Here is a 72,089-nt window from a genome sequence, read left to right on the forward strand (position 1 = left end):
ATAATCATCCATATTACTTGTATTTCACTATCTCTTCGCCGAACTAGTGCACCTATATAACAAGTGTATTGGATGTATTGGGGACAAAAGAGACTTCTTGTATCGTAATTGCAGGGTTGCTTGAGAGGGATGTCTTTGACCTCTACCTCCCTGAGTTCGATAAACCTTAGGTGATCCACTTAAGAGAAACTTGCTACTATTCTACAAACCTCTGCACTTTGAGGCCCAACAATGTTTACAAGAATAGAAGCGTGCGTAGACATCAAACTCTTTCTAGCGCCGTTGTCGGGAGGTAAGGTAAAAGGTACTCACATCCTCTGGCTACTAAGTTCTCTAGTTGCTGGTGAGTGCTCGAAGTTATTTCCTTTAGATTCTGCAATTATATATTTTTGTTTCTTGTTTTTATTTTTACTAGTTAGGCTTAATGGAAAACAACAACAAAATTAGAGAACTTTATAGTATTTATCTTGAGTTAGGACATGAGGTGTTTGAAGAGAAAATTTAAAAACCTATAGAATTTTACTTGCATGCTAGTAGCAATGTTATTAGTATGAATTCTTTGAACACCATTATTGGTAATGCTCTGAAAAAGTCTAAGCGTGGGGAAGCTCGTTTTGATGAGCATGATATTTTTAGTCCCCTAAGCACGGAGGAGGAAATCTACTTTGATAATACTATGGCTCTAATATATGATGATTACAATGATGATTATGTTATTTTTAGTCCACCTATAGTTGAGGAGAAAACTAATTATGATTATAATATGCCTCCTATATTTGATGATTATATATGGTGGTAATAATGATATCTATTTTGTTGAATTTGCTCCCACTACAATTAATAAGAATGACTATGCTTATGTGGGGAGTAATAATTTTATGCATGTGGCTCATAATAAGAATTTTTTATGTTATAGTTATATTGTTGAGTTTATTCATGATGCCACTGAAAGTTATTATGAGAGAGGAAAATATGGTTGTAAAAGTTTTTATGTTACTAAAACACCTCTCTGTATGCTGAAAATTTTGAAGTTGCACTTGTTTTGCTTTCCTATGCTTGTTACTAACCGTGGGTAGACATACTTCTTCAGATAACGAACCTGTTCAAAACGAGGTACTATTTCATTTTTATACTACACGTGGCGACACTGAAGCTAATGATAATTTATCTTAACTAAATATTAGATCACGCCGATACTAAAGATGCATGCCTGCCATCCCTGCCACGACGAATGCAAATCCGGTCGAAATAAATATTAGAGCCGGCCAAGGAAATTAAAACAATATAATTATGCAAAACTTTTATACTCTTTACCTTATTTTTATTATATATAGCCTTATGGGTACATTTTTATCATTCAGATGCCATAATTAACTATAACAATGTTACATAGCATTAATTATAATATATTTTGTTATTTATACATTTATAATATATATATCACTTCAAAGTTTTCTTATACAAAACTTAAATTGTATGTTGTAGTAAGAGTTATCCTTCAACTAATTTCATAATTACACAAACTATATAGAGTATGCATATGTATTTATGTGATTGTATGTGTACTCGTGTATTCATATATGTATCCTAAAGATCACGATAGAGATAAAGTGTATAGTCAAATATCTTAGCACTAGTTCTAGTGTAAGTATAACTATCTAAACTTTTAGACCGTGAACAAAATGGTTGGAAAATGTCAAGCAATTTTGGTTTAGTAATAGGACGAGAACATAATTTGACTTCTTGTTTTATTAAAATGTCGCTAGCGCTCGATCAACCGAGAAATAGGCTAGCACTCGATCAATAGACCGAGAAATAGCCTACTTGATGTATATTAGTGACATTTTCTTTGGATCTTATCCACTTGGTCCCCTCCTTAATTTCTTATGAGATTTTTTTAATTAGACATTTTTTTTCAAAGGGATGCAAAAATTTCAAGTACACAATTTTTTTTTTGCATATATACATATGCAATTACTGATCCATGTGCAATTGTGCGTCTACTAGCAAAAAAAATGCATACATTTTTTGACATAAAATTACACGTACATGTGGAGATACCTTAAAACCGCACATGTATATGCACTTGCGCACATATGTGAAATTACATGTATATGTGCAAATACACTTAAAAAGACATACATATGTGTAATTGCGCATATACATGCAATTGCACGTAAACAATATAGGTTACCAATACACATATATGCAATTACACAACTATATGCAATTGCATTTAAGAAAAAAAAAATAACTGATGCAATTACAAAGGAATCAAAAATAGGACGTTACAAAAAAACCAAAAAGACAAACAAAAAGACCCTAGGTGTAAAAGGGCCCAACCAAAACGCAAAAATAGTAAAATATCTAATAGCCAGAGCACAAAATCAGCAGCAAAACCCAAAAAGATCAAAGAAAACAAAAGGTCTAATAGCCAATGGATTCTAGTCATTAAAAAAATGGGGCTAGTGATCAACCGTCGAGGACTAAGGTACTTCTCGGCTAACCTTGAACTAGCCACAATGGAGCATGGGACACACTCTTTCTCTCATCTCGGTCTCTCCTCTCCACCAATCCCCTTGAGAGACAGAAAAGAAGACCTAACTCGCCCCCCTCTCCTCTCCAGTGGCGTTGCCGGCCGGCGTGGACGAGGATGCGCAACTTGGGATGTACAGAGTAGAAGTAGGCCTAGTTTTATTTTTCCCTAGTGGAGTCTGGCGTTATGCCGCCGGGAAGCCCATCGTCAGACCTCGCGAGCGGTGTCAGGTGCTGGTTGGTGGTGATTCTGTTGGTTGTGGTGCTCCAGAGGATGGAGCCGAGCGCGGCCGCCGGTGTTGCCACTCCTTCCCCTCTAAATAAGCTCGTTTGCTCACCTCCAGATCTGGTGGTGGGTGGTTGGTAGATGCTGCTCTTTCTTCCTCCGCTGGCTATCGAAGTGACGGGAAAGGAGGTTGATGGAGTGGTGCTCGGCCTCTGGCTATGTGGCGGGGTTGTTGCTGCTTTTCTCAGGAGCTCACCAGTAGAGAACCTGCGCCGGTGAGGTCCAAGCTGCCTCTGCTCTGGTCGAAAGGCGACCCTCCTTGGTAATTCGGTTAGATGTGCTTCCTCCTGGCCTCGGGCCGTTGTGGAGTGTCTTCGGCTCCGGTGGGAGGCTGTCCAGAGTCGATCTCCCAAGTGGTTTGTCCCTGGTGGGATCATCGTTGCTCTCGCTATGGAGCTTGTGCTAGTGCTGCGGTGGAGAATAGCTCTAGGGACCCAATTGCTTTTCCATATTTCTCTACAAGGTCCTTGCTGTAAAATGTCAAGTTTGACTTGAATTTTCCTTTCTTTTATGGGCTTGACTGGAATTTGTATGTCCTGGGTTCTTCAAGACCCGCTCCCTGTTCAAAAAGAAAAAGCCAGAGACTGGCTTTTCAGAACCTGGGTGCATGTGAACCCACTTTTTCAAAAATGCGTTTGTGATGTAAAAACATGTTTTAAAAATCGAAACACGAAATGAATGCAAAGGTGATCTCAAACATGTGCCCTGGACATGAGTTTCGTGACGAAAAAACCTTTTATTTTGCCTCGGCAAAAAAGTGAAATTTTGCAGGGCTATATAGCAGTATATATGTGACATATTTTGTCTTTTTTAGATTCTGAAATAAAAAAGTGATTTCTCCGCGAAAACTTTCTACACACATGGAACATGCATACGTACCCCGTCATTTTTATTTCAGAATTTTTTAACATTTGGAAAATGCATTTCCCACCTGCTCTACATATCTGGTGATTACATTTACTTATTTGGGCGCTCTCCGTGGTTCCGAATATCCTCGAAGAGTCTGCCAAGCGCACAGTAGGAGGACCCTCCCTTCTCGACGGCCTTCCTGCACACGGCCTTCAATTCCGTGGCAGTCTCCCTCGCCTTCCTCCCGTCGTCGGAGTCGCCGTCCATGAGCACCTTCACGGCTCGTTCCAGCTCGGACGCCTCAACGAAGTTGTTCCTCTTCCTGTCCACCTTCATGGCCACGGCCGCGCCCATGTAGGCAACCAGCGTGAACGCGTTGAGGTGCTGCTCGGCGTAGAGCGGCCACGGCACCATCGGCACCCCGAACCACAGGCTCTCCAGGATGGAGTTCCACCCACAGTGCGTCACGAAGCCCCCCACGGCGGCGTGCGCGAGTATCTCCTTCTGCGGCGCCTTGGTCGGCCACACCAGGCCCTTCTCCTTCGTCCTCTCCAAGAACCCCTCCGGCAGCAGCTCCCCGAGGTTCGCGTCCGAGGGCTGTCGCGTGCCGGCTGCCGGCGGGCCGCGCAGCACCCACAGGAAGCGGTGCCCGCTGCGCTCCAGCCCGTGGGCTACCTCGTGCGCCTGCGTCGCCGTGAAGAAGCCTCCGCTGCCGAAGCAGAGCAGCACAACGGATGCCGGCGGCTGCGCGTCGAGCCACCGCACGCTCTCATGGGGCTTCTCCGCTGACGGGCTCAAGGAGAGCACGGGGCCTATTGGATAGACCGCCGGTGCAGCGACTCCACGCGTACACCGCCCGTCGGCGATGGCGGCAAGAAGGCTGTCCTCCAGCTCGGTTGCCGTGTTGATGATGACGCCGTCGAAGTCCATGAAACGCCTGCCGTGGTACACGAACCATGTGTAGTTCGGATTCTTCTTGTCCATCACCGGATTCGGGAGGGAAGACGGAGGCACCGGCGGCAGCCCAGGCACGTCCACCATGCCTTCCATGTCCTCGAACTCGACGGGGACCTCCTCGTGGAGCGCCGGCAAGCGCAAGAGGAGCGCGTAGAAGGCGGCGCCAGCGGTGCAGTACATGTACGCCCGCACGGCGAGCTCGCGGCACACGTCGACCAGCGTCGTGCAGAAGAAGTCGACGACGAGCGCGGCCACCGGGCACGTCAAGGCGGAGATGGCCGCCTTCACATGGTCCGCGTGGAGCTGCACATATCGGGAAACGAACTCCTCGATGCCCACGTAGTCCGTCGGGGGCTCGACGGCGGGGAGGTGGTGGAAGCGGATGGCCAGGCCGGATGCCTCTTCCCGGCGTATGTGGCCGGCGACCTCGGTCCTGTTACTCTCCGTCGGTGCCTGCATCACGAGCACCGTGAGCGACAGGGCGCCATCGCTGCGTGCAAGCAGCCGCTTGCCGGCGTCGAGCATGGACATCAGGTGGCCAGCGCCCCACACGGGCAACAGGACGACCGTCGGGGTTGCCATGGGTGGCTGTCGAGTAGGAGTCCCGGGGTTGCTTCTTGCTTGGGATCAAATCAGCGCGGAAGCCAGTGGCTGAAATTGCTCGGTTGTTGCCTTGTTGGTGGCTTTTGCATCTCTTGAGTGGATCACAGCTCACCGCGTGCATCCGAACACGGAGGTGGGCAGCGTACCGGGACTGCTCGTTATTCACTCCGACAGAGCTATAACACGTCCATGTGTGATTCGTACACTCTGCTACTGCATTAAATCGAATTTGCTGCTCGATAGGCAGGCCCGACATACTTTTAATTTGATGGGCCGATAACTGTAAAAAAAATCCACACGGGCTACCCTTTCCACTACTGCGAATAACGAATAACGGGAATACAAAGTCTTTTTTGCAACTCACAAAACACTCACGCAAAAAGAAGGGAACGGGAAAGAGGCCGCCCTCGCACCACAAGAAACCCACTCACAGATAATCGATATTGAGTATCCACTGCGTGACAAAAACCTAATGACACTAACGCAAACTGTAACAAGAAGTTTGGCACGTTCAAGAAACAACAGCAGATAGTTTTAGTAACACAACAGGTTGCAACAACTAAGATCATGGAGCTTGAATCATCATGACAGCAGACGACACTGGGGTGATGTTTGTATCTCGCCATCTCTTCACCCGCCTCCCCTAAGGCTGATGGTGCATCTCTCGGCCGTCTGGAGGGGCCGATGGCTCCGCCTAGGGCGGTTGCTACCACTCCGTCTAGGCGAAGTACGCGCCATGGTGTCGGCCCAGACGGGGCTGCGGCGTCGGACGAGGATTCGCTAGCTAGAGCGATGAGACGCAAGGAGACGACAAACCTCGACTTCTCGTATAAATAAAAGTTCTAAATCTTTTCTAACTTTCCCAACACCACTAATTAATGCGAATCTTAATAATGTGGGGGTTTCGTTGGGTAAATCTGTTAGTGCTATTTCGGTTTCGGCTAATGCTCTTAGACGTATGGAGTTTAATAGATTTAAACTCTCTCCTACGATTTCGAGTAAGCATGATACCTTACTTTCTAATGAAGATGATGAGGAAGTGTATTCCGTCTCAGACGGACAGCTTCTCACACATCTAGTTGGAGAGGTTTCGGAGGTTGGTTTGGATGATGAGACGCTGGGTTCATGTTATGAACTAAAAGCAGCGGAACGCAGATCCAGAGCTTCCTCTATTAAAAGAAATGGTGGGCCTAACAAAAAGGCAAAGGCAACTAAATCTCCTATTGTTTTCAAATGAATGGCATGTTTAGGAATAACAGAGGTCTTAAAGATTTGGCTAAACACTTACACATCGCTGATTGCATTAGCGAACATGGTCTTGATTTTATTGCCATATCCGAAACGGGTAAGAGGAATTACTCAACAAGTTTTCTAAATCGCCTTTCAGGCGGGGAAGACTTCGCTTGGGTATCCCGCCCACCTCGGGGGCGTTCGGGTGGTCTACTAGTTGGAGTCCGAACTTCTACTATGGAAATTTTAGATAATTCTGGAGGAGATTTTCATATAAAACTCCACATCCGGAACAAATATGATAATTTCATTTGAAGTTTGGTTTCCGTCTATGGGGCAGCTCAGGACGTTGCTAAACCTGCTTTTCTTCGTGAGTTGGTGAATCTAGCAAAAGATAATCCGCACCCCATCATTATCGGGGGCGATTTTAATATGCTAAGATACCCTTAGGAGAAGAGCAGGGGCAGGTTTGACACGCATTGGCCCTTCTTATTCAATGCCGTCATCGATAGCTTGGATCTAAGGGAGGTCTCAATGATTGGGAGACAATATACTTGGGCAAATAGCCTCCCAGAGCCTACTTACGAGAAGCTAGACCGTGTATTGATGGACTCAGATTGGGAACTAAAATTTCCCCTAGTCTCAGTACGGGTTTTGCCACGTACTGAAGCCTTGTCAGACCATGCGTCTATTTTACTTTCAACCGGGAACCCAATACCTCATTGTAGACGCCAATTCAAATTTGAACTTGGATGGATACAAAGGGAGGGGTTCTCGGATATGATTAAATTTATATGGGACTGCTGTCCACAACTGGCGCGTGGTTGACGTGGGAGGTTTGATGGCGGTTGACGGGCTTGATGGAGTGTCTTGATCCGTTCCCCGGCAACGGCGCCAGAAAAGTGCTTGATGTCTACGTGTGCTTCTATTCTTGTAGACAGTGTTGGGCCTCCAAGAGCAGAGGTTTGTAGAACAGCAACAAGTTTCCCTTAAGTGGATCACCCAAGGTTTATCGAACTCAGAGAGGAAGAGGTCAAAGATATCCCTCTCAAACAACCCTGCAATCACGATACAAGAAGTCTCTTGTGTCCCCAACACACCTAATACACTTTTCAGATGTATAGGTGCACTAGTTCGGCGAAGAGATAGTGAAATACAAGTAGTATGAATGAATATGAGCAGTAGTAACGGCGCCGAAAAAGTGCTTGCGAGCATGCAATTGATGGTAGTAATATTGCAGGAAGTAAAGATGCAGTAAAAACAAGTAAACAAGCGATGATTGCATTATTTGGAAACAAGGCCTAGGGATCATACTTTCACTAGTGGACACTCTCAACATTGATCACATAATAAATAAGTTCTCTTCCTTTGTGCTACATATACTCTTGTTTGATAATGAACACCATTCGTTGTGTAGGGCTACAAGAGCACCTCAATGCCGGAGTTAACAAGCTCCACAACATTCGGCATTCATATTTAAGTAACCTTTAGAGCATAATAGATCATTGCAATTTAAACCGAGTACTAACATAGCATACACACTGTCACCTTTACACTATGAAGGGGGAATAAATCACATCAATACTATCATAGTAATAATTAACTCCATAATCTACAAGAGATTATGATCATAACCTACGCCAAGTACTACACGATACACACACTGTCACCATTACACCGTGAAGGAGGAATAGACTACTTTAATAACATCACAAGAGTAGCACATAGACTAATAGTGATACAAAGCTCATATGAATCTCAATCATGTAAGGCAGCTCATGAGATCATTGTATTGAAGTATATAGGAGAGAGATTAACCACATAGCTACCGGTACAGCCCTTAGCCTCGATGGAGAACTACTCCCTCCTCATGGGAGACAGCAGCGGTGATGAAGATGGCGGTGGTGTTGATGGAGAAGCCTTCCGGGGGCACTTCCCCGTCCCGGCGGCGTGCCGGAACAGAGACTCCTGTCCCCCAGATCTTGGCTTCGCGATGGCGGCGGCTCTGGAAGGTTTCTCGTACCGTGGCTTTTTTTCGTCTCGAAGATTTAGGTCAGGGACCTTTAAATAGGCGAAGAGGCGGAGTCGGAAGGGGTACGGAGCCGCCACACAATAGGGCGGCACGCCCCCCCCTGGGCCGCGCCAGCCCCATGTGTGGGCCCCCTGTGGCTCTCCTCTGGTGGCTCTCGGGTGTTCTGGAAGCTTCGTGGAATTCTAAGATGCTGGGCGTTGATTTCGTCCAATTCCAAGAATATTTTCTTACTAGGATTTCTGAAACCAAAAACAGCAGAAAACAGGAACTGACACTTCGGCATCTTGTCAATAGGTTAGTTCCGGAAAACGCATAAAAATGACATAAAGTGTGTATAAAACATGTGTGTATCATCATAAAAGTAGCATGGAACATAAGAAATTATAGATACGTTTGAGACGTATCAAGCATCCCCAAGCTTAGTTCCTACTCGCCCTCGAGTAGGTAAATGATAACAAAGATAATTTCTTAAGTGACATGCTATCATAATCTTGATCATACTATTGTAAAGCATATGAGATGAATGAAGTGATTCAAAGCAATGGTAAAGATAATGACTAAACAACTGAATCATATAGCAAATTCTTTTCATGAATAGTACTTTCAAGACAAGCATCAATAAGTCTTGCATAAGAGTTAACTCATAAAGCAATAGATTCAAAGTAGAAGGCATTGAAGCAACACAAGGGATGATTAAGTTTCAGCAATTGCTTTCAACTTGTAACATGTATATCTCATGGATAGTTGTCAACATAAAGCAATATAACAAGTGCAATAGGTAAACATGTAAGAATCAATGCACACAGTTGACACAAGTGTTTGCTTCTAAGATAGAAAGATGTGGGTAAACTGACTCAACATAAAGTAAAAGATTGGCCCTTCGCAGAGGGAAGCAGGGATTAAATCACGTGCTAGAGCTTTTTAAGTTTTGAAATCATATAGAGAGCATAAAAGTAAAGTTTTGAGAGGTGTTTGTTGTTGTCAACGAATGGTAATGGGTACTCTAACTACCTTATCAACCAGAATTTCAAGAGCGGCTCCCATGAAGGACGTTATCTCTACCGAGCAAGGTAGATCATCCCTCTTCTCTTTTGTTTACACATGTATTTTAGTTTCATTATTTATAGATGACACTCCTCCCAACCTTTTGCTTTCACAAGCCATGGCTAACCGAATCCTCGGGTGCCTTCCAACAATCACATACCATGAAGAAGTGTCTATTTGCAAAATTAAGTTGCTTACTGATGAATCAGAGCAAAACATGTGAAGAGAATTATTAATGAAGGTTGATTAATTGGGGGCGGGGAACCCCATTGCCAGCTCTTTTTGCAAAGTTATTGGATAAGCGGATGAAGCCACTAGTCCATTGTTGAAGGTCTGTCCGAAGTAAATGACAAGATCGAAAGATAAACACCACGTACTTCCTCATGAGCTATAAAACATTGACACAAATAAGAGATAATAGCTTTTGAATTGTTTAAAGGTAGCACATGAAGTATTTGCTTGGAATGGCAGAGAAATACCATGTAGTAGGTAGGTATGGTGGACACAAATGGCATAGTTTTTGGCTCAAGGATTTGGATGCACGAGAAGAATTCCTCTCAATACAAGGCTTAGGCTAGCAAGGTTGTTCGAAGCAAACTCAAGTATAAAACGGTGCAGCAAGACTCACATATGAACATATTGTAAGCATTATAAGACTTTACATCGTCTCCTTGTTGTTCAAACACCTTAACTAGAAAATATCTAGACTCTAGAGACCAAACATGCAAACCAAATTTTAACAAGCTCTATGTAGTTCTTCATTAATGGGTACAAAGTACATGATGCAAGAGCTTAAACATGATCCATATGAGCTCAACAATTGCCAAGTATCAAATTATTCAAGGCATTATACCAATTACCACATGAAGCATTTTCTGTTTCCAATCAAATAGCAATTAACGAAGCGGTTTTCAACTCCGCCATGAACATATATTAAAGATAGAACTAAGAACACCAGTGTTCATATGAAAAAGCGGAGCGTGTCTCTCTCCCACATAAGGATGAATTTATTCAGAGAATAAAAATAACAAAACGAAAATAAAAGCAAACAGACGCTCCAAGTAAAGTACATAAGATGTGACCGAATAAAAATATAGTTTCAAGAGAAGAAACCTGATAAATTGTTGATGAAGAAGGGGATGCCTTGGGCATCCCCAAGCTTAGACGCTTGAGTCTTCTTGAAATATGCGGGGATGAACCACGGGGGCATCCCCAAGCTTAGACTTTTCACTCTTCTTGATCATAGTATATCATCCTCCTCTCTTGACCCTTGAAAACTTCCTCCACACCAAACTCGAAACAAACTCATTAGAGGGTTAGTGCATAATCAAAAATTCACATGTTCAGAGGTAACACAATCATTCTTAACACTTCGGACATTGCCCAAAGCTACTTGGAAGTTAATGGAACAAAGAAATCCATCCAACATAGCAAAACAGGCAATGCGAAATAAAAGGCAGAATCTGTCAAAAACAGAACAATCCGTAAAGACGAATTTTTTAGAGGCACTTGGACTTGCTCAGATGAAAATGCTCAAATTGAATGAAAGTTGCGTACATATCCGAGGATCACACACGTAAATTGGCAGATTTTTCTGAGTTACCTACAGAGAACCCTGCCCAAATTCGTGATAGCAAGAAATCTGTTTCTGCGCAGTAATCCAAATCTAGTATGAACCTTGCTATCAAAGACTTTACTTGGCACAACAATGCAGTAAAATAAAGATAAGGAGAGGTTGCTACAGTAGTAACAACTTCCAAGACTCAAATATAAAACAAAAGTATTGTAGTAAAATAAACACATGGGTTATCTCCCAAGAAGTGCTTTCTTTATAGCCATTAAGATGGGCTCAGCAGTTTTAATGATGCACTCCCAAGAAATAAGAGTTGAAGCAAAAGAGAGCATCAAGAAGCAAATTCAAAACAAATTTAAGCCTAACCCACTTCCTATGAATAGGAATCTTGTAAATAAACAAATTCATGAAGCATAATGCGACAAGCATAGAAAGATAAAACAAGTGTAACTTCAAGATTTTCAGCAAAAAGAGAGGTGTTTTAGTAACACGAAAATTTCTACAACCATATTTTCCTCTGTCATAAAGATTTTCAGTAGCATCATGAACAAACTCAATAATATAACTATCAAATGAAACATTCTTATCATGAGTCTCATGCATAAAATTATTACTACTCCCAACATAAGCATAATCAATTTTATTAGTTGTAGTGGGAGCAAATTCAACAAAGTAGCTATCAATATTATTCTCATCATCAAATATAGGAGGTATAGTATCATCATAATAAACTTTATCCTCCATAGTAGGCGGCACCAGAAGACCACTATCATTATAATCATCATATATGGGAGGCATATAGGAGATCATTTTCATCAAAACCGACCTCCCCAAGCTTAGAATTTTCTATATCATTATCAACAATGGTGTTCAAAGCGTTCATACTAATATTACTACTAGCATGCAAATAAGGTTCTATAGGTTTTTTAATTTTCGCATTAAACCATTCATGTCTTGACTCAGGAAATAGTTTAAAAAGCTCACAGATTTTTTCCATTATGCCTTACTAGTGTTTAACAAGAAACAAAAAGATGCAATTGCAGGATCTAAAGGAAATAGCTTTGAGCACACACACAACGACAACAGAAAAGTACTTAGTTACCTGGGACCGGATTATGAGTGCCTTTTACCTTTCCTCCCCGGCAACGGCGCCAGAAAAGTGCTTGCTGTCCACAACTGGCGCGTGGTTGACGTGGGAGGTTTGATGGCGGTTGACGGGCTTGATGGAGTGTCTTGATTCGTTCCCCGGCAACGGCGCCAGAAAAGTGCTTGATGTCTACGTGTGCTTCTATTCTTGTAGACAATGTTGGGCCTCCAAGAGCAGATGTTTGTAGAACAGCAGCAAGTTTCCCTTAAGTGGATCACCCAAGGTTTATCGAACTCAGGGAGGAAGAGGTCAAAGATATCCCTCTCAAACAACCCTGCAATCACGATACAAGAAGTCTCTTGTGTCCCCAACACACCTAATACACTTGTCAGATGTATAGGTGCACTAGTTCGGCGAAGAGATAGTGAAATACAAGTAGTATGAATGAATATGAGCAGTAGTAACGGCGCCAAAAAAGTGCTTGCAGGCGTGCAGTTGATGGTAGTAATATTGCAGGAAGTAAAGATGCGAGTAAAACGATGAAACAAGCGATGATTGCAGTATTTGGAAACAAGGCCTAGGGATCATACTTTCACTAGTGGACACTCTCAACATTGATCACATAATAAATAAGTTCTCTTCCTTTGTGCTACATATACTCTTGTTTGATAATGAACACCATTCGTTGTGTAGGGCTACAAGAGCACCTCAATGCCGGAGTTAACAAGCTCCACAACATTCGGCATTCATATTTAAGTAACCTTTAGAGCATAATAGATCTTTGCAATTTAAACCGAGTACTAACATAGCATACACACTCGTCACCTTTACACTATGAAGGGGGAATAAATCACATCAATACTATCATAGTAATAATTAACTCCATAATCTACAAGAGATTATGATCATAACCTACGCCAAGTACTACACGATGCACACACTGTCACCATTACACCGTGAAGGAGGAATAGACTACTTTAATAACATCACAAGAGTAGCACATAGACTAATAGTGATACAAAGCTCATATAAATCTCAATCATGTAAGGCAGCTCATGAGATCATTGTATTGAAGTACATAGGAGAGAGATTAACCACATAGCTACCGGTACAGCCCTTAGCCTCGATGGAGAACTACTCCCTCCTCATGGGAGACAAGCAGCGGTGATGAAGATAGCGGTGGTGTTGATGGAGAAGCCTTCCGGGGCACTTCCCCGTCCCGGCGGCGTGCCGGAACGGAGACTCCTGTCCCCGGATCTTGGCTTCGCGATGGCGGCGGCTCTGGAAGGTTTCTCGTACCGTGGCTTTTTTTCGTCTCGAAGATTTAGGTCAGGGACCTTTAAATAGGCGAAGAGGCGGAGTCGTAAGGGGTACGGAGCCGCCACACAATAGGGCGGCGCGCCCCCCTTGGGCCGCGCCAGCCCCATGTGTGGGCCCCCTTTGGCTCTCCTCTGGTGGCTCTCGGGTGTTCTGGAAGTTTCGTGGAATTCTAAGATGCTGGGCGTTGATTTCGTCCAATTCCGAGAATATTTCCTTACTAGGATTTCTGAAACCAAAAACAGCAGAAAACGAGAAGCGGCATTTCGGCATCTTGTCAATAGGTTAGTTCCGGAAAACGCATAATAATGACATAAAGTGTGTATAAAACATGTGTGTATCATCATAAAAGTAGCATGGAACATAAGAAATTATAGATACGTTTGAGACGTATCAGGGACAAACCAGTTGCTGGGAACAACCCAATCCAAAGGTGGAATAATAAATTGCGCTCGACGCGTAGATACCTTGGGGGTTGGTCCAAGCACATGACTGGTGTACTAAAGAAAGAGAAACTCAGCCTATCATCAAAAATAGATGATCTGGAGGCACTCGCCGAGGTACGACCGTTAACTACGCAGGAGATTGATCTTAAAAGTCAACTCAATGCAACGTTAGCGGGTCTACTGAGGGAGGAGGAACTCAAGTGCTACCAAAGATCTAAAGCCCAATTTTTGCTGGAAGGAGATTCGAATACGAGATACTTTTATAGTGTAGCCAATGGCAGACACATAAAGAAACTCATTCATTCTTTAGTCAAGGAAGAGGGCGTGATTGAAGGTTGATGGCGCGTGATGCACACGTCCGTTGGGAACCCCAAGAGGAAGGTGTGATGCGCACAACAGTAAGTTTTCCCTCAGAAAGAAACCAAGGTTATCGAACCAGTAGGAGATGAAGGCCACGTGAAGGTTGTTGGTGGAGGAGTGTAGTGCGGCGCAACACCAGGGATTCCGGCGCCAACGTGGAACCTGCACAACACAATCACAATAATTTGCCCCAACTTAACAGTGAGGTTGTCAATCTCACCGGTTTGCTGTAAACAAAGGATTAAACTTATGGTGTGGAGAATGATGTTTGTTTGCGAAGAACAACAGAAAACAGAGATTGCAGTAGATTGTATTTCAGATGTAAAAGAATGGACCGGGGTCCACAGTTCACTAGTGGTGTCTCTCCAATAAGATAAATAGCATGTTGGTGAACAAATTACAGTTGGGCAATTGACAAATAGAGAGGGCATAACAATGCACATACATATCATGATGACTACTATGAGATTTACTTAGGGCATTACGACAAAGAACATAGACCGCTATCCAGCATGCATCTATGCCTAAAAAGTCCACTTTCGGGTTAGCATCCGCACCCCTTCCAGTATTAAGTTGCAAACAACAGACAATTGCATTAAGTACGTGCGTAATGTAATCAACACAAATATCCTTAGACAAAGCATCGATGTTTTATCCCTAGTGGCAACAGCACATCCATAACCTTAGAACTTTCTGTCAGTGTCCCGGATTCAATGGAGGAATGAACCCACTATCGAGCATAAATACTCCCTCTTGGAGTTACAAGTATCAACTTGGCCAGAGCCTCTACTAGCAACGGAGAGCATGCAAGAACATAAACAACACATATATGATAGATCAATTAATCAACTTGACATAGTATTCCATATTCATCGGATCCCAACAAACACAACATGTAGCATTACAAATAGATGATCTTGATCATGATAGGCAGCTCACAAGATCTAAACATGATAGCACAAGAGGAGAAGACAACCATCTAGCTACTGCTATGGACCCATAGTCCAAGGATGAACTACTCACGCATCAGTCCGGAGGCGGGCATGGTGATGTAGAGCCCTCCGGTGATGATTCCCCTCTCCGGCGAGGTGCCGGAGGCGATCTCCCGAATCCCCGAGATGGGATTGGCGGCGGCGGTGTCACGGTAACTTTTCTCGTATCGTGGCTCTCGGTACTAGGGTTTTCGTGACGAGAGAGAATATATAGGCGAAGGGGCAGAGTCGGGGACGCTCGAGGGGCCCACCCCATAGGGCGGCGCGCCCAGGGGTGGGGCCGCGCCCCCCTAGGGTGTGGCCGCCTCGTCGCCCCTCTTCGTCTCCTCTTCGGACTTCTGTAAGGCTCCATGCAAAATAAGACCGTGGGCTTTTGTTTCGTCCGATTCCGAGAATATTTCTTGTGTAGGATTTTTGAAACCAAAAACAGCAGAAAACAGGAACTGGCGCTTCGGCATCTTGTTAATAGGTTAGTGCCGGAAAATGCATCAAAATGATGTAAAGTGTATATAAAACATGTGAGTATTGTCATATAACAAGCATGGAACATAACAAATTATAGATACGTTTGAGACGTATCAAGCATCCCCAAGCTTAGTTCCTACTCACCCTCGAGTAGGTAAACGATAACAAAGATAATTTCTGAAGTGACATGCTACTATCATAATCTTGATCAATACTATTGTAAAGAATATGAAGTGAATGAAGTGATTCAAAGCAATGGTAAAGATAATGACTAAACAACTGAATCATATAGCAAAGACTTTTCATGAATAGTACTTTCAAGACAAGCATCAATAAGTCTTGCATAAGAGTTAACTCATAAAGCAATAGTTTCTTAATAGAAGATTTTGAAGCAACACAAAGGATGATTAAGTTTCAGCAATTGCTTTCAACTTGTAACATGTATATCTCATGGATAGTTGTCAACATAAAGCAATATAACAAGTGCAATAAGTAAACATGTAAGAATCAGTGCACACGAGTTGACACAAGTGTTTGCTTCTAAGATAGAAAGAAGTAGGTAAACTGACTCAACATAAAGTAAAAGAAAGGCCCTTCGCAGAGGGAAGCATGGATTACTCATGTGCTAGAGCTTTTTATTTTGAAAACATGGAAACAATTTTGTCAACGGTAGTAATAATTCATATTTGTTATGCATAAAACATCCTATAAGTTGCAAGCCTCATGCATCGAATACCAATAGTGCCCGCACCTTGTCCTAATTAGCTCAGATTTCCATGGATTATCATTGCATTACATATGTTTCAACCAAGTGTCACAAAGGGGTACCTCTATGCCACCTGTACAAAGATCCAAGGAGATAGATCGCATTTGATTTCTCGGTTTTGATAGATCTCAACTTGAGGACATCCATACCGGGACAACATAGAAAACAGATAATGGACTCCTCTTTTTAATGCTTAAGCATTCAACAACAGATAATATCCTCATAAGAGATTGAGGATTAATGTCCAAGCTAAAACTTCCACCATGATACATGGCTTTGTTTGGAGGCCCAATGTTCTTCTCTAAAAATATGCATACTCAAACCATTTAATCATGATAAATCACCCTTACTTCAGACAAGACGAACATGCATAGCAACTCACATGATATTCAACAAAGGTGTAACAGTTGATGGCGTCCCCAGAAACATGGTTACCGCTCAACAAGCAACTTATAAGAAATAAGATACATAAGCAACATATTCAATACCACAATAGTTTTTAAGCTATTTTCCCATGAGCTATGTATTACAAAGACAAGGAATGAAATTTTAAAGGTAGCACACACGCAATTTACTTTGGAATGGCAGAAAAATACCACATAGTAGGTAGTTATGGTGGACACAAATGGCATGAGTTTTGGCTCAAGGCTTTTGGATGAACGAGAAGCATTTCCTCTCAGTACAAGGCTTTGGCTAGCAAGGTTGTTTGAAGCAAACACAAGTATGAACCGGTACAACAAAACTTACATAAGAACATATTGCAAGCATTATAAGACTCTACACTGTCTCCTTGTTGTTCAAACACTTTTACCAGAAAATATCTAGACTATAGAGAGATCAATCATGCAATCCAAATTTCAACAAGCTCTATGGTAGTTCTCCACTAATAGGTTTAAACTACATGATGCAAGAGCTTAAACATGATCTATTTGAGAGCTCAAAACAATTGCCAAGTATCAAATTATTCAAGACCATATACCAATTACCACATGAAACATTTTCTGTTTCCAACCAAATAGCAATCAACGAAGCGGTTTTCAACCTTCGCCACGAACATTAAGAGTAAAGCTAAGAACACCAGTGTTCATATGAAAAAAGCGGAGCGTGTCTTTCTCCAACACAAGGAATGCTAGGATCCGATTTTATTCAAACAAAACCAAAAACAAAAACAAACAGACGCTCCAAGTAAAGAACATAAGATGTGACGGAATAAAAATATAGTTTCACTAGAGGTGACCTGATAAGTTGTCGATGAAGTAGGGGATGCCTTGGGCATCCCCAAGCTTAGATGCTTGAGTCTTCTTGAAATATGCAGGGATGAACCACGGGGGCATCCCCAAGCTTAGACTTTTCACTCTTCTTGATCATATTATATCATCCTCCTCTCTTGACCCTTGAAAACTTCCTCCACACCAAACTCAAAACAAACTCATTAGAGGGTTAGTGCATAATCAAAAATTCACATGTTCAGAGAGGACACAATCATTCTTAACACTTCTGGACATTACCCAAGGCTACTGAAAGTTAATGGGACAAAGAAATCCACTCAACACAGTAAAGGAGGCAATGTGAAATAAAAGGCAGAATCTGTCAAAACAGAACAGTCCGTAAAGACGAATTTTTAGAGGCACTTAACAGGCTCATATGAAAAAGCTCAAATTGAATGAAAGTTGCGTACATATCTTAGGATCACGCATGAATTTTTTCAGCATTTTACGAGTTTCCTACAGAGAGATCTACTCAAATTCTTGACAGGTAAAAATCTGTTTCTGCGCAGGAATCCAAATCTAGTATCAACTTTACTATCAAAGACTTTACTTGGCACAACAATATGATAAGGAGAGGTTGCTACAGTAGTAAAATAAAAACATCATGGGTTATCTCCCAAGAAGTGCTTTTCTTTAACGCCTTTCAGCTAGGCGCAGAAAGTGCAAATCAAGTATTATCAAGAGAAGAAGCATCAGGATCATAATTTGTTCTAATAATAGAATCAAAAGGCAACTTCATTCTCTTTCTTGGGAAGTGTTCCATACCTTTCTTGAGAGGGAATTGATACTTAATATTTCCTTCCTTCATATCAATAATAGCACCAACAGTTCGAAGAAAGGGTCTTCCCAAAATAATAAGACAAGATGCATTTCATTCAATATCCAAGACAACAAAATCAACGGGGACAAGGTTATTGTTAACCGTAATGTGAACATTATCAATCCTCCCCAAAGGTTTCTTTATAGAATTATTAGCAAGATTAACATCCAAATAACAATTTTTAAATGGTGGCAAGTCAAGCATATCATAGAGTTTCTTAGGCATAACAGAAATATTTGCACCAAGATCACATAAAGCATTACAATCAAAATCATTGACCTTCATTTTAATGATGGGCTCCCAAGTCCCAACCATCTTTCAACTTCCTAGGAATAGAAGTTTCAAGTTTTAATTTCTCTTCTCTAGCTTTAATGAGAGCATTTGTAATATGTTTTGTAAGGCCAAATTTATAGCACTAGCATTAGGACTTCTAGCAAGTTTTTGCAAGAACTTAATAACTTCAGAGATATGACAACTATCAAAATCTAAACCATTATGATCTACAAGCATTCTGAAAAATTTCAGCACTTTTATCACAAACAGTTTCAACAGTTTCAAGCAATTTTGCACGCTTTGTACTAGGAGTAGAAACATTGCCAACACCAATTATTTTACCATTGACAGTAGGAGGTTTAGCAACATGTGAAGCATCAACATTACTAGTGGTGGTAATAGTCCAAACTTTAGCTACATTATTCTCTTTAGCAAGTTTTTCTCTTTCTTCTCTTTCCCACCTAGCATGCAATTCAGCCATCAATCTAATATTGTCATTAGTTCGAACTTGGATAGCGTTTGCTGTAGCAAGAATTTTTTTATCATTATCCTCAGGTTTAGCAACCATTTTATTAATTAAAGAAGCTTGTGACTCAGACATGTATGAGATTCGGTTTTCAGCATTTGAAAGCTTAGTTTGCAAACCAGAAATTTCCATATTCAAATTTTCAAGTTGATTTCCTATATTTTTCAACAAGGCAGATTGTTCATTCATAGTTTTAGTAAACAACTGATTTTGCTCATATTGTGATTGCATAAAGCTCTTAGTAGCTCTTTCAATTTCTAGCATCTTTTCCTCACTAGGCAAAACAGATCTACCATAAGAATTACCACTATTAGAAGGATATGGCATATATTTGTTGTTACCAAAATTATTCCTATAAGCATTGTTGTTGAAATTACTACTTTTAATGAAGTTCACATCAACATGCTCTTCTTGAGCAACCAATGAAGCTAAAGGAACATTATTAGGATCAACATTAGATCTACCATTAACAAGCATAGACATAATAACATCAATCTTATCACTCAAGGAGGAGGTTTCTTCAACAGAATTTACCTTCTTACCTTGCGGAGTCCTTTCAGTGTGCCATTCAGAGTAATTGATCATCATATCATCAAGAAGCTTTGTTGCAGCACCCAAAGTGATGGACATAAAAGTATCTCCAGCAGCTGAATCCAATAGGTTCCTCGAAGAAAAATATAATCCTGCATAGAAGGTTTGGATGATCATCCAAGTAGTTAGTCCATGGGTAGGGAAATTCTTCACCAAAGATTTCATTCTTTCCCATGCTTGGGCAACATGTTCATTATCCAATTGCTTAAAATTTATAATGCTACTTCTCAAAGATATAATTTTAGCAGGAGGATAATATCTACCAATGAAAGCATCTTTACATTTAGTCCGTGAATCAATACTATTCTTAGGCAAAGATAGCAACCAATATTTAGCTCTTCCTCTTAAGAAGAAAGGAAACAATTTCAGTTTTATAATGTCTCCATCTACATCCTTATACTTTTGCATTTCACAAAGTTCAACAAAATTATTAAGATGGGCAGCAGCATCATCAGTACTAACACCAGAAAATTGCTCTCTCATAACAAGATTTAGTAAAGCAGGTTTAATTTCATAAAATTCTGCTGTAGTAGCAGGTGGCGCAATAGGAGTGCATATAAAATCATTATTATTGGTGCTAGTGAAGTCACACAACTTAGTGTTCTCACGAGTATTCATTTTAATAGTAATAAAAACAAGTAAAGCAAACTAAATTAAGTAAAGTAAAACAAGTAAATAATTTTTTTGTGTTTTTGATATAAAGAAAGCAAACAAAACAGAAAATAAAGTAAAGTAAGCAAGACAATAAACAAAGTAAAGAGATTGGATGTGAGAGACTCCCCTTGCAGCGTGTCTTGATCTCCCCGGCAACGGCGCCAGAAAACAGTCCTGATGGCGCGTGATGCACACGTCCGTTGGGAACCCCAAGAGGAAGGTGTGATGCGCACATCAGTAAGTTGTCCTTCAGAAAAAAACCAAGGTTATCGAACCAGTAGGAGATGAAGGCCACGTGAAGGTTGTTGGTGGAGGAGTGTAGTGCGGCGCAACACCAGGGATTCCGGCGCCAACGTGGAACATGCACAACACAATCACAATACTTTGCCCCAACTTAACAGTGAGGTTGTCAATCTCACCGGCTTGCCAGTAAACAAAGGATTAAACGTATGGTGTGGAGAATGATGTTTGTTTGCGAAGAACAACAGAGAACATAGATTGCAGTAGATTGTATTTCGGATGTAAAAGAATGGACCGGGGTCCACAGTTCACTAGTGGTGTCTCTCCAATAAGATAAATAGCATGTTGGGTGAACAAATTATAGTTGGGCAATTGACAAATAGAGAGGGCATAACAATGCACATACATATCATGATGACTACTATGATATTTACTTAGGGCATTACGACAAAGAACATAGACCGCTATCCAGCATGCATCTATGCCTAAAAAGTCCACCTTCGGGTTAGCATCCGCACCCCTTCCGATATTAAGTTGCAAACAACGTGACAATTGCATTAAGTATCGTGCGTAATGTAATCAACACAAATATCCTTAGACAAAGCATCGATGTTTTATCCCTAGTGGCAACAAGCACATCCATAACCTTAGAACTTTCCGTCACTCGTCCCGCATTCAATGGAGGCATGAACCCACTATCGAGCATAAATACTCCCTCTTGGAGTTACAAGTATCAACTTGGCCGAGCCTCTACTAGCAACGGAGAGCATGCAAGAACATAAACAACACATATATGATAGATCAATTAATCAACTTGACATAGTATTCCATATTCATCGGATCCCAACAAACACAACATGTAGCATTACAAATAGATGATCTTGATCATGATAGGCAGCTCACAAGATCTAAACATGATAGCACAAGAGGAGAAGACAACCATCTAGCTACCGCTATGGACCCATAGTCCAAGGATGAACTACTCACGCATCAGTCCGGAGGCGGGCATGGTGATGTAGAGCCCTCCGGTGATGATTCCCCTCTCCGACAGGGTGCCGGAGGCGATCTCCTGAATCCCCCGAGATGGGATTGGCGGCGGCGGTGTCACAGTAACTTTTCTCGTATCGTGGCTCTCGGTACTAGGGTTTTCGCGACGGAGAGAATATATAGGCGAAGGGGCAGAGTCGGGGGACGCTCGAGGGGCCCACCCCATAGGGCGGCGCGCCCAGAGATGGGGGCGCGCCCCCTAGGGTGTGGCCGCCTCGTCGCCCCTCTTCGTCTCCTCTTCGGACTTCCGGAAGGCTCCGTGCAAAATAAGACCGTGGGCTTTTGTTTCGTCCAATTCCGAGAATATTTCCCGTGTAGGATTTCGAAACCAAAAACAGCAGTAAAACGAGAACCGGCGCTTCGGCATCTTGTTAATAGGTTAGTGTCGGAAAATGCATCAAAATGATGTAAAGTGTATATAAAACATGTGAGTATTGTCATATAACAAGCATGGAACATAAGAAATTATAGATACGTTTGTGACGTATCAAAGGTCATGAACAACTTAAGTCCTATATTACAACTTATTATAAAGGCCTGTTCGGAGCCCCCGAGGAATCTGATATATCCATGGATGAATCCAGGATTGATGATATTCTTCAAGTGTCCACACAAGAAAACGCTATTCTGACTTCCCCCTATTCTGAGGAGGAGATAAAGAAAGCGGTTTTCCAAATGGAACATAATAAGGCGCCCGGGCCGGATGGTTTCCCAGCAGAATTTTACCAGTCTTTCTGGGACATTATTAAGAATGATCTTTTGGAGCTTTTTAGTGAACTACATAAGGGGCAACTTGAACTGTTCCGCATCAATTTTGGTGAAATCATTCTCTTACCAAAAGTGACTGATGCGGAACGGATTCAGCAATATAGACCTATATGTCTCCTTAATGTTTGCTTTAATTTTTTTTACAAAAGTGGCTACTATTAGGCTTAATTCGGTGGCTGATCATGTGGTACTTCCATCCCGCACTCGCTTTTATGCAAGGTAGATACATCCTAGATGGTGTTGTCACTTTGCATGAAACAATTCATGAGATGCACCGCAAAAAGTTGAATGGGGTAATACTCAAAATCGACTTTGAAAAAGCCTATGACAAGGTCAAGTGGTCTTTTCTTCAACAGACGCTCAGGATGAAAGGTTTTTCTGATGAGTGGCGCACTCTAATTAATAACTTTTTTTTTGGAGGAAGTGTTGCTATCAAGGTCAATGATGACGTTGGTAGATATTTCCAGACAAAAAAAGGTTTAAGGCAAGGCGATCCCCTATACCCAATGTTGTTTAATATTGTGGCGGATATGGTTGCTATTATAATTGAGCGGGCTAAACTCGATGGCCAGATCGAAGGGGTAGTTCCTCATTTGGTTGATGGGGGCTTATCCATTCTCCAATATGCCGATGACACAATTTTATTTATGGATCATGACTTGGACAAAGCACGAAAACTGAAGTTAATTGATACGTCTCCAACGTATATATAATTTCTGATGTTCCATGCTAGTTTTATGACAATACCTACATGTTTTGCTCACACTTTATGATGATTTCATGCATTTTCCGGAACTAACCTATTAACAAGATGCCGAAGTGCCGCTCTTGTTTTCTCGTTGTTTTTGGTTCCGGAAAGGCTCGTTCGGGCAATATTCTCGAATTCGACGAAACGAAGACCCAACATCATAATTCACCGAGACGGACCAGGACACCGAAGGAGAGTCGGAGGGGAGGCCTGGGGCCCCCAGACCATAGGCCGGCGCGGCCTGGAGGGGGGGCGCGCCGCCCTATTGGGTGTGACCCCTGTGCGCCCCTTGCGCCGCCTCTTCGCCTATAAGACCCCTCGCGACCTAAAACTTCGATACCAATTGACGAAACTCCGTAAAGACTCCGTGGACGCCGCCGCCATCGCGAAACTCCGTTTCGGGGGACAGAAGTCTCTCGTTCCGCACGCCGCCGGACGGGAGTTGCCCCCGAGTCATCTCCATCGACACCACCGCCATCTTCATCGCCGCCGTTGTCTCCCATGATGAGGAGGGAGTAGTTCCCCCCGAGGGCCGAGGGCTCTACCGGTAGCTATGTGGTTCATCTCTCTCTCCCATGGTGTGATCTTTATGTGATCATGAGCTTTGTATCACTATTAATCTATGTGCTACTCTAGTGATGTTATTAAAGTAGTGTATTCCTCCTCCATGATGTAATGTTGACAGTGTGTGCATCATGTAGTACTTGGCGTAGGTTATGATTGTAATCTCTTGTAGATTATGAAGTTAACTATTACTATGATAGTATTGATGCGATCTATTCCCCTTTCATAGCTATTGTTGACAGTGTGTATGCTATGTTAGTACTCGGTCTAAATTGCAACAGTCTATTATGCTCTAGAGGTTACTTAAATATGAACTCCGAATGTTGTGGAGCTTGTTTACTCCGGCTTGAGGGAGCTCTTGTAGCCCTACACAATGAATGGTGTTTGTTATCAAACAAGAGAGTATATGTAGCACAAGTGAGGAGAAGTTATTTATTTGTTATGTGATCAATGTTGAGAGTGTCCACTAGTGAAAGTATGATCCCTAGGCCTTGTTTCCAAATACTGCAAACATCGCTTGTTTACTGTTTTACTGCATCTTTGCTTCCTGCAATATTACCACCATCTATGTCACCTGTGTTTTACTATCTCTTCGCCGAACTAGTGCACCTATACATCTGACAAGTGTATTAGGTGTGTTGTGGACACAAGAGACTTCTTGTATCGTAATTGCAGGGTTGCTTGAGAGGGATATCTCTGACCTCTACCTCCCTAAGTTCGATAAACCTTGGGTGATTCACTTAAGGGAAACTTCCTGCTGTTCTACAAACCTCTGCTCTTGGAGGCCCAACACTGTCTATAGGAATAGAAGCGTGCGTAGACATCATTAATCCTTTCAGCTTTTGAGCAATTGTCAGGTCTCAAGATAAACTTCCATAAAAGTGAATTGTTCTGTTTTGGAGAGGCCAAAGATGACGCCAACCTATATGCCGAATTATTTGGATGTGGGCTTGGGTGTTTTCCAATTAGCTACCTCGGCATTCCGATTCATTATCGGAGGCTGACGTTGGCCGAATGGAAAATCGTCGAGGAAAGACTCCAAAAACGCCTGAGTAGTTGGAAAGGAAAATTATTATCCCTTGGTGGAAGATTAGTTCTCATTAATTCAGTACTTACAAATATGGTACTGTATATGATTTCTTTCTTCCAGTTGCCCAAAGGAGTCTTACATAGATTGGATTATTTCCGGTCGAGATTCTTTTGGCAAGGGGATAATGAGAAGAAAAAATATCGGTTGACCAAATGGAGTGTTGTTTGCCGTCCAAAAGATCAAGGTGGACTAGGAGTCCATGATCTTGAAGTTAAAAACCGAGCTTTGCTAGGGAAATGGCTGGCCAGGTTATTAACTGAGGATGGCCGATGGCAACAACTTTTGCGGAGAAAGTATGTGGGTTCAAAAGCTATATCTCAGGTTATATGGAAACCAGGAGATTCACACTTTTAGGCTGGAATTATGGCAACTAAAAAATACTTTTTCCCGTTTGGTTCGTTCTCCATTAGGAATGGATCGGAGATAAGGTTCTGGGAGGATAGGTGGTTAGGTATAACCACTCTCCGAGAATAATATCCAGCTTTGTATAATAATGTTCGTCATAAGAGTGATACCTTACAGAAGGTATTGGAAACATCTCCACCCTCTTTGATGTTCAGGCGAGATCTCATTAGCCCAAGATTAACTTCATGGAATGAATTGCTACAAAAGTTAGCTTCAGTCCATTAGTTCAGGGGAATGATGAATTTCGCTGGAATCTCACCAAGAATGGTAAATTCACGGTCAATTCCATGTACAAGGCCTTAATTATACCCAGTCAACCGTTTGTTAATAATAAATCCATCTGGAAGATGAAGATACCTTTGAAAACAAAGGTCTTTGCATGGTATCTTCGTCGAGGTGTGATTCTTACTAAGGATAACCTTGCCAAACGCAATTGGCATGGTCTGCATCGAAATGTGTTTTCTCGTCATGAACAAGAGACAATAAAACACCTTTTCTTCAGTTGTCGAGTTGCTAGGTCTATATGGTCAATCATTCAGATAGGTTCTACCTTATATCCTCCTAGAAGCATTGCAAATATTTTATGTAATTGGCTTAATGGGGTGGATGCTAAGTATAAAATACTTATCAGGGTGGGAGCGATAGCTGTTATATGGTCGCTTTGGCTATGTAGAAATGACAAGGTTTTTAATGACAAAAATTGTTCTCTTTTGCAGGTTGTATACCGCGTTACGGCTTTGCTCCGTTCATGGTCGCCACTCCAACGATTGGAGGATCGCGACCTCTTTACGGAGGTGTCTACACGATTGGAGAACACGGCGAAGGACTTTATTTCCCAACATGGGTGGCAACATCTTAGGCGGATTGAGGCACATGTAGCTTAGCCGTCGGGATATTCACCTTTTTTTTATGTACCTTCTAGGAGTATATCTTTGAACTTGTGGACCTATAAACGGCTGCGTGCATCTTGTTATGCAGAGGCTGGGTGTAATGCTTAAAATCGTTTAAGTAATAAAACGCCCTTTATCGAAAAAATCTCGCCATCTCTTCCACAAAACTCTTTTGCCAAGTCAGACGCCTTGCCCATCAGCTGCCTCGCCCACATCTTGATCTGCAGAGCATCAGAGCATCTCCAGTCGCGTCCCCCAAAATGTCCCCCAAACCCAGCCGGGTTGAGAGTTTGGGGACGTGTTTCGTTCGTGCCGCGTTTGGGGGACGTCGCTCTCCAGTCGCGTCCCCCAAACGCCGCCCCCAAACATTAAAAATACTTTTTTGGCATTTTTATTTTAATTTCCACAAACTAATACATAATTGGGAATATGGTTTACATGAAGACATAGTTTGGAACATGGTTTTCCACAAACTAATACATAGTTTGAACCATGGTGGACACAAATATAAAATATTACAAAAAAACTAAACCTAACTGGGCCGTGCATCGAAGGTTTCGTGTGTTCGCTGCCAAGAAAGAACACTCGAGGGCACACCCAGTCACCCAAACTGGAAAATCCAGCTGGTGACGGTGCCCTTGTTGGTTCTACCGAGTAAGAGCAGACAGAGACCTCCGTGCACGTATTCGCTGCGAAGAAACAACATTAGTCGTCCTCCTCGTCGGTGTTGTCGCCGTGGTAGTCCCGGCGGCAGCGCGTCTTGTCGAAGACCTTGACGATCATGAAGCCGGCTTCGAGGTTGTGGTGGCGCGCGAACTTCTCCTAGCCGATGTTGAGGTACATCTTGACGCGCGCGTCGTAGATCACGTCAACGATCCACCGGTATTAGCCGCACGAAGCCTCCCGCAGATGCATCGTGCGCGGGCGGTCGTTGCCGGCGACGTACTCGGCGAAGGAGTTCGGCAGCCTCTGGATGCCGCGTGGGTCGCCCTTGAGGACGAGGACGAACTCGAACAGCACGCCCGGCTCCACGTCCATCTCCGACGATGAAGACGACAGCGTGGCAGGCGACGGCGAGCATGCAGCTCTGCTGCGGCCACGACCACGGCCGCGAGCTCGGCCTCCACCTCTACCAGACATGGCGTCGACTCTTGTTCAGATGGTGGCGGCTAGGGTTGGGGAGAGAGGCGCTAAAGTTTGTGTGTGAGAGGGACGATGAGAGGCGGCCCTTTTTATAGGCCGGGGGGAGGCGGGGGAGCGGTGGCGCTCATTAACGTCGGCACGCAGAGCTAGGCGCGACGAGACGCGTCGCTGCGCCTCTGCGGGAACTGCACCGTCGTTGCGGGAACTGCACCGTCGCTGCGCGCCAATAACTTCCGTCGCGAGGTAGGCGGCGGTTAGGTCAAAATTTGTTGTCCGCTAACGGGTCGGCCCCGCCACTCCCCGCCTCGCTTTTCGGTGTGTCCGGCGTCCCCGGTGCGTCCCCTGTGGGTGTGGGGCGGGGACGGGCTCGGGGCGCCGGACACCGTATCGGGGCGCGCCGGATAAAATTGGGCTTTGGGGGACGCGGCTGGAACCGTTTTTTGGTCCAGCGCGACCAAATTACTTTGGGGGACGCGACTGGAGGTGCTCTCATCTTCTTTGTACAAACCTATCCAGTAATTTAAAAAAGCACAAATAGTGAAGATCACTGATATATGGGATATGAGAACAAAACCATCGAAGGTTATCTTATTCCTGGCATTCCAGATGGCCCAGAAAATGGCAGTAGTCAATAGAGTAAAAAACTTTTTATCTCCGAGCATGAAAGCATATAACAATGACATACTTTGCCAATGATTAGAGGAGAAACTAACTATTGGCACCAACACAAGTACCAATAGTCCCCAACGGTATGCATTCTCAGAATCACTTCAAAAGGAACATCTAGGAGAGCCAGTCCACTTTCTCTATTTTAGGTTGTCTCTACTTAATAGCATCATAGCCAAACTGCCACAAGAAAAACTTAATCTTCAAAGTCAATGAGACAAATTCATAATAATAAGTTTTGAGGTTTTAGTACAAATTTAACTAATATAAATTAAAATGTTAATATTAATTATAGATCAGACGGAGTAAGTAATTCGAAAATTACAAGTGCAAGGAGACAAATTCCCTATGTATGATGTAACGTTCCGCTTTTAATTTGTTTTGCATGCACTAAAAATAAGGACAATTTGAGCCACAGGTCTAAGAAATGCGAACTGCCATAGGACCGTATTAGAGGGTGACCGAATTTAGAAATAAAAGGGACCATGAAGAAAAGAAATCTTGCGTTGCGACTAAACTACACGTTTCATAAATCATACTATTCTGGATAAAAAAAATATTTCAGGGTGGCACTAATTTTAATTAAAAAGACAAGATAAAAACTCAAAAATCAATATGGCATGGTAGCTCACGCGGAAGGGGTGAGGACATTTGGTCATGGTGTCTACTAGCCGTCTAGCCTTTTGTCCCGAATGTTGGACTAAGATTACTCACAATGAAAGTAACATATGTAGTAACATCACACATTTTAATATATTTTGGTGACATAACATGACAATAAATGAAGAAAGAGATTAGAGTGGTAACTAACTATATTACCGTAACATCACACTTCCCAAGACAAGATAAGTCTACAACCTAATAAATATGACCTTGCATGATACCACACATATATTACTATCCACTATAGAGGTATAGTAACGTAGAGTAATAACATGTGTACTCTCCGATATGACTAGTCAAAGCTGAATATGTTGGTGGATGCTCTGTTGTATATTCTATTGGGATTTGAAACAAAATGACACTTGTTCCATCAGAGATGTCGCTTCGTCTCTCCGGAATCCCCGGAGGCGATGGAAAGCAGACAGGAGAGAGTGAAATTCCCAGGATTCCAGAGCCGACAGGAGTGAGCACCAACAAGATCCGTACGAACCCCACACACCACATCGCTACATCTGGTCTCCTCCCTTCGATCCGGAGAGAGAGAGACTGAAGAAAATTATCCGCAAATCCAATTCGCCCGAAAAATGCCTAGAGCATTGCAAGGCCAGATCCGCCCAAATTCTCGATCAATTCCCAGAAAAAGAGAAAGACTCAAGCGGCTGGGGGAAGGAATCGATCCCTTCGCCCGCCACTTCTCCGTGCGGCCCGGAGGAAAGCAAGGATAAGGTGCCAGCCGAGGGCGCGGCCTCGGCCTCCTTGGTTGCCATTGAAGGGGAGAAAGCTCCACGCCTCCTCATAGTTCCTTCGACGGGATCCCCGCCGGCGTCGGTCACCGCTTTGACGCCCACTTCTCAGCGCGTCCCTCTTCAATGGGAGGCGGACCACTTGGGTATTGTTGGCCAATTGATCGCCGAACTAATTCAAGGGAGCGATCAACGGATTATTGACCCGGGAGGACCTATAAACCGAGCGCACGATGCTGGGAAGAGCCACCAACCCTCTCCCTCAAGGTTCTATTCCCCAAATCTCCCTCTGTTGTACGCAAAGGTGGAGACCGGAAACAAAGCTGTCCGTGCTGCCGTCCTACCAGTGGGCGAGCAGCTCCATCACAACAGTAGTGAGAAGGGAAAGGGCGCCTTGGCAACCGACGTTGCTCCCGTCCATCGTAGCCCATCCATCTGCAACATGGCAGGCACGTTCTACCGGCGTAGGGGAAAGGAGCTGCTGGTGGAACTCGTTACGATGAAGGAAAAGGAGGCGACCGTCCTCAACATGGTGAAGGTCAGAAGTGCTGTACGCGCCCGCTTTACAGCGGTTGGAATCTTCATGACTGTGCTCACCGTCAGGTCCAAACAGCTGATGCAGACGATGAGGAGAGTCTGGAAGCTGAGAGGAATCGTTAACACCAACCTAGATGACTGCCTGGGGAGAGAGTTCGTGCATCAGTTGAGGAATGAGGAGGCTACTGAAGGAAGGGAGCAAGAGGAAGCTGATACCAATGTGGCGTTTGAGGCTTTGCACGACCATGAGCGTCAAGATAGCTCAAGCCTAGATTTTGTAGTTGGTGGAGCCTCTAAATCTGTAATAGATCCAAAGAGTGTAGAGGATCAGCTAGACTCGCATAATGCACAGAGTAAAAAAGAGGTGCAGAGCTCACCACATATGAAGGTGAAAGAGGAAGATTGTGAGGAAGTAAAACAGGGCACAAGGGAGGACACCGGCGAGGAGACTGCTGGAATGAAGTCGGGCACCGATGAGGGTGCCTGGCAGGACCAATGAAGATCTTGTTTTGGAACTGTCGAGGCCTGGGGCAGCCTCGGACAGTCCAAGAACTCACCCGACTGATTCGGGAACACAAGCCCAGCCTAGTTTTCCTCTCTGAAACTAGGCAGAATAAAGCAATAGTTGAAGGCATCTGCAGACGCAACGGTTTTACCAACTGCCTGCCAGTCTGCGTCGAAGGGAAGGGAGGAGGTCTAGCTCTCTTCGTTAGTTCTAATCTTAAGGTTGACCTGATCAGCTTTGGTCCGCACCATATTGATGTATCCGTCCTTGATCAGTTTGGAAAAAAATGGAGAAACAGTTTTGTGTACGGCGAACCGCGTCCTAGCGATAGACCTGAATTTTGGAAGTTGATAAGAAGAATAAAACCTTGTTCAGCTGATCCGTGGTTGATGTGTGGGGATTTCAATGAAGCCTTGTTCCAGTTTGAGCATCTTTCTGCTAGAAAGAGAAGTGAGAGTCAGATGGAGGCCTTCCGAGACACCTTGGATCACTGCAATCTCCATGATCTGGGTTTCTCTGGAACGCCATGGACATACAACAATAAACAACGTGGGAACAAGAATGTTCGTGTGAGGCTTGATCGGGCTGTTTCCTGCCCGGCATGGACTTCTCTGTTCCCTAAGGCTTCTGTGAGACATTTGACGTCTTCCCGATCGGATCATTGCCCACTGTTGCTAGATCTTGGCAACGAGGGCAAAAAGAAAACTAGAGCTAAGAAGAGAAGCCTTAGGTATGAGGCGATGTGGGAGAGAGAGAGCTCGTTGGGCCAACAAATTGAAGAAGCTTGGACCAACCAGCTCCCAGCATCTGACCTGAGTGACATTCACAAAAAGCTCAGTGCTACCATGGCTTGCTTAGGTAGCTGGAGCAGTCAGGTGTTCGGCTCAGTCAACAAAGAGATCAAGCTGCTGAAAACAAGACTGGAGGACCTGCAGAAAAGTGATTTCATAGGAAACCATGAGGATATCAAGACAATCTCGAGCCGTCTAGATGAAATCCTTCTTAGGGAGGAAATCATGTGGAAGCAACGTTCAAGAATTAACTGGTTGAGGGAGGGTGACCAGAACACCAGGTATTTCCACCGAAAAGCTTCAGGAAGATCCAAAAAGAACAAAATATTAAGGTTGAAGAGGGCTGATGGTTCCTTTGCGATTGACGAAGAAGAGATTCTCTCCAAAACCCACCTCTTCTTTAATGAACTCTACACGGAAGATCCCCAAGTGAACCCTGGTGCCTTGCTACAGTTGGTTGAGCCTTCTGTCTCCGATCAAATCAACCAACAATTGACTGCTGATTTCACGGATGAAGAAATAGGTGATGCCTTATTCCAAATTGGGCCTCTCAAGGCTCCCGGTCCGGATGGGCTGCCGGCTAGATTCTTCCAAAGGAATTGGGCACTTCTTCGAGAAGAAACTTGTAAAGCAATTAAAAAGTTCTTCTCGGATGGCATTCTTCCCGAGGAGATTAACATGACAAAGATAGTTCTTATTCCCAAATCTGAAGATGCTTCAGACCTAAAGGACTACCGACCTATATCGCTTTGCAATGTGGTATACAAGATCATTTCCAAGTGTCTTGTAAACAGGTTAAGACCGTACCTACAGAACCTCATCGGCGAGACTCAAAGTGCTTTCATACCTGGCAGACTAATCTCAGACAATGCCATGATTGCTTTTGAGTGCTTCCATGCCATCCAAAGAAACAAGAAACCGGATGAATGCTTCTGTGCTTACAAACTTGACTTGTCTAAGGCATACGATAGGGTCGATTGGTCTTTCCTCGAAGGTCTGCTAATGAAAAGTGGCTTCAATGATAAATGGGTCAGTTGGATCATGGCTTGCGTTACAACAGTCAAATTCTGTGTCCAGGTCAATGGCAACCTAACTAAGGAGATTTCCCCATCAAGGGGGTTGAGGCAAGGGGATCCCCTTTCCCCATATCTCTTCCTCTTTGTGGCAGACTGCTTGTCGAAATCTATCCAACGGGCTGTCTGCGACCAAGGGCTGAAAGAGCTCAAAATCTGTAGAAGCTCACCCAGCATCTCCCATCTACTCTTTGCTGATGACTGCATCCTTTTCTTTGAGGCTAATGGCAACCAGGCTGGTATCATCAAATCTGCCATTGCCAAGTTTGAGAAGGGTTCAGGCCAACTCCTTAGTGTCAACAAGTGTTCCATCATGTTTGGTGATAGTTGCCAACAACAAAAGCAAGATGACGTTAGAAGAATTCTAGAAATAGAACGGGTTGATTTTGAAGACAAATATTTGGGCCTCCCAACTCCTGAAGGACGGATGAAAAAAGGAAGATTCCAGTCCTATAAGGATAGGCTTGGCAAAAGAATAAACAACTGGGCTGAAAAATACTCGTCAATGGGAGCAAAGGAAGCTTTAATTAAATCAGTCGCTCAAGCTATACCTAACCATGTGATGGGTGTCTTCAAACTTCCGGCGGGATTCCATGACGACTACACCCGCATAATCCGAAACTTTTGGTGGGGAGAGGATGAAAAAAAGAGAAAGGTCCATTGGGAAGCCTGGGACGTGCTCACCAGACCGAAAAACTTTGGTGGAGTTGGATTTAGGGACCTAAAACTCCTAAATCAAGCAATGCTTGCTAGGCAGTGTTGGAGGATCATCACTAACCCCAACAGCCTATGCGCCAGGCTTCTGAAGTCCATCTACTATCCAAGAGGAAACTTCCTTGATACTGTGTTTCGTCAGGATGTCTCTCCCTCATGGCGTGGCATCGAGTATGGACTGGAATTGTTAAAAGAGGGGCTTATCTCGAGAATTGGTAACGGAGAAAACACCAACATTTGGCGCAGCAACTGGCTGCCGAGAGACTACAATCTTAAGCCCAGAGTAGGGAAAACAAAGACTAGAATCCGCAGGGTGAATCAGCTGCTTCTCCATAACTCTAACAACTGGAACGAACCTCTTGTTAGAAAGATTTTCTACCCTGAGGATGCCTGTCTCATCCTCAACGTAAAGCTTCCTGATCAGCCTTGCCAGGACTTCCTAGCTTGGTATTATGAGCGGAATGGAAAGTTCTCTGTGAAAAGCGCTTATAAACTCGCTTATAACCTTAATAATGGTGTTAGGTGGCAAGCAGGGAGCAGCCATGCTACGGACAATTCCAGGAATATTTGGAAGCTTATTTGGACGACCCATGTTCCAACCAAGGTCAGGATTTTCGGGTGGAGAACGGCGCGTGATAACCTCGCCACCAACAAGAATAAATTCAGGAGGACTTTGGAAACGCAAGGTACATGTACGATCTGTGGAATGTGTGACGAATCTAGCTTCCATGCTACAGTTTCTTGCACCAAAGCTAGAGCCTTAAGGGAGAAGATGAGAGAACATTGGAACTTGCCGCCGGAATTCAGGTTTCGGCAAACTGGTGAGAACTGGCTGTTAGTATTACTGGGAAGTTGTAGCACAAAGCAAAGAGCTCAGGTGCTCCTCCTGCTTTGGAGAGCTTGGCACCTTCGTTGTGACGTTATCCACAAAAATGGGAAGGAAACTATCATGAACTCAGTATCCTTCCTATTAAACTACGGAGCCATGCTTACAGACTGCACTCCGGCCGCAATGCATGATAAAGGTAAAACTGCTATTTGTTTATCTGATCAGACTAATCATTCTGGTTCTTGCTCTTCCTCAACAAACAGAGCGGAAGATCTACACCCTATTCCTGTGACCATGCCTTCTGAAGACAGCGCACTGATCTATGTTGATGCGGCCCACAAGCCGCTGACTGGAGATTCAGCCATTGGTGTTGTGGTACGCGACCAATATGGCGCCATCATCGCTGCCGTATGCAAGACGATTGATCCATGCCAGGACGCGGAGGAAGCTGAAGCTAGAGCGATCCTCGCTGGCCTGCAGCTGGGAACCGATATTGGCCTCCAACAGCCATTGTTGTTGTCTAACTGCGCCCCTGCTGTTAGTGCCTCAAGGAACCAGGGTCCTAACCTATCGAAGCTCTGGAGTGTTTACATGCAGATTTCTTCTACCGCTTTGCAGTTGCCTGGGTGTGTCGTGCAATATACTAGGAGACAGTTTAATTCGGGTGCCCACAATTTAGCTCAGCTAGCTATTCGGTCTAGAACCTGTAACCTTTGGCTGGCTCCGGTCCCGGCTGTTATCTCTGATCTAGTCGGGGACAATTCTGTAAACCGTGAAGGTGAGTAATATACGAGCTTTCCCCCTCAAAAAAAAAAAAGACACTTGTTCCATGTGAGCGAGCATTTTATGTCTCGGAGATTACTACGAAATGTGCTATTATAAATACCAACTCAGAGGATGTTCTCATCCTAGCACTAAACCCAAAGTACTTGTCATTTGCTAACTGTTTAATTATAGTCTAGAGTTTAGATAGTTGTACTTAACTAATGATACACTAGAACCACTACTGAGATACTTGACCATATTGTGATTTTAAGATTACACATATGAACTCTCGGACACACATAAATGCATATACATACTCTATTTAGTTTATGTAGCCGTGAAAATTATCTGAATGAGAATTTTTTACTATAGCATATAATGTAAGTTTTTGCATAACCAAACTTTGGGGTGATATATAGCAAAAATGTATAACATAGTATATTACAAGTAATGTTCCCATAACATTTTTGTGTTGTTAATTATGGCATCGAAATACTAAAACAATATAGCCATATGACTATATTATGATAAAAATGTCTAAAAATATAAAAGTTTAGTATACATGGTACCCATAATTTCTGAGTTGTCAAAGACATAGCAAAACAGTAATCCTCAGTAGTCAAAGACATAGCACAACTATATCGCAACACTAAATGCTAACTAGACAAGCAGTACACCTCCATTTCCGTATCTTGTAGTTCTTCAGGGCCGGCCTCAATGAATGGAATTCTCTAATCAAAATCCTATTTCACTTCATCGACCCATGCCTGATCACATGGTGGACCAAAGTGCCCATTCATCCTATTGCAGATGTCGACATTTATCATGGTCTTTTTCCCCCTCTTCATCTCTTCGAGCGTCATTCGTAGCACCTCCAATTCACTACAAGAGAATTCATGTATAGGCATTATTTTGCCCCAGTAGAGAAACTTAATATTCTCTTACGTAGTTGTAGAAGCACTTCCCATATTGTTTCAAAACTGTCACTATGTGCAGTGTGTCTACGTGTTAAGGACACTAGATGACACCCCGCGCGTTGCGGCGGAAAATCATAACAATCGATGTTTGCTAAAAAAAATGACCGTATAAAAGGTTTAACAAAACAATAAACTTAATTACCAGCTGGATATATGATAAAAGACATAGTGTATACATGGAGTGAAAATAATGCATACTGAAAATAATTTACATGCTTAACAACTGATGATGAAACACTGAAAATAATGCATACTGAAAAAAACATACATTTGCTAAATCGGAATATAGTTATCTTATCTACTTCTCTGTTATTACAATCTGCACTGAGCCCTATCTCCATGTTCCATCGCACTTAAGAGCATAAAACATTAAATTGAAAGAAATTTACAACTTCACAACTGGCGATGAAACTCTACCTGGCGATTGAAGATAAAGCTTATTCACAATTTCAGATGTGAATAAGGGAAGAGGAGCCCGTAAATATAGTTGTGTTTGGATTACCCAAAATGGGAAACTCAATGGTGCAGGATAGAACAGAACTTCCAGGGAGTGTTTTTTTAAAAGAACTTGTTGGCAGGTTAATAAAAAAGCTGCAGACCCAAGTACTTAGTAATAAAGTCAAACTGTATCACGAAAGGCTTGAAATTTATGGATCCCGAGTTCTGATTCTTACATGTATCTCTTCTCTTTTATCTGACTATGCACAAAAAGGAGGAATCAAGAACTTCAGTGTTGGCACGCCAACAAACTTTTTGCAAACAACTGCCTCCATCGATTTCTTTTCTGATTTGGGTTCTTCAGCTTCTTAAGAACACCGATTGCTTAGTAGAATGAACATACAGCGAGTAGGATACATGGCAGCTGAAGTAGGTTTCAAGAGAGAGCCTCCGTTAGGCTCCATAGCTCAACCGATGGAACTCTATCTGAAACAATAAAAAGTCCGAAACAACGAGGTCATTCATTAGTAGCACACAAACACAGACTACTTTGGTTGCCAAAATAATTAAATAAAGGAAGTATATACATCATGCTGGAGACATCTGAGAGGCAGGAAAGATCAGTCTGCAAGAGATTTAGACAGAAGCAATGTCAGGCTGCTGCTTCATCCAAATTGAACAGCACCAGGTAAGATTGAGAAGCATGCTCGTAGACGGGAAGAAGAAAATAACAGCGACCGCATATACTCCAAATTGTTCAGCACCTGAGTGACAAAGTCGAGAACGGAGTGAGGGGCTCACAAAGGATGCCAACGCAGTCGTATCAGCAGGGGTGGTTGGGCGCACAGCCATGGCGGAAGGAAGGTTTTTATTGGCACCAGTGTCCCATCGGCTGCCTCCATCAATTTGTTGGCAGAGATGGTGGGAGAGGAAGAGGTGACGAAGGAGAAAATTAATAAATTTTGTTATCGTGGGGGGAGAGGAAGAGAGTGCGGCCGTGGAGGAGGAGGTTCTCGTCGGTCGATCTAGATTCTGTTTGTGGAGAAGACAAACAGTGTTGGGCCAGATGCTTCTACTGCAGATGGGCTTGAATAATGAAAAACGGGATTTATTACAGAAGACTCTCAAAATAAATAAATAAAAGAAACAGAAAAACGGGATGGAAATTGCTGATGTGGTAATTTGCTGAGGTGGATAGGCTGCATGTCAAGAGAAATAAGTTAGTGGGGATGAACTTCTTAGTTATATAGGATTAGTAATAATCTTTTTACATTTTAAATGACATAAAAATAGACACTATATTGTGTCTCTAGAGTAAATAAATGTGAACAAATCATGTGAAAAGCAATACTCGGACCTGTTACCTTAATGATTACGACCTATTCCATTAACCATCTCACACTTTCACGACTAGTTGTTGATACATGAAACAAATTTCTAATTAGTATTTCCCGGCATGACACAAACATAGCACAAATGTCTCTAGAGAACAAGAAATATACCTCAGACATTGCCTCTAGATAAAACGTAAAGACATTCTATGAAGTGTCTCAATGATTGTCTCTTCATAATTTATCACTGACATTTGGAGTGTGTCATAAGATGTCCCTAGAAAGAAAATAACATTCCCTTACAAAAATATTTGAACTAATCCCTACCTTTGAGACTCTTTCTAAGGTGTCCCAAAAAGGGCCACTACAACATGGAAAGTGTCTCAATGTGATCTTTCAAGGGACAAAGTAAGGAGTGTCTCTAGTAAAATGTCTCTATATGGAAGTTTTTCTTGCAGTGAATTCCATGGCATCCGCCCTACACCAGCGACTGATGAAGTGCAAGCGGCCCAAAAAGAGTATTCCATGAGTACCGTGCGCGTATTTGTGCAAGCACGATGGTCCTTGGCTTCCTATGGGTGGGTGGTCTCTCTACCATTCGTTGCAGCTGTGGTGGACACCTCCTGGCCCGTCGACAAAATGGTTTCCCTCTCGTTTGCAGCGGTCATGGTGGTCACATTTGAGTCCCACGGAGGGTTGATTTTCCTGTCACCGAGTCCATTCAACGGAGTGGTGCCTGCCACCTTCTCCTTGGTGTCATCGACCATTGGGTCGGTGCTAGGGTTCGGGTCAAACCCTTGGGGAGCGAGGTTGTTTATTGATGAGGAGTAGAACGGTGCGAGGAAGAAACAATGCGGAGAAATAAGGGAAGTTGTTACTCTTTTTGGGTTTGGATAAACAACAACCCGATTTGTGTGTTAGGGAAGTGGTCATTGTGTCGTAGTATTAAGGGAGTAACAAATACGGCCCAGTTAGCGTGACATGTGTACTTGTTTATGACCTAGTACTTATTATTGATGTCTGAAATATCCATTTGGTAAAAATATCACTAAAAAATATGGATGTTTTCATGAATACACCACATTGACCCATATCATCGAAATCACGGTGACAGCTGGATATGTAAAATACGGCTAAGATTTAACTAATCATTACATTGGATATTCTTGTGGAAACAAGAATATTTTTAAGGATCATTCAATGGAGGGGTATATACAATAGTACAACACTTAAAGGTGGTATAGAAAGAGTATCAAAAATTATTTTTTATGGATAATATATTTAATGTAAAATCTAATGCATTTTGTAATAATATTTTTTGGTGTGCCATGCTAAAATTAATTAGACTATATGTGATTGGTTTCATTTTATAGCGGGAAGTACCACATGTAAGTGTCGTCCTAATTTTTGCCTCCTAGACGCGAGTGACCCTGTTATAAAAAATATCATATTTATAATTTTAAAAAATTGAAAACGAATTTGGATGTACCCAATAAAATATTCTACAAACCTGAAACATATCAATTTCAAATACTTTGTATTATGAGCTAGCTACACACAAATGACAAACATGTGGATCAGAGTAGGTCTATTTCCAAATATCATTTTCGTGTTGCACGCAACATAAAGAGTTTTTCATGCCTGTAGGTCACCTCATGAATATGTCTAACAAAGTTCAGAAATTTTTGAAACTTATGGTTATTAAAAAAATAAAACAAAGGGCTCCCTGAAACTTTCCCGGTCGCAAAAAACACTCCAATTTTCCGGTTCCACGTACTCCTACATGAAAATGGAACCACCACTACAGAGCTGTTGATTATAGTTCTGCGTATCCGGTGATTACATTTACTTACTTATTTAAGCGCTCTGCGTGGTTTCGTATTTCCGGGTGACACTAATTTTAACTATTTCAGGGTGGCAGTAATTTTAACTGAAAAAAAATGATTCTGCCATAAATCTTTTCTTTTCGAGCTTGTTTAGCTCCTGTCTTTTTGGTTGGAATCAAAGAATTTATCTGTGATTTTGGGAATCAATTTGTTTGGCTATTACGGAATTGGTATCAGAACTCAATCGATAATTCCATAGATTTCATCCCATACCTAACATTTTTTTTTTGAGAATCGGCTGCTCTTCATTACTCAAGATGGCATATCAGAAGCCAAGTTTCTTACAATAAAATCTGGTGGCGAATCCAACCAGGTAGAACTCCTCTTATTACTGCAGCCCTCTTTAGCTAAACTATGAGCGACGGTATTCAAAACGCGTGGAACATGACCTACCAGAACCTGGTCAAAACCAAGAAACAGCTCCTTGATCTCCTCAACCAGAGGTCCGAGTACAGACCGATCAATTCCTTTACCATTTAGCTTTGTGACCACTCCCATGCAGTCCGTCTCCAACACAATTCTTGCGACACCCTTGTCTTTGGCCAACAGCATAGCTCGCTTGCATGCTTCCAGTTCCGCTCTCTCTGGATCAGTGGTGTGCGGCAAAAAATGGCATGATCCAGCCATAAAACCACCCAGATGGTTCCGAAGAACCACCCCACAACCACCTGTACCCGACGCAACAGAGAAAGCACCATCGGTATTCACCTTACACCAGCTCTGCTCCGGAGGAAGCCAGTGCTTCTCCTCCGAAGAAGTTGATATTTTATGTTGTTGTGCCTGAACACCTAATCATTCATTGACAAGAAAAATTGACCGGCGAACAATTCCTTCCGGGTCCTCCACCTTCTCTTCATCTCTTGCATTATTTCTTGCAAGCCAAATCTGGTACAAGATCATAATGCCCAAAGAGATCTCCTTCCCACTCAAACTTCCCAGCCAATCTAGGATCCACCCCATTAATTCCCTTTGTCTATTCACGGCATGTTCAGGGCTTCGAAACTCCAGATTAGTATGACTCCTAGCTATCTCCCATACAGATATTGAGTGGGAGCATCTCCAGAATCGGTGCACCAGAGATTCCTCCCTATTGCACACAACACATCCCACACCCTCCTTGATATGTCTCCTCTGAAGCTCCTCACCCACAGCCAAACCATTTTTTATTAACCGCCAGACATGGATCTTGGCCTTCCCAGGGACGTCCGCAGCCCATAATGCGAGCCAGCCTCGATGTTCATCCAACGTCCTTGACGAGGTTGCACTGCCTCTTTGCGAGTGAATCATTTGCATCTTCAGGTGATATGCAGATTTAACCGAGAAGACCCCGTTTTTGGTGTAGTTCCATGCGATATAGTCATCAGTTCCGGCTCGACCTACGGGGACACTCATAATATCATCCACATCACCTTGAAAAAACGTATCATTCAACTTCGCCTCGTTCCATCCCTGTCCATTCGGCAGAAGAAGCTCCTCCACCAAACTAACTTCAGTGTGGGGTTTATGACCCAGTGGCCTTTTTAAACCTGATCTTGGTATCCAATTGTCCTCCCACACTTTCACCTTACTGCCATTCCCAATTCTCCAAACCGTTCCCTCTTTGAGCAGATCCCTACCATGAAGGATACTCCTAAAAGTGAACGATGCAGCTTTGGGACACTCCGTAGTCAAGATCCCCTTCTTCTTGAAATATCGTGCTGCCAACACTCTGGCACATAAAGAAGTCGGGTTTATGAGGATTCTCCAAGCTTGCTTGGCTAGCAAGGCTTGGTTAAAAGCCGAAAAATTCCTGAATCCCATCCCCCCTCTCCTTTTGGGGGCTCTCATTTTCTCCCAACTAATCCATGGCACCTTTCGCTTACCATCCGCAGATCCCCACCAAAACCCCGACGCTATCGAAGTGAGCTTGGTGCATGTTTTATTAGGCAATCTGAAACATCCCATCGGGTAAGCAGGAACAGCCTGTAAAACTGATTTAATCAATGTTTCCTTCCCCTCCATCGATAATCCCTGTCCCTTCCAACCATGCACTTTACTCCCGGAGCGCTCTGGTAGATGCTTGAATACCCCCTCCTTTGATCTTCCCACAGGGCCTCACAGCTTATACCAACAATATTCTTCAGATGTCCACGCACCTCCTCGGGACAGCCCTTACCGAAAAATATAGATGACTTCTGCTTATTTACCCGTTGCCCAGAACACTCCTCATACACTTGCAGGACACTTTTTAGAGCATTTATACTATCCTCCGTAGCCTCCAGGAAGACGATGCTATCATCAGCAAATAACAAGTGAGTAATAGTCGGACCTGAAGCACCAAAACGGACACCAGCTAACTGCTTTTCCTGTTGCGCCTGACGGAGAAGGGCAGAGAAGCCCTCAACACAGAAAAGAAACAGGTACGGCGATAATGGATCACCCTGTCGCAGCCCACGCGATGGCAGGAACATATCCGACAAACCCCCATTTAGCTTTACAGAGAATCTCGCTGTCGAGACACACCGCATAATCATTCCAATCCAGCCATCCGTGAAACCCACCTTACGCATCATTTCCTCCAGAAACTGCCACTCCACTCTGTCGTAGGCTTTCATCATATCTAGCTTCACAGCGCATAAAGCTTTTTTCCTCTTCCTCTTCCTAATAGCATGCACACACTCATATGCAATCAGAACATTGTCCGTGATTTGCCTCCCTGGCACAAAAGCACTTTGTTCCTCTGAAATAATAATGGGAAGTATCATCTTAAGTCGGTTGGCCAGCACCTTCGAGGCAATCTTATACAACACATTACACAGACTAATTGGACGAAATTGAGTCAACAGATCAGGAAGGTTCACTTTCGGAATTAGAACCAGAATAGTATCATTGAAATCATCCGGGCAGTCCTTCCCCTCCAGAAAATCTCTCACTGACCTGCAAACCGATGCCTTAAGAAGATCCCAATGTTTCTGGTAAAACAGCGCTGGGAGCCCGTCCGGACCAGGCGCTTTAGTTGGCCCCATCTGAAAAAGAGCAGTCTCAATCTCAGCATCCGAGACAGCTCCAGTGAGTGTCCGGTTCATATCCTCCGTCAGGAACGTGTCCATAAGCTGCAAAATTCTTCCTGTATCCGTAGAGCCCTCAGCGGAAAATAAATTTTGATAAAAGGACCTCGCCAAATCCCATACCTAACATTGGTTACTCTTGATACCCTGCCATTTCTATGGATTTGCAGGATGTAATGATATCATCAATTTGATTTCATTTTGTTTCTGCCAAATAAAATGAAATAAGGGGTGAACACACTCTTGTGCAAATATGTGAAACATGAAGATCAAAAGAATCGGATTAAACAAAATCGAGACCAATATGTGATGTCACGAGAGCCAAATCTGTGTAGGAGAATTGGAGAAATGCAAGAAAATGAAATATGGTGGCATCAGTTTTAGGGGCTTTGTCAATACTAGTAAGCATGTACTCGTACGTTGCACGACTCTACCATTGACGAACTTAAAATTCACATGTTAACGAAAATATAGTATATTTTATTACAGAATATCCAATCTCAACGGCGTGGTAGTGGTCTGTGTAAATTTTTGCTAGATCTCTTTGCAAGTTTCAAGCTCTTTGCTCGTATTTCACGTCATGTGGACATTTCTCTCTAATACAAAATGACATGCGTTTGATTTGTGTTCTAAAAAATTGAAATCCAAGACTCAAAGCTGGAGAATGTGCATTTCCAAAATCATGTTCGAATTTAAATATGAAAGAAACATTGCCCATATTAAGGCGCATGCCCTATTTGAAAACACGTTAAAATTTAAAATATGTAAGAGGAACTTTCATGCCCTGCGAGAATCTTGTGAAAGCTGACAAACAATGGGAGATGAGTTTGAATAATTAACTGCTTAGTCTTAATTTCATCAGTCTAATGCAATTTTAATTCTTATATTTTTTCCCATAGTTTCATTTGAACTTGGTATATATGAACAAATCATATTTTGCATAATGGGTTTAACATTAACAAAATACTAATTGTATCTCGGCACCCCCATCCACGGGAAATATTTCTGGTTGCGCTGCATTCTAATTACTTGATTCTTGAGCAAAGTTTGCATGCATGCACCTAATTGCACAAGCATGCATCATTTGATATTGAATTCGCGATGCGAAACTGTTCTCCATCATGCCATGTCACATAGTCTGTACATTTTGTGATCAATATATCCATGGTGGAAATTCAACTCGGGTCCCGAGTTCATACACACCAGCATGAACAGTATTTTCTAAAAAAAAAAGGAAAAGGTTAAAAAAAAATAAAAATGTAGGCAGCGAACATGTTTGAGTACCTAGTTTGCAAGATTTCCCTTTTCCTCTTCCCATTCGAACTTATGCTTGGGCAGGGAGTGGTGAACTATGGTGGGCATAATTCATTCTATATGTTTGCTCCAGGCATGTTGACCAAGACGGATCCTATAAATACATGAAGACTCTCTTATCACCTAAATCTCTTCACAACACATTGGAGCTCATTCGTATCTGCTTGCAAATATATAGTGTTCTACTTTACGAACTGAAAAAATGTCATCAAATTCAGCATCATGAAAACACCAAATGTTAAAAGGTTCACTATTTGAAGAATCCGAACCATCGCAACAGTCGTGCAAGGAAAGCATTTAAAGAAAAACACCCATCAGTACCGTTTTTGCCGCTGAATCAACATAATCCATCTCTGCAAAGGATCTTCTGTTCAAATCATTGCTCTTACGGCTAGTAAAAATAAGGTAAAATCAACAGGAGGAATATGAGAAGTTGTTCTGATGTTCTCGCCTTACTATATGAGATCGTGGCATGGAAAGTGCATCGTTGAACCGGCCGGCATGTGCTCCTGGTGGAAGTCAGGCTGCCATTGGTCCAGGTGTTTGGTGGGGCCCACACAGCAGCTGATCTACTTTTCTGATACAACACGATACAGATACAATACACAGGTGGGCCAAATGCATTTAAGACAGGAGTGGGGCGGGGCGTCTCCCCCAAATCACGCCCTCTCTCTCCTCAATCCTCCACTCATCCTAAATCACGTCTCCAGTACATGGCGGCCGTCGGGGCGAATGGCGGCGCTGCGCTAGCGCGAGGAGAGGCTGATGGCGGAGGCGTGGCGGCCGTCGGGCGGGCGGTCGGCGGAGGCGGACACCGTCGCGGGCGTACCTGCCTATGGTGGTGCGGGCCTGGCCAGGCCCGCGTGGTGTTGGTTAGCGGCGGAGGGCGCCTCGACGAGCGGCGCTGTTGATGCGCCTGATCCGGTGAGGGGCTGGCGTCGGGGGACAGGGCGGCGTGGAGGACAGGGCAACGATGGGGACGGGGCGGCGTCGAGCTAGCGTCGGGGACGGGGGCGACGTCAAGGACGAGGCGGCGTCGGGGACATGGCACCGTCTAGCTGGCGTCGGAGACGGCGGCGTCGTCGAGGACATGGCGGCGTCGAGGATGGGGCGGCGTCGGGGACGGTGCAGCGTTGGGCGTCTAGGACGGGTCGGCGTCGGGGACATGGCGCCGTCGAGCTGGCGTCGGAGACGGGGGCGGCGTCGACGTGGCGGCGTGGACGGGGCGTCGGGGACAGGGCGGCGTGGACGTGGCATCGGGGACGGGTGGCGTCGAGGTGGCCCGAGCTCAGCGACAGGGAGGATGCGAGGTCGTGCTGCAGCTCCCGCACCCGGGCCACGACCTCATCGGAACTGCAGCAGCAGGTGCTGTTATCACCGGATTTTAGCCAAATTAGGAGATGGGCCGTGATTGAGATGGGCTTAGAGGATATGCACATAAAGTGTTTCTGAATCGGCCTCGTGCGAGAGTTTGGGCTAGATTGCCCGTATATCTGTACATTATGGTAGATCACGTTTCAGTTTAGAATTAAGAGATAGAGTTTGGTTCGTACACGGTTAGGTTTATTCCAAAGATAGAAAGTCTACGGACTATAAATATGTACCTAGGGTTATTGAGAAAGGAGGACGATCACGTTCACAACAAACACAATCTAGGCGCATCGCCACCCCTTGTTTCGAGGGTTTCTTCCGGGTAAGCGTCATGCTGCCCAGATCGCATCTTGCGATCTGGGCAGTATTAGTTTATTCGTTGTTTTGTGTTGCTCGTACTGAAGCCTTGTTGATGGCGAGTAATACCGTTATCATAGATGTTTTGGGGCTAACATCGATACTTTTCTGATATGTTTGCTCAGTTATGCTGCCCCTAAATATCTAGCTGCCTTTGCACCTATCTTAGGTGTAAGGGCAGCATCTTGCTTGGTCTTTATTTAGTAGATCTGATCTGTTATGGTTGTTCCTTGTTCTCCAAGGATTAGTTTGATATCCGCATGGTTAGGCCTTGCAAACGGGTTGAACGATCCAGTAGTGCGTAAGGTATGGTTTGCCGATCCAAGAGGGGTTGTTCCGGGAATTGACTCTGCATTGGTTTTTAGGCCTCTTCTAGGACTAGTTTTCTGTTATCTTTCGTATCTGCCAGGCTCAACTACGCGTAGGACGTTCCAATTATGCGGTGAAAGCCCTAGACTGTCGTAGATCGATTTAGCTTGGTATTGATAAAGCAGGATCCCCATGTTATCGTAGATCCAATGCGAACCATGGGTCAATCGGCTCTTTGAGCCGATTCACGAGGGTAACTCGAGAGCCGATCGAGGCTCGGATTTAATGTTTACGTGTCTGCCATGCAGGAAACTAATTGAAGCAATCCATCACCTTCCTGACCAGGTATAGGTCAGGTGGCACACCCTCGCAATAGCCAGGACGTGTGCCGGATTTTGCGGGCCGTCTCCCGAGGGACCAGGGGCCACCAGCAGTTCTGGGAGCCTCCCGGCTCTTCATGTTGCTCGTCGCTCCTCGCCGGTGGGTTTTGGCAGGCAACACATTCTGGCACGCCCGGTGGGACACTCTACAGCAAGCTCGCGTCAACATCTGCAGCTGAGATGGCGGACGGACCAATCACGTACGAAGATCTGCCTGAGGAGCACAAGAAGAAATATGATGATATTAAAGCTGTCTTCGAAGCCGATCTCATCGGCTCTTTCGAGAGGACCCGTAAACATGGCATTAGGTGGAAAGGGTTCTCACCCGAAGGCGTTCTCGATGAAGTAGATCTGTCTCGTCCCTTCGGAGGAACGCACCGGAGCTCGCGCCGGGAAGTTAATTACATGGTGGCTCATTCTCTACACCGTCATTCCGAGAGCCCGGTGAACGCTTTCGAGCGCATTGCGGTTCGCGTGGTTCAGGGAAATCATGAAGCATCGGTACTCTCCGTCGGGGCCTGCCCTAGGGACTCGCCAGGGAGAAATACCGTTCCGGACCGGACCGCAATCGCCATTCACGCTTGCAGCTCCAGAGCCACGGGGTTCACCGGCATACGTCGTCTACAAGATTGGAGGCGATCCCGGCGATTGCCAATTCCTGTATGAGCCGCCTAAAGAAATTCCACATGGATACGTGTGCACATACGTGCCGGTCTGCAATAACTTGGCGCGCACGAACCAGATTGCAGCAGGAGGGATTTCAGGAGCGGACGCCGATAAACAGGCGTGGCTAGCTAAATATGCCACCGGAACGAGTCATGAAAGCTCAGCCCCTGCAGCTCATACCGTGGAACAAATGAGTACAATCTTGAGAGACCAGTTCGGTATCCTGCCAAAGAGGAGAACAGTCGGCTATTCCAAGCCGTACCCCAACGAATATGATTTGATTCCGCTGCCGCCCAAGTATCGGCTCCCTGAGTTCTCAAAGTTCAATGGATCAGAAGGGTCTAGCTCAATTGAGCATGTGAGCCGATATTTGGCACGGTTGGGCATGATTTCAGCATCGGACCCGTTACGTGTAAGGTTTTTGCGCAATCTCTCATAGGACCAGCTTTTGGGTGGTACACCTCGTTGCCACCGGATTCGATCCGGACGTGGAAGCAATTGGAAGAGCGGTTTCATGTTCAATATCACTCGGAAGCTACCGAGGCTGGCATTGCCGATCCGGCGCAGGTGCGGCGAAGCGGGGAGAAACGGTGTCGGAATACATTCAGCATTTCGGGACCGTCAAGAACCGATGTTATTCGGCTCGTTTAAGCGAGAAAGAAGCGATCGATCCGGCAGCGTTGGGCCTCGCAGCGCCGATCAAGGATCCGGCTTTCCAAGTGGAATACAATTCACCGGCGCACATGGTCCAGAAATTAACATTGTATGAGCAGCGCCACCCGAATTGTACCAAGAAAAGTTCAAACGCCCGATAGGCCTGGTCGAGACGAGAAGAAGTTGGGGACTCGCGAGAAGACCGGGAAGTAGCCGTGGCTGAATGGGCTCGGGGGCAGATCCCGTGTCCTGCAAATGGGTGAAACAACAAGGGCCTGCAAAAGGGTTTGACTTCGATGTAAGCAAAGCTGAGCGAGATATTCGATTTATTGCTTAAGGAAAAACAGCTGAAGTTACCCGAAGGCCATAAAATCCCTACGGCGCAAGAAATGAACGGGAGACCGTATCGCAAGTGGCATCACTCGTTCACCCATATCACCAATGACTGCAAAGAGTTGCGTCGGCAGATCCAAACGGCGATAAAACAAGGCCGTTTGATCCTTGGTCAGTTTGCCATGAAAGTGGACACGCAACCGTTTCCTGGCGTCAACATGGTGGAGCACAATCACTCCACGAGGCGTCAGCTAGATTTCTCATTCGATGTTAACATGGCAGGGCCTGTATACCACCATGGCAGGGATAAAGAAAAAATCGGTCACTCCCGTGGCAAGGAAAAGGAGGAGGCCGGCCCACGCGACCGGCCCCGATATGATGATAGACGGTACACCACCGAGGAACAAGTGAGAAACGTGCGGTATCAACGACCGCTCTCCGCGCATCTTCTTAACAAATATGAGCGTCAGTACGACCGACGCCGGCGGTACGACATAGATGATGAAAGATATCGTCGGTCTGATGTAGACAACGGAAAATATCGTCGGTATGATAGAGACGACGAAGGATATGAGCACCGCGCTAAGGGGAAGTCAAGAGAGCAGGAAGACATGGACGGACACCGGGATTGTCCTTTCTTTAAGCACTCACTGGGATTCGGGAATGAGCCGATTGCCTACAATCGACAGCTGCCGGAATGTAGACAGCAGAAGGAGGACACAGGTGAGGTTTCAGTGTTCAAGCGTCTAGGGCCTCTCCCATCTCAGAACAGACGAGCTGAGTCATCTCGAGTAGAAGATTTCGAGGAGTCAGAAGATGAAGAAGAAGATGGATACCACCGGCCAAGGTGGTGCCCTGATGGACTCAGTCACTCCCAAAAGCGTAGGGTTCAGCGGCTACGTAGCTTGGAGGAAGCCGAGGCGCAATACCTGCACACGTTGAGGAAAGCGCGGCCCGATCTGGCCGTGAAAATTCAGCAAACTTTGGAGACGGAGATTCGTCCACAGAAGAAAGAATGGCGCCCCAAACAAATAAAAGCCGATGCGAAGGCATCGGCTGGCACAAATATGGTGTTCATACTTCCGTCGGAGTTTTGTGCTCCAAGAACCGAAGAAGTGCTGGTAGCACAGTTTGACTGCGGCCCACGGCCAGTTATCTTTGAAAAGCCACGAGAGAAGAGCTACAAACATTTGAAGGCCCTGTACCTAAGAGGTTATATCAACGGGCAGCCTGTCAGCAAGATGTTGGTTGACACGGGAGCGGCGATCAATATAATGCCATACTCCATGCTACGGCGTTTGGGACGCTCTAATGCAGATCCGATCAAAACCAACGTCACACTAAGCGACTTCAACGGCCAAGCATCGAAACGCAAGGCGTTCTGAACGTGGATCTAACCGTGGGCCGAAAAACCATCCCTACATCATTCTTCATCGTCGACAGCAAAAGCACCTACGCTGTCCTGCTAGGGAGGGATTGGATTCACGCCAACTGCTGCATTCCATCCACAATGCACCAATGCCTGATACAGTGGGATGGAGATGAAGTGGAGGTCGTTCATGCAGATGACTCGATCGAGATCTCAATAGCTGGCATGAATATTTGGGACGCAGAAGACCAAGAGCGATCTTTGGAGTCAGTTTGGACGGCTGTGAGCGCATCGAAGCAACAAAAAACGGGGTGAGGCTGGTCTTATCCACCGGCCTGACAGAGTAGCAAGAGCAAAGTCAATGGACATACGTGGCAAGGCCGATCCCTGCGATCGGCCCCAAAAAATAAAAAGCAATGATCTCACCTCAAGCATGTCACGTAGTCGTAGTAGGGAGACTCCCTCCCGTAATAGAGCACAAATAAGTTGTAAACCTTCATTGAGCAATGCAATCGAAAAGGGGGCCGATTCCAGCAATCGGCCCAAATTATCCTCACCATATGTTTTGCCTGTGTTCAGCATCGACCTAGCAGGCGACGGAAAGCTAGGATATGGATTTACATCGGCTGATGAGCTAGAAGAGATTGACATTGGTCCTGGGGATAAGCCACGACCAACATTTATCAGCAAAAAGTTAGATCCGCATCTGAGGGGCCTGATGACGAGGGATCACCTCGGCAATGCCTACGTATTGTAGACTAGGGTTTCGGGAGAGAGCGACGATGGAGATTCCGGGAGCGAGATTAGGCACACGACGTACCCAGCTTCGGGTCCCCTCGGTGGAGGATCCCTACGTGCTGCTAGCAATCCACTATATGATCATATGTATATTTACAGGGTGCCGCCATAGACGGAGCTATGTTGTCTATTTGTTGGCCTCTCTGTCGTCCTCCTATTTCGGGTTGCCTTGTTGGGCCTTCACCATATTGGGCCGAGCCGATCCAGGTATACCAATAATGGGTACCCGAAGGGTATACCCATGTCAGTAGCCCCCGAGTGTCTAGGGAAGTCGAAGACTTGCGTAGAGACTCCAAGCATAATCATCTCCAAAGGCGAGGTCCATGTCGTAGATCATGTGTAGCGTAGATGATGTCGACGATTCTTGAAATTATTTTCTCTCGGGTGCGCGGCAGCGCTCCCGATGGGAGTAGCCCCCGAGTCTATGGGTAAGTGCTTGCACTTAGGCATAGACTCAAGTTGTACTACTCGATGAAGAACTTAACTATATTTCTGGAAGACTTGATGAAATCCATGTGCTCCCGATGGGAGTAGGCTCCACTCGAGTCGTAGAATCGAGTTGAGTCTACAAACTTTGATTGTCATAGATGCTGTCGAAGTTATTTTTCTATCGGGCGCGCGGCCAGCGCTCCCGATGGGAGCAGCCCCCGAGGTTACAGCCAAGTGTTTGCACTTGGGTGTAGGCTCAACTTGCTTTTAATCGACACCACCATTTTTCCTCTTTCTTGTATCTTATCGGGAGGGTAAACAATACTCTTGATAAGAGTAGCCCCCGAGCCTATGGGCAGGTGCTTGCACCTGGGCATAGACTCAAGTTGAACTACTCGATAAAGAACTTAACTATATTTCTGGGCGTAGCCCCTCGTTTTATTGACTCGAGGCCATTGCTATCTATGTTGTTCAGGGATAATGGTAAATGGGGCTGGTTCATCTGACGGATCAGGTACCAGTTAACTGCTCTTGTGGCAATCCCGCAAGAACCTACTTCAAGATCACGTCCCTGGACATGATCTCGGGACCTGGCGTAATTCGTCACGTGCCGCTTAAGGACTTACCATGATCCGAATTCCGGTAATGTTATCGGGTCCACGAGCGCGTCCGCCGGGATATTTCTTCACATCCGTTGATGTGGAAAAAAGTAGCGAGCGCAGATCTTTGGCGATGCCACGCCACACGGGACGGATCCCGGGGTCTTACCTTCGCGAGTTTTGCGGCATTCAGAGATTATTCGCGACTTTGGCGCTCTGATAATATTTTGTCAAGTGCCTTGTTCGGCTGATGCAATGACCCATTTTGCGGGTTCTTCTATTTTTCTCTCGGGCTTGATGAGACAGCTGAATATATTGGTTGTTCTATATTGTCGGGTACATCACCGATGCTCTTGCTCGGAACAATATGACAAGTCAATGAACCCGAAGATTTGTCCACCTCTTTTTTTTTTTTGGGTTCCTCCTTGATGAAAATTTCGTCGAGTTCCTCCTTCAGGAAAATTTCTTCGGGTCCTCTTTGAGGACAATTTTTTGGGTCCTCCCTGAGGACAATTCTTCGGGTCCTCTTTGAAGATAATTCTTCGAGACCTCCCTGAGGACAATTCTTCGGGTCCTCTTTGAAGATAATTCTCCGAGACCTCCCTGAGGACAATTCTTCGGGTCCTCTTTGAAGATAATTCTTCGAGACCTCCTTGAGGATAATTCTTCGGGACCTCCTTGAAGATAATTCTTCGGGACCTCCTTGAAGGTAATTCTTCGGGACCTCCTTGAAGGTAATTTTTCGAGACCTCCTTGAAGATAATTCTTCGGGACCTCCTTGAAGGTAATTCTTCGGGACCTCCGTGAATAAGATTTCATCGAGTTCTATCTTGAAGACAATTTTGTCGGGTTCTCTTAAGATTTCGTCGGGTTCCTCCCTGAAGAAGATTTCGTCGGGTTCTCTCTTGATTTCGTCGGGTTCCTCCCTGAAGAAGATTTCGTCGGGTTCTCCTCGAGGATAATTTCTTCGGGTGCGCGGCCAGCGCTCCCGATGGGAGTAGCCCCCGTGGCTATGGTCGGGTGCGCGCATCCGGACATAGGCTCAAGAACTTGCATACTTTGAAATTTGCTTTCTCCTGCACATATAAACAAACTTTTTCTATCTTTTCCTTGACTCTCTTTTTCGCATGTGGTGTTAGATGCTCGGATTCAATGATATGTAAAGTGAATTTATGCCACACAGCCCCCGAGTGTCGTGTGCGGCAAAAGTAAATGATAATCAACTTTATGTAAATTAAAAATAAACACTTAGCTTATTAGATACGACAGAGTCGACGCGCAATAAAGTCTTCGAGTGCAAAGAAGAAATCGAGCCGAAATAGAAACCACCAAATAGTGAAAATAGATGCCGCCAAATTGTTGGTGAAGAAATAGGCGAGCCCCCGAGCGTTGCTGGGGTGATGTCATCATTGTTGCTTAGACGCCGTGTCACAGTTGTTACTCGGGGTAAAGTCATTGTCGAGCCCCCGAGTGTTAGCCGTGATGTCGGAAGAAGTTGACGGAGTCGTGGCGTCATATAAGGTGAATCCATTTAGGATGAAGCCATTGACAATAATATTATATAAATCCACTAAAAATTTACGCCATTGGAGATGAAATCGTTTGAAGAAGAAACCATTGAAGATTACGCCATTAAATATGAAGCATATATTGAAGATGAATCCGCCGAAATCATAGAGGATGAATCCATTGAACCGAAGAATCCATTAATAACCATAGAAGATGAATCCGTTGATATCATTGTGGGTAAATTCATTGACCCGAAGAAATTAGTTCCAGTAATAACCATAGAAGATGAATCCATTGACCCGGAATCGCATCGGGTAATATTGTATAAGAGTGAACCAATAATAACCCGAAGAAAACCAATCCAGTAAGCCGAAGAAAATAAATCCACTGAGCCGAAGAAGATAAATCCACTAAGTCGAATAAAATAATTCCACTTGAGCCGGAGAAAATAATTCCAGTGAGCCGGAGAAGATATATCCAGAGCCGAAGAAAAGAAATTCACCAAGTAACCGAGCATATTTGTGGTAACGAAATAATGGCACAACTTCCCAATGTTGGGTGAATTTGCTGTAATGATGCAATGACGTAGCCCCCGAGTATTCGGGTGTGGCGAAAGTAAATAATAATTGACTCTCGAAAGAGGAACACTTAGCTTTTTTTTATCGGCTGCAGTAGAGCCGACGTGGAAGCAAGTCATGTGGCGGACACAGTCGATGTAAGCACATGACGCCTGGCCGGAAGTAGTCGATGAAGGGGACTGATACGTCTCCGACGTATCGATAATTTCTTATGTTCCATGCCACATTATTGATGTTATCTACATGTTTTATGCACACTTTATGTCATATTCGTGCATTTTCTGGAACTAACCTATTAACAAGATGCCGAAGTGCCGATTCGTTGTTCTCGCTGTTTTTGGTTTCAGAAATCCTAGTAAGGAAATATTCTCGGAATTGGACGAAATCAAAGCCCAGGGGCCTATTTTTCCACGAAGCTTCCAGAAGTCCGAAGACGAAACGAAGTGGGGCCACAGGGTGCCCAAACCCTAGGGCGGCGCGGCCCACCCCCTGGCCGCGCCGGCCTGTGGTCTGGGGCCCCTGTGCCCCCTCCTGACTTGCCCTTCCGCCTACTTAAAGCCTCCGTGACGAAACCCCCGATGCCGAAAGCCACGATACGGAAAACCTTCCGGAGACGCCGCCAACGCCGATCCCATCTCGGGGGATCCGGGAGATCGCCTCCGGCCCCTGCCGGAGAGGGGAATCATCTTCCGGAGGACTCTACACCGCCATGGTCGCCTCCGGTGTGATGTGTGAGTAGTCTACCCCTGGACTATGGGTCCATAGCAGTAGCTAGATGGTTGTCTTCTCCCCATTGTGCTTCATTGTCGGATCTTGTGAGCTGCCTAACATGATCAAGATCATCTATCCGTAATTCTATATGTTGCGTTTGTTGGGATCCGATGAATAGAGAATACTTGTTATGTTGATTATCAAAGTTATATCTATGTGTTGTTTATGATCTTGCATGCTCTCCGTTACTAGTAGATGCTCTGGCCAAGTAGATGCTTGTGACTCCAAGAGGGAGTATTTATGCTCGATAGTGGGTTCATGCTCGCATTGACACCTGGGACGAGTGACGAAAAGTTCTAAGGTTGTGTTGTGTCTTGTTGCCACTAGGGATAAAACATTGATGCTATGTCTAAGGATGTAGTTGTTGATTACATTACGCACCATACTTAATGCAATTGTCCGTTGCTTTGCAACTTAATACTCGGAAGGGGTTCGGATGATAACTCTGAAGGTGGACTTTTTAGGCGTAGATGCGGTTGGATGGCGGTCTATGTACTTTGTCGTAATGCCCAATTAAATCTCACTATACTCATCATGATATGTATGTGCATGGTCATGCTCTCTTTATTTGTCAATTGCCCAACCGTAATTTGTTCACCCAACATGCTTGTTTGTCTTATGGGAGAGACACCTCTAGTGAGCTGTGGACCCCGGTCCAATTCTCTTTATCGAAATACAATCTACTGCAATACTTGTTCTACTTGTTTTACGCAAACAATCATCTTCCACACAATACGGTTAATCCTTTGTTACAGCAAGCCGGTGAGATTGACAACCTCACTATTTCGTTGGGCAAAGTAATTTGGTTGTGTTGTGCGGGTTCCACGTTGGCGCCGGAATCCACGGTGTTGCGCCGCACTACATCCCGCCGCCATCAACCTTCAACGTGCTTCTTGGCTCCTCCTGGTTCGATAAACCTTGGTTTCTTTCCGAGGGAAAACTTGCTGCTGTGCGCATCATACCTTCCTCTTGGGGTTCCCAACGAACGTGTGAGTTACACGCCATCAAGCTCTTTTTACGGCGCCGCCGCCGGGAGATCAAGACACGCTTGCAAGGGGAGTCTCCACTTCTCAATCTCTTTACTTTGTTTTTGTCTTGCTTAGTTTTATTTACTACTTTGTTTGCTGCACTAAATCAAAATACAAAAAAATTAGTTGCTAGTTTTACTTTATTTGCTATCTTGTTTGCCATATCAAAAACACAAAAAAATTAGTTTACTTGCATTTACTTTATCTAGTTTGCTTTATTTACTACTACTAAAATGAGCAATCCTGAAGTTGAAGTTCGTACATTTAAGCAACGAGGGGGAGAATGTTTGAGAGATGCTTGGTATAGAATTAGTGATGCCCATAATAGATGCACTAAGAAACACTCCACCATTATTTTACTCAGGAATTTTTATGTTGGTATCTCTAGGCTGGAATAGATATGTTCTTGATAGTCTCGCAAAAGGTGACTTCTTAAGTACTCCTGCATTAGAAGCTAGTTGCATTATTGAGAGTTTATTTGGAATACCCCCTGTTGATAAAGTTAAAACTGAAATCTCTCTTGAAGATGTTATGAAAAATTTGGAAACCATAGAGAAAAACTTTCCAAGTATTGAAGCTAAATTGGAAATATTACTTGATAAAACTGATGAACTTGATAAATCCTTAGGAGGAATTGATGAAAGAATTAGTGTCCTAGGAACTAATGCTGTCCATGATGATCAAACCAATAGGATTGACGAACTTGAAAAAGCTATGGGAACCTTGGGTTCAACATTTTCTTCTCTTAAATATAAGGAGAAAGCTTATGTGGGTAAGGAGCAAAAGTTTATGTATGTCTCTAAAGTGCCTAGACCAAAGAAGTATTATTATAGGCCTAAAATTGACAAAGCCCTTAGTACCACTATGGATGGGGGAGCTCATGATAACGATGCATCACCCTTTGATAATACTTGATGCACACTTTCGCGCCTAGCTGAAAGGCGTTAAAGAAAAGCGCTTATGGGAGACAACCCATGTTTTTACCTACAGTACTTTGTTTTTATTTTGTGTCTTGGAAGTTGTTTACTACTGTAGCAACCTCTCCTTATCTTAGTTTTGTGTTTTGTTGTGCCAAGTTAAGCCGTTGATAGAAAAGTAAGTACTAGATTTGGATTACTGCACAGTTCCAGATTTCTTTGCTGTCACGAATCTGGGTCTACCTCCCTGTAGGTAGCTCAGAAAATTAAGCCAATTTACGTGCGTGATCCTCAGATATGTACGCAACTTTCATTCAATTTGAGCATTTTCATTTGAGCAAGTCTGGTGCCATTTTAAAATTCGTCAATACGAACTGTTCTGTTTTGACAGATTCTGCCTTTTATTTCGCATTGCCTCTTTTGCTATGTTGGATGAATTTCTTTGATCCATTAATGTCCAGTAGCATTATGCAATGTCCAGAAGTGTTAAGAATGATTGTGTCACCTCTGAATATGTTAATTTATATTGTGCACTAACCCTCTAATGAGTTGTTTCGAGTTTGGTGTGGAGGAAGTTTTCAAGGATCAAGAGAGGAGTATGATGCAACATGATCAAGGAGAGTGAAAGCTCTAAGCTTGGGGATGCCCCGGTGGTGCACCCCTGCATATATCAAGAAGACTCAAGCGTCTAAGCTTGGGGATGCCCAAGGCATCCCCTTCTTCATCAACAACATTATCAGGTTCCTCCCCTGAAACTATATTTTTATTCCATCACATCTTATGTGCTTTTTCTTGGAGTGTCGGTTTGTTTTTGTTTTGTTTGAATAAAATGGATCCTAGCATTCACTTTATGGGAGAGAGACACGCTCCGCTGTAGCATATGGACAAGTATGTCCTTGGTTTCTACTCATAGTATTCATGGCGAAGTTTCTCCTTCGTTAAATTGTTATATGGTTGGAATTGGAAAATGATACATGTAGTAATTGCTATAAATGTCTTGGGTAATGTGATACTTGGCAATTGTTGTGCTCATGTTTAAGCTCTTGCATCATATGCTTTGCACCCATTAATGAAGAAATACATAGAGCATGCTAAAATTTGGTTTGCATATTTGGTTTCTCTAAGGTCTAGATAATTTCTAGTATTGAGTTTGAACAACAAGGAAGATGGTGTAGAGTCTTATAATGTTTTCAATATGTCTTTTATGTGAGTTTTGCTGCACCGGTTCAGCCTTGTGTTTGTTTCAAATAAGCCTTGCTAGCCTAAACCTTGTATCGAGAGGGAATACTTCTCATGCATCCAAAATACTTGAGCCAACCACTATGCCATTTGTGTCCACCATACCTACCTACTACATGGTATTTTCCGCCATTCCAAAGTAAATTGCTTGAGTGCTACCTTTAAAATTCCATCATTCACCTTTGCAATATATAGCTCATGGGACAAATAGCTTAAAAACTATTGTGGTATTGAATATGTAATTATGCACTTTATCTCTTATTAAGTTGCTTGTTGTGCGATAACCATGTTCACTGGGGACGCCATCAACTATTCATTGTTGAATTTCATGTGAGTTGCTATGCATGTCCGTCTTGTCTGAAGTAAGAGAGATCTACCACCTTATGGTTAAGCATGCATATGTTAGAGAAGAACATTGGGCCGCTAACTAAAGCCATGATCCATGGTGGAAGTTTCAGTTTTGGAGATATATCCTCAATCTCAAATGAGAAAATTATTAATTGTTGTTACATGCTTATGCATAAAAGAGGAGTCCATTATCTGTTGTCTATGTTGTCCCGGTATGGATGTCTAAGTTGAAGAATAATTAATAGCGAGAAATCCAATGCGAGCTTTCTCCTTAGACCTTTGTACAGGCGGCATAGAGGTACCCCTTTGTGACACTTGGTTAAAACAGTGCATTGTGATGATCCGGTAGTCCAAGCTAATTAGGACAAGGTGCGGGCACTATTAGTACACTATGCATGAGGCTTGCAACTTATAAGATATAATTTACATGATGCATATGCTTTATTACTACCGTTGACAAAATTGTTTCATGTTTTCAAAATCAAAGCTCTAGCACAAATATAGCAATCGATGCTTTTCCTCTACGGAGGACCATTCTTTTACTTTCAATGTTGAGTCAGTTCACCTATTTCTCTCCACCTCAAGAAGCAAACACTTGTGTGAACTATGCATTGATTCCTACATACTTGCTTATTGCACTTATTATACTACTCTATGTTGACAATATCCATGAGATATACATGTTACAAGTTGAAAGCAACCGCTGAAACTTAATCTTCTTTTGTGTTGCTTCAATGCCTTTACTTTGAATTATTGCTTTATGAGTTAACTCTTATGCAAGACTTATTGATGCTTGTCTTGAAGTGCTATTCATGAAAAATCTTTGCTTTATGATTCACTTGTTTACTCATGTCGTATACATTGTTTTGATCGCTGCATTCACTACATATGCTTTACAAATAGTATGATCAAGATTATGATGGCATGTCACTCCAGAAATTATCTGTGTTATCGTTTTACCTGCTCGGGACGAGCAGAACTAAGCTTGGGGATGCTGATACGTCTCCGACGTATCGATAATTTCTTATGTTCCATGCCACATTATTGATGTTATCTACATGTTTTATGCACACTTTATGCCATATTCGTGCATTTTCCGGAACTAACCTATTAACAAGATGCTTGAAGTGCCGATTGCTTGTTTTCTGCTGTTTTTGGTTTCGAAATCCTAGTAAGGAAATATTCTCGGAATTGGACGAAATCAAAGCCCGAGGGCCTATTTTTCCACGAAGCTTCCGAAGTCCGAAGACGAAACGAAGTGGGGCCACAGTGGTGCCCAAACCCTAGGGCGGCGCGGCCCACCCCCGGCCGCGCCGGCCTGTGGTCCGGGGCCCCTGTGCCCCCTCCCGACTTGCCCTTCCGCCTACTTAAAGCCTCCGTGACGAAACCCCCGCACCGAAAGCCACGATACGGAAAACCTTCCGCAGACGCCGCCAACGCCGATCCCATCTCGGGGGATCCAGGAGATCGCCTCCGGCACCCCGCCGGAGAGGGGAATCATCTCCCCGGAGGACTCTACGCCGCCATGGTCGCCTCCGGTGTGATGTGTGAGTAGTCTACCCCTGGACTATGGGTCCATAGCAGTAGCTAGATGGTTGTCTTCTCCCCATTGTGCTTCATTGTCGGATCTTGTGAGCTGCCTAACATGATCAAGATCATCTATCCGTAATTCTATATGTTGCGTTTGTTGGGATCCGATGAATAGAGAATACTTGTTATGTTGATTATCAAAGTTATATCTATGTGTTGTTTATGATCTTGCATGCTCTCCGTTACTAGTAGATGCTCTGGCCAAGTAGATGCTTGTGACTCCAAGAGGGAGTATTTATGCTCGATAGTGGGTTCATGCCTGCATTGACACCTGGGACAGTGACAGAAAGTTCTAAGGTTGTGTTGTGCTGTTGCCACTAGGGATAAAACATTGATGCTATGTCTAAGGATGTAGTTGTTGATTACATTACACACCATACTTAATGCAATTGTCTGTTGCTTTGCAACTTAATACCGGAAAGGGTTCGGATGATAACCTCGAAGGTGGACTTTTTAGGCATAGATGCAGTTGGATGGCGGTCTATGTACTTTGTCGTAATGCCCAATTAAATCTCACTATACTCATCATGATATGTATGTGCATGGTCATGCTCTCTTTATTTGTCAATTGCCCAACTGTAATTTGTTCACCCAACATGTTGTTTGTCTTATGGGAGAGACACCTCTAGTGAACTCGTGGACCCCGGTCCAATTCTCTTTATCGAAATACAATCTACTCGCAATACTTGTTCTACTCGTTTTCTGCAAACAATCATCTTCCACACAATACGGTTAATCCTTTGTTACAGCAAGCCGGTGAGATTGACAACCTCACTTGTTTCGTTGGGGCAAAGTACTTTGGTTGTGTTGTGCGGGTTCCACGTTGGCGCCGGAATCCCCGGTGTTGCGCCGCACTACATCCCGCCGCCATCAACCTTCAACGTGCTTCTTGGCTCCTCCTGGTTCGATAAACCTTGGTTTCTTTCTGAGGGAAAACTTGCTGCTGTGCGCATCATACCTTCCTCTTGGGGTTCCCAACGAACGTGTGAGTTACACGCCATCAGGGACGCAATCGATGTGGCGGATCCGCCACGGGTAAGCACCCGAATATGTCGAGTCCGCGATGCGACAAGCGAGCCCTCGAGTGTGGCGACTGTGCGCGGCGAAGCAGTTGAAGCTTGTTCTGATAATCTTTATGTTGGATGGCGAAGTGCACACTAGAAGGTTCGTGCTGGCAAATCCGCGACGGACAAGTTCGGGAGAGTTGCCGTTTGCAAATAAATCTGAAACTTCTCGCAAAAAATTTCGGAGCCAATATTTATCTATATTTTCTACACAATAAATTTTCTTGCTAGAGATCAGATGGTGTGTTGTTTGCCTTTGTTAGATTAATAGTTGTCTAATCAAAGACCAAATACTGCAAACTAGAACTACGTGTAGGAAACAACAATAGGAGTACTTAGCTTTTGAAGAGAATACAACGATCAGATCTTGTCGCTTGTGAAGCATCGGCTGATCCACAATACGGAAAACACGAGTCGATGGAGCGGACTTCCTCGTCTCCCGATTTTAGCAGACTTCCTCGTTTCCACGGTTTAACTGCTTAGCAATGCATGCTCGTAAAAAATGATACGTGAGAGATTAGATTGGATCTAAAAGAGCCAAGGATGGTTAGATTAAACAATGAAAAAGAGATGAGTAGATGAGTAAGAAGCTGGCCACGACCACATGCAATAGGACCGAACGCTTTGCAATAGTGAAAATTAGGTTCTGGTTGTTTTCTGTTCTTGGAACTTGAGCGCGTAGAAGGTACGCCGGCTGATCAATATCCGGCAACGCATGTGCTTCCAAGTTGTGCGCCTGCTGGTATCGCTCATGTACTGAAGCTGCAACCGGAACCAGTAAAACCGCGAGGCACACGATTTGTAGATGAAGCTTGAGCGCCTCGAGGCGGATGAACGGAACCGACGAAACCAATCTGGCTGCTTTTGCTTAACGGCGATTGATGTTGATGACCAACTCGATGGATCTCGCCCGGATTACAAAATCCAGTCGTCGCGATTCCCACAGACGGCGCCAATTGACGAGGGATCACCTCGGCAATGCCTACGTATTGTAGACTAGGGTTTCGGGAGAGAGCGACGATGGAGATTCCGGGAGCGAGATTAGGCACACGACGTACCCAGCTTCGGGTCCCCTCGGTGGAGGATCCCTACGTGCTGCTAGCAATCCACTATATGATCATATGTATATTTACAGGGTGCCGCCATAGATGGAGCTATGTTGTCTATTTGTTGGCCTCTCTGTCGTCCTCCTATTTCGGGTTGCCTTGTTGGGCCTTCTCCATATTGGGCCGAGCCGATCCAGGTATACCAATAATGGGTACCCGAAGGGTATACCCATGTCACCTGATGATAGCTTTGTTGAAAGAATACCCAGATTGCTTTGCCTGGGATTACACAGAGATGCCCGGGTTAGACAGGAGCATCATTGAGCATCGGCTCCCTCTTAAGAAAGGATTTCGGCCGTTCCAGCAGCGAGCACGACAGATGAAGGCCGAAATTTTGGAAGAATTCAAGAAAGAGATCGAGAAAATGTTGAACGTCGGGTTCATCAGGCCATGTTGGTATGCTGAGTGGATTTCTAGTATCGTACCCGTAGAGAAAAAGGACGGCCGATGGCGCGTCGCCATAGATTTTCGGGATCTCAATAGAGCCACTCCAAAGGATGAGTATCCAATGCCGGTAGCAGAGACATTGATCAATGCAGCTGCTGGTCATAAGGTTTTAAGTTTCATGGATGGCAATGCCGGTTACAACAAAAAATTTATGGCTCCAGAAGATATACACAAGACTGCATTCAGAGTACCAGGTTCGGTGGGTTTGTTTGAATATGTAGTCATGACATTTGGACTGAAAAATTCCGGCGCAACATACCAAAGAGCCATGAATTACATCTTTCATGTTCTGATCGGCAAGTTGGTGGAGATTTACATTGATGACGTGGTAGTCAAGTCTGTTTCAGTAGAAGGACATTTGGAGGATTTGCGACGCATCCTGGACCGAACTAGAAAATTCGGGCTAAGAATGAATCCAAAGAAGTGTGCTTTTGGTGTAACAACCGGTCAATTCTTGGGTTTCTTGGTTCATGAACGTGGAATTGAGATCGGCCTGAAAAGTCAGGAGGCAGTGCGAACAATGAAGCCACCTACCACGAAGAAGGAACTCCAGTGTCTCATCGGCAAAATCAACTTCGTCGAAGGTTCATCTCCAATCTGTCGGGGCGAATCGAGCCGTTCATGGGACCGGTAAAAATTAAATCTGATGAGGAGTTTTGCTCGGGGGGCGAGCAACAGCGAGCGTTTGACGAGATTAAAGAGTATCTAACGAAGCCACCTGTGTTGGTTCCGCCCCAGCAAGACAGACCATTCTATATTTACTTGTCAGTAGCTAACACTTCCATCGCCTCAGTGGTGGTGCAAGTTTATGATGGTCTGGAGAGAGTCGCTTTCTACATCAGCAGAAGGATGTTGGATGCAGAAACTAGGTACCCTGAGATCGAGAAGTTGTGCCTCTGCCTATTTTTTACTTGTACCAAGCTTCGTCACATCTTGCTGTCAGCGGAAATTGTTATCATATGCAAATCAGATGTCATCAAACATATGCTGTCGGTTCCTGTGTTGAAAGGCCGACTCGGTAAGTGGATGTTTGCATTATCGGAATTTGATATCCGGTATCAGCTCGCGAAGCAGTCAAGGGACGAGGCGTTGGCCGATCTTATTGCTGAACGAATCAACACTGATATAGCAGCACTGTCTGTGCGTGCATGGGCCATGTTTTTCGATGGATCGGTTTGTGATGATGGTTGCGGCATCGGCATTCTACTCGTGTCGCCCCGGGGGGCAACATATGCCTTCTCCATCAAGCTACCTACCCCTTGCACCAACAATGTCGCTGAGTATGAAGCAATACGCAAGGGAATGGAGTTGCTTATGGAAGCCGGGGCAGAAGCAGTGGAACTTTTCGGAGACTCAAAATTGGTGATTTCCCAACTCACGGAGGAATACAAATGTGAGAGCGAGCCGCTCTTCCCATTATGGATGCAATGCCGTGAGCTGATGGCACAATTTAGGTACATAAAGTTCAATTGGATCCTGAGGTCGCAAAATACCGAGGCGAACGATCTCGCACAGATGGCGTCAGGCTACAAGGACGTAGCAGGTGGAGCCGATGTTCGTGCACAGCTTCCGGAATCGGATGACTGGAGAGCCGATATCTTCAATTACTTGAAAGATTCGTCTCGGGGGGCACCTAAACGGATAAGGTACAAGGCCATGAAGTATGTTCTTATTGGGGATGACATGTTCTACAGGACTTTGGAAGGGTTACTTCTCAGATGTCTGGGACCAGCCGAGTCAAATCGGCTCTTACACGAGGTACACGAAGGCGCCCGTGGAACTCACCAATCGGCTCATAAGATGAAATGGTTGATCAGGCGATCGGGGTTTTATTGGCCCACCATGCTTGAGGATTGTTTTAAGTACTATAAAGGGTGTCAAGCGTGTCAGAAGTTTGGGAAAATTCAGACGGTACCCGCATCAGCAATGAACCCCATCATCAAGCCTTGGTCATTTCGAGGTTGGGGCATGGATATGATCGGCAAAATCAATCCTCCATCGAGCAAAGGCCATATGTGGATTTTGGCCATTACAGATTATTTCACTAAATGGGTGGAGGCCGTCCCTATGAAGTCAGTGGCATCGAAAGATGTTATCAATTTCGTGAAAGAACATGTCATTCATAGATTCGGGATTCCCCAGACTTTCACGACCGATGGAGGTTCGGTCTTCGTTTCTCACGAGTTTAGAAAGTTCTGCAAGGACATGGGAATTAAGTTGATCCGATCATCTCCATACTATGCTCAAGCAAAATGGGCAAGCTGAAGCGTCCAACCAGAGCCTTATCAAGCTGATTAAGAGGAAAGTCGACGAGCACCCTAGACGTTGGCACGAGGTATTGTCAGAGGCTTTGTGGGCTTATCGCATGTCATGTCATGGAGCGATAAAAACCTCGCCATACCATCTGGTCTATGGACAAGAAGCCGTATTGCCCTGGGAAATAACGGCTGGGTCGGGACGTATTACGTTTCAGAATGATTTAACAACCGAAGAATATGCAGCCCTGATGAGTGATAGCATTGAGGATCTAACGGAACTTAGACTTTGGTCGCTTGAGAAAATTAAAGAGAACAAAGCCAAGGTAGCTCGCGCATATAATAAGAAGGTGAGACCAAAGGAGTTCCACGTTGGTGATCTGGTATGGGAAGCTGTATTGCCATTGGGGACTAAGGATGCAACATATGGTAAATGGTCTCCAAATTGGCATGGGCCGTACAGGGTCGACCAAGTTTTAAAGGGTAACGCATACATGCTCGAGGAGCTGAGCGGTGTGAAGTTCCCGATGGTCGTCAATGGTCGCATCTCAAGAAATATTTCCCAAGTATGTGGGATGACGGACAGTGAAATATGGGGGCCGATGCATGAAATCGGCCAGTAAAAAAAAAGTATACAAAGCAACAGGACGCAAAGCACAGCCGATGCACAGACATCGACTTTAGACTAAAAAGCCGATACGCAGCCATCGACTCTAGAGGTACAAACTGTTACGAGCAGGTATCAGGTTACATGGATAGGCTCTCATCGAAGGAATGCCTCGAAGGCACCGGAGGGCGTCAGCACGGACACGATCCACCTCGGCGATCTCGGCCTCGTCATCTTCGTCCTCGCCCGTCACTAGCCGTTTGTTCGGGGCACATATTTCTGCCGGATCGGCTTTCGCTTGAGCTTTGAGGCCTTCTCGCTTCCTCTTGGGAGCGGGCAATAAGAGCTTCCTTATCGTAAATAAGTCTGTTTGGTTGCCCGGACCCTCTCTTCAAGGTCCTCCAATTCCTTTCGCAAGGTCTCAAGTTCGGCGGTGCCGACAGAGGTGTCGGCTTTGGCGTCTAAGGCCGCCTTTTTCTCATTGAGCCGCCGACATTTGTCCGCAATGTCGGCTTTCAACGGAAGTTGGGCGTGGCGTAGATCGATTCTCCGACGAGCTAACTTCACCCTTGACCCGTAGACGTAACGCAGTCACAACCGGCCAAAGTTTCACCTGCAACGTTACCGGGAGATGGTGCTGGATTTCTTCAAGAACGCTCTTTACTTCCTCGGGGTCTTCGACCAACGTCTCGATCGGGGAGGAAAGCAAGGCTTTGAGACGCTGGAATTGACGTAGGACAGCGATGGGTCGTGGTTCATCGCATGCCGTAGAAGGAGCTGGTTCGATGGATTCAGGGTCGAACGTTAGCAAGCCCGAGAGGTCACAATCCTGACAAACAGAAACAGCGTCAGTATGCAGCAAAAGGGAAGGGTAAGCCAAACGAAAGGAGTATACCTCTCCTGAGACCAGGGGGACAGCCGATGATGAGGTAATCGGCTCTTGTGTTTCTGCTGGGGGCTTGGCCAAATTGGCGACCTTGTCAACGACACCTTTAGAGATTACTGGATCCAGGTTTGCGGAGGGCATCTGTACTTCCTCGACTCCCCCACTAGAAGTGTCATCAGTCTGCAAAGGAGGTGGTTAGCCGATGTGAGCAACAATGGATTAGCATGAAAGATGAGCCGGGGAGAGTATGGAGGGTAATTACATTTGAAGCCTCTTGGTTTGATGAAGGGGCTTGCGGTTCCTTTCGAGTCCTCTTGGTGCTCACGCCCGCCCCGCTTTGATTGGAGCTTGGGGGCAACAGAGTTCAGGAACCGGCCTTTTCCCGGAAGCCGATGGTGGCAAATCTGGCTGGCTCTGCGTGGTGATTTTCCCAGAGTTGCCCGAGCTCGAATCCCCTCGATTGGATTGTGTTTCCTCGCTAGAGTTGTCTTCGGTGGAGGCCTATAAAAATAGAGTTAGTAAGCACAAGCATGTTTGCAGAAGCCCATAAGGATAGATGAAATCAGTCAAGGCATGGATCAATGTACGTGCAAGCTCTCTTAATCTGGAGAAGGGCTCCGGCGCTTCAAAGTTTTCCTGGCGGCTACCTTCCTCACCGTCGTTCGGGCTCGGGGGGCAGCTGGCCCGGAAGATACTTTGCTCTTGGAAGCCGATTTTGGTGAAATCGGCTGGCTCTGCATCACGACCTTTTTCAAGGGTGGCGAGCTTTTGCAGAAGAGGACCACAGGAGCCGGTGGGATGAATTCAAAGGGGGAGCCGTCATCATATGTAGGTTCTGGACCATCTTGTTGCTGCAAGGAGACAGAGCAAGGCTATAAAAATCATTGTAAGCCACTTCAAGAAAATTTGCGAGTGGTAGTACCTGTTCATGGGGATATTATATTCAGCATCGAGTTGTTTCAAAGCAACGGTCCCGCAGCTCTCCTGAAGGCATGAGTTTTCCACATTGACCACTGTGTCTCAAAACCATCGGTTGACGAGGTGAAAGAGAGGTTGTTAGGGATTGGGATGGCTAGAGCATCAAAGAAAGAGTAACACCTCTAACCGGTGAGGAGATCGGGCAAGTCAGCTCGCTCTCGTTAAGTGGTGGAGGAAGAAATGGGGAGACACCTGCCCAAGACCAAACTCGCCGGGCTGCTACGACCGGTCGATAGGACTCATAACCAGGTTTGATTATTCCGTTTGATGTGCTCATGCCAACTCGGAAGGAAGCGGGGACGGATCATGGTGGAATACAATTGCCGGTGTCTGGTGTCATCGGCAAAGCCGTCTAGCCTCGAAGGAGACTGGGTTTTCAAAAGTTTCAGATTCCGTGTAAGGAAAGAAGAGAGGATTGTCCAGGCCTTGGAAGAAAATGCTAAACCACTTTGATGCTTCCTTGGGGATCAGTTTACTACCTGGAAGGCTATACAAGGCTTGGTCGTAGCTAGTGCATCGGATCTGCTTCCTGTTAGCATCTGGAAAGGTGCAAGTGGCCAAAAGTGGGAAGTTCGGGATATGGTTCTGGAAATACAGCTGAGCCCATAGCTGAATAAACCACCAGGGACCTCCTGTTTTGACTATTTTTTGGGAAGATAATTTGACGGAGATTAGTTGGAGATATCGATAGACCTCTCCAAGGAACAGTTTGCCGATACCAAGCTGGGTGCCTCTGGCAAGTTCATAGGCCAAGGGAAGATAATTCTTGGTCGGAGCAAGTGAAGGGCCACAGAATATGAAGTGTTCTAACCAGAAATTTAGGAAGGCCGTGTGTTCTTTCTCGCATTACAGGGGCCTTTATTTTTCATGTGGCGTCGAAGGTAAGCACCCCGGCTTGTGCACTCGTTTTGGAAGAGAGTTCGAAAGGGACCCTTGGCGACATAAAAGCAGAGGGGTTGGGGGATGTAACGTCTAGGCCAGTGATCATTACCACATCTAGCAGAGTTGGTGTCATGGGGCCGTGGCCAAACATGAAGCAGTTTCGAGCATCAGACCAGAAGTAGCCGATGGTTTTTAGAAGGTTTTCATGCTTCTCAAGGGGAGACAATGATAAGGACGAGCATCGGCTATTCCCGTGGTTTCCCATTTGGATTGGTAAGTTTTGGATACTCTACTGTACCAGGAAACCCAATCTTCAGGAGGGTTAGGCCAGGCTCGTAAGCAGTCGGTCCAAGAAGTTAGATCTAAATTTTGTTTCACGGAGGGGATCCTATGGGCCTCGCAAGAAATCAGATGGGCAGGACTCTCGACAGTACGGGGGCCAAGACAAAGAGAGTTTGGAAGAGAAGGATGCGGCAACAGAATGTCTGATACCTAAAATTAATTGTGGAATAAGGCATTAATTCAGATGTTTGCTCTAACACTATGCTCGGATGGCGAGGGGCAGTTAAAGATTACCTTCAAGCCAGAGACCGTTGCGTTGGCGTTGGACGATTCCGCCATCTGATTCGCTGGCGGAGATGAATCTGCGCGGTTGGGGATCTGGGATTCGCGTTGCCGCGAGTTGAATCTGTTCGATGGGCAATTGGAGATCCGAGTTTGGTCCTTTAGACGAGGGTCACAGGTTACCGTTTGAATTTGGGGAATGTCCGCTTGGACCTGTCTAAATAGGTAACCGAGTGCTGGCCTTATCGGCGTTTTATGGTAAAAGACCGATGCGTTGCTATCGGCTCTTTGTGCGTTGACCTACTTTGACAATCGGGAAAATCAGACATAGAAGCATTCTTCATTGATTAAAAGGGGTTTTTACAATAAGAGCCGATTGCTCACAAAAGGGAGATCTACTACCTAATGTACTACTACTAGCCCTATTCTAGTAGTCCCTAATCTAGGGGCCGGCGCCGTCGCTGCCGTCGCTGCCCTCGTCGTCGCCGTCCTCGCTGCCATCGGCGTTGCTGCCGGTGATGTCTTCGTCGCTGCTGCTGAAGCCGTCGGCAGGGGCTTCTTCTTCTTCTTCTTCGTCGTCGCCGTCGTTGTCCTTCGACCCAGCGCGGAAGCGCTTCGCCGGCGGGTATTCATCGGAGGAGGTGTCGTCCTCCGTTTCATCCTCTTCGTCGGAGGAGATGTACTCGCCCCAGGAGAAAGCGTCGTCGTCGCTCTCTTCCTCCAGCTCCCCGTCAATGAGGAACTGGAAGTTATCCTCCCCGTCGTTCAAGGATTCGTCATCCTCTGACCTGACGGCGAAATCCCAATCCGCCTCGTCCCACCACAGTGGGGCGAGGGCCTCGTACGCCGCTATCGGGTCGTACTCCGGCGTCGGCTCACGGGAGGAGGAGGATTGGGAGGAGAGACCCGAAGAGCAGGAGGCAGAGGAGGAGTCCATGGTTGCAGAGGAGGGGAGTTTCGATTGCTAATGCAGAACAAGAGGATGAGGAGGCAAACTGCTCGGATGAGGTTAAATAAAGGGGATACAGTGGGAGATGATTCAATGCTGTGGCGGTTTTCGAGGATGCGGTGCCAAAACTATCAAATCGTGCAGTACGGAGGAGTTGAGAAGGCAAGGCATCATGATGGAAGGGCATTGTAGCGGTTCTGCTCTGCAACGCGTCACCCGATGAAGGAAAACAGAGTGGTTTTGGAATTATTATTGCCAAAACCAGGGGGGCATGTGTTATCACCGGATTTTAGCCAAATTAGGAGATGGGCCGTGATTGAGATGGGCTTAGAGGATATGCACATAAAGTGTTTCTGAATCGGCCTCGTGCGAGAGTTTGGGCTAGATTGCCCGTATATCTGTACATTATGGTAGATCACGTTTCAGTTTAGAATTAAGAGATAGAGTTTGGTTCGTACACGGTTAGGTTTATTCCAAAGATAGAAAGTCTACGGACTATAAATATGTACCTAGGGTTATTGAGAAAGGAGGACGATCACGTTCACAACAAACACAATCTAGGCGCATCGCCACCCCTTGTTTCGAGGGTTTCTTCCGGGTAAGCGTCATGCTGCCCTGCGATCTGGGCAGTATCAGTTTATTCGTGGTTTTGTGTTGCTCGTACTGAAGCCTTGTCGATGGCGAGTAATACCGTTATCATAGATGTTTTGGGGCTAACATCGATACTTTTCTGATATGTTTGCTTAGTTATGCTGCCCCTAAATATCTAGCTGCCTTTGCGCCTATCTTAGGTGTAAGGGCAGCATCTTGCTTGGTCTTTATTTAGTAGATCTGATCTGTTATGGTTGTTCCTTGTTCTCCAAGGATTAGTTTGATATCCGCATGGTTAGGCCTTGCAAACGGGTTGAACGATCCAGTAGTGCATAAGGTATGGTTTGCCGATCCAAGAGGGGTTGTTCCGGGAATCGACTCTGCGTTGGTTTTTAGGCCTATTCTAGGACTAGTTTTCTGTTATCTTTCGTATCTGCCGGGCTCAAATACGCGTAGGACGTTCCAATTATGTGGTGAAAGCCCTAGACTGTCGTAGATCGATTTAACTTGGTATTGATAAAGCAGGATCCCCATGTTATCGTAGATCCAATGCGAACCATGGGTCAATCGGCTCTTTGAGCCGATTCACAGGGTAACCTGAGAGCCGATCGAGGCTCAGATTTAATGTTTACGTGTCTGCCATGCAGGAAACTAATTGAAGCAATCCATCACCTTCCTGATCAGGTATAGGTCAGGTGGCACGCCCTCGCAATAGCCAGGACGTGTGCCAGATTTTGCGGGCCGTCGCCCGAGGGACCTGGGCCCACCAGCAGTTATGGGAGCCTCCCGGCTCTTCGTGTTGCTCGTCGCTGCTCGCCGGTGGGTTTTGGCAGGCAACAGGTGCATGCGGCTGCGCGCGGCGCAGTCGGCCACGACGACCTTGAACCGCACGAGGAGGACCTCGCGGAGGCACAACAACGCCGACCACGGCAGTAGGGCTCAGCCGGTGGCCAGGTTCCAGGCGGCAGCACGGGGAAAGGTAGGGGAGGGGATGGATAGGTGGCAGGGGAGAGGACGCGATGGGGGAGGACCACACATGTATCACTGTAGCAGTGGACCCCACATACAATTTCTGGACCAATGAGATGCTGACTTAAGCCAGATTCACATACCGCCGGGTTCTATTAGTCCACTCTCATCGTGGCACAAGTTGCAGAGTAGTAGATACGACCGTAGCACTTTTGTTCAGATAAATTCTCTTATGGCTGGTGAAAATAAGGTAAAGATCAGCACGAAGAACTTGCCGTGCTGTACTCATGAGATCCGTGAGTTAGAGTGTCTGACATCATGAGATGAGAAGGTCGGGACCCGCCCGTGTGCGTCTGATTTGATCTGTCAAACCTTGCTGACGCCACAGCTCCTTTCTGCAGGGCTTATCCACCTTTTGTACGGCGACGGTCAGTGCAGGGAATCAGCAATATCACTTCATCGTTATCAGTTCACTGTTGTTTGAAACTGGTGCACTTGCGTACTCCTTTTCCTCCAACAAACTGGGCCATCGACGCTGGCGGGCCTCTTCCTTGTCCATGGGCTTTAAGGCAGGCCCCGAACGGCAGTTTCGACCCCGCATCGTTTGCCCGGCCAAGAGGATAAAAGTATGGACCCGTTGGACGGAATTGTCCCACATCGCTTTGGCAGGTTGGACCGGCGGTTCGTGAGCAAATAAAAGGAGGATCAGCGTGCTCGTGCCTTACTCAGATTGTTAAGGTTTGACTTGTTAAACTCGTGATCATTAAGACTCGAATCATTAAGCTCGTTAAGATTAGCAAGCTAAAATCATTATTTGACTCGACTTGTTATGTGCTTGCGAATGCTGGCGAGCAGCTCAAGTAGACTAACACCATGTACCTAAGCATACGTATCTACACCATCAACATCGCTCCATTGCTCTTCTTTGATGACCTTGGATGTTACTTGTTTCTCTCACCTTCGATGGGCCAGGGACCTAAGGACGCAATAATATGGCGCAACTCGTTGTTATCGATTTTAACGAGTAGCTCATAAATATGATCGGCTCAATTGTTTAGCTCGTTAATCTTAACAAGCAAAAGTGGCTGCTCAGCTCGGCTCGTTAATAAAATAAACCGAGCTCAAACGAGTCGAGCAACCGTGTCGTCGTGGTGAACGGACAGATGCCATAGGATGGCTTAGATTGGGGCCGAATGGACGCTAGAGGATTCGGGGGAGGGTTTGTGATCAGGTGGGATGAACTTCCGGATGGTTTCCTCAAGAACTTGGCCAAGGCCAGAGGTTGAAGAAGAAAGACACAAGGAAGAACTCGCTCTAGATCACCATGTTCATTGATTCTCACAAGTTACAGGTTTGTCTCTCCCTCTGTGTTCCGCGCCCGTGAAGGAGGGCTGCCCCCTCTCCTTATATAGGGGAGAGGGTGGCTTACAGTGCAAGAAACCCTAATGGCATCTTTGACTAGACAAACTACTTTACAAAGCTACTTTAATCATAGATGACACCGGGGTCTTCTTTAATCAGGGAGGATGACGTCCTCCGGCTTCTTTCTTCGTCATCTTCTTCTTTATCGTCAGCCCTTCGTTTAAAGCTACTTTGCTTAGCTCATCTTTGTCTTCTAGCTCTGGAGAGGATCTTTGACCAGCCTTGCCGACAAGCTCTTCCTTCCGGTGGTCCGGTACCTTTTCTATCCGGTTCCGG

The 72,089-nt window shown here is 44.9% G+C and overlaps 1 protein-coding gene across 1 annotated transcript; it reads right to left on the reverse strand.

Annotated features, from left to right (window-relative positions):
* Window positions 1-3,759: 3,759 nt before the first annotated feature.
* On the reverse strand, window positions 3,760-5,400 carry LOC124694957 (anthocyanidin 3-O-glucosyltransferase 2-like). Its single transcript, XM_047227877.1, has one exon. It carries the CDS (start codon window positions 5,207-5,209, stop codon window positions 3,779-3,781), a length of 1,431 nt encoding a protein of 476 aa, XP_047083833.1. The 5' UTR covers window positions 5,210-5,400; the 3' UTR covers window positions 3,760-3,778.
* Between the last annotated feature and the right edge of the window lie 66,689 nt (window positions 5,401-72,089).

This window comes from Lolium rigidum, chromosome 3, assembly GCF_022539505.1.
Source record: "Lolium rigidum isolate FL_2022 chromosome 3, APGP_CSIRO_Lrig_0.1, whole genome shotgun sequence".
Taxonomy (NCBI): domain Eukaryota; kingdom Viridiplantae; phylum Streptophyta; class Magnoliopsida; order Poales; family Poaceae; genus Lolium; species Lolium rigidum.

Bases quoted from the DNA above. Each gene is read 5' to 3' on its own strand.
- LOC124694957 (XM_047227877.1), bottom strand. From the start codon at position 5,209: ATGGCAACCCCGACGGTCGTCCTGTTGCCCGTGTGGGGCGCTGGCCAC.